The 72,089-nt window shown below is 34.9% G+C and overlaps 1 protein-coding gene across 1 annotated transcript; it reads right to left on the reverse strand.

Moving 5' to 3' along the window:
• Window positions 1-9,012: 9,012 nt before the first annotated feature.
• CCDC102B (coiled-coil domain containing 102B) lies at window positions 9,013-50,710 on the reverse strand. Its single transcript, XM_039711072.1, has 5 exons — window positions 50,643-50,710; window positions 34,129-34,749; window positions 32,097-32,305; window positions 27,485-27,593; window positions 9,013-9,171 (listed from the first exon to the last, which is right to left on the reverse strand). Exons 2-5 carry the CDS (start codon window positions 34,735-34,737, stop codon window positions 9,013-9,015), a joined length of 1,086 nt encoding a protein of 361 aa, XP_039567006.1. The 5' UTR covers window positions 34,738-34,749; window positions 50,643-50,710.
• Window positions 50,711-72,089: the final 21,379 nt, after the last annotated feature.

Genomic DNA, 72,089 nt, shown 5'->3' on the forward strand with positions numbered 1-72,089 from the left:
AAAAAAAGGAAAATTCCTGACCTTCTATCAGCAGCAATAATGTTAAGAAAATATTTTAGGAATTATGAAAATGGAGAAAAAAAAAGAGAATTCAAGATCGGAATTTTATCTCATTACAGATTTTGGGAACAATTTGAAAACATATTCAAGTCTGAAAATAGGGCAGAAGAAAGTCAAACCAATTTCACATGCATATATTCTGGGGTAGGGTTTACTGCGTTATTTCATAAGGGAAATATATAAAATATTATATCACATGAGTAGTATAATTATCTTTTTACAAGGGGGAAAAATAGATCTTAAAATCTGGCAGTACTTTTATAAAGATAACTAAGAGAAGCCAAATAGGATATGAGGAACAACTTGCAGAAATTATAAAAACTATTATTAATCCTTTTTCTAACAAATCAACAGCAAAAAAACCTCATACTCTATTGACAATTACATAAACAATATCAAAAATTAAGGAAACAAGAAAGCTACTTGAGTTTTCTCTCTATTCATATGGGAGAAAAATGGAAATAAGTATTTCTGTGCCAATATTATATATATTTATATGGGTTACATCACAGGATCTGTCTCAAACTGAACATTGTCATAAATCAACGAGAAAAAACGGGTAATTAAAAAGTCCTGGGATGACATATCAGGCATTAAAGAATTCAAAAAGCCTAGGAAACAGCTAGGACACAAGGAAACACAAGTACAATTTTTAAAATGCTTCAAGAGTGTATAAGCAAGCCCAGAAAGAACTGATATTGGTATTACCTATTACAAATAAGATGAGGCATGGGAAAATATGATTTAATGAGGAAGAATCAAAACAATTTTTATTCAAAAAATCGTAGGTCTTTCTAACTTATGCCATTTTTCTGAATGAGTCAATGAACTGATTTTCCTAGATCAGAGGTCTAGGCAGGCCTTCAAATGGCATTTAATAAAGATCTTCTACAATAATTCTTAGAGAAACTTAGCTGACATAAAAAAAGGCCCTACATACAGGAATACCTAGTTACTAAATTAGGGAAAATATAAGTGAGAAGGATTCTGAGAGAAACTTAGCTGACATAAAAAAAGCCCTACGTACAGGAATACTTAGTTACTAAATTAGGGAAAATATAAGTGAGAAGGGAAAGAAGAAAGGAATAATTGAGCAGTTTCCACAGTGTTGGAAGATTATATCAGGGATGGTACTATGAAAGAAGGAACTGAATTAATTTTCTGTTTCAGTATAATGAAAATATAAAAGTAGATGTAAAGAAAATAGTGTAAATATTTTACTAAAGTGCAGCTAAATTTATAATTTTTCATGAAAGGGCACAGTGGATGTTTAAAATTAACATGTGCTCCAAAATAATTTATAAAAATTACCAAAAAAAATATTTAGTAAGAAGCATTAGAGTTGAAAAACACTGATCTCATTCTGGAAACTTCTAAGACATGAATTGCTAAGAGCCCATGACAGTTCTCTGAGACAGCATTCCTGTGCTGTTCTTAGTAAGTATTCTATACACACCCATTTTTGGCCAATGTCAGAAATGGGATATAGGGCTAGGTGAATTTTATTCTGATGGCATGCAAATACTGTCATGTAATTCTGCAAAAATAAAAAAGTTAACTGGTTTTTTTAAAGCAAGCTTTCCCAGCTTGCTTTAAAAAAAGCAAGCTTTATACTACTGCTTTATACTACTCCAACCCTGCTTATATAATAAACAGAGAGGGAGGTAGTGCAATAGAGTTGGGAAATGACAGAACAATACTAAATATGTGTCCTTAAATGAAATAAAAGTATTGATCTAAAAAGAAAGAATAAATATAGAATAGCTAGTTACACACATGCATCAAAAAACTTATAGTTTTTATGTTTTTCAACATCATGATAAAATGTGTAATTAAAAATATTTATAAGAGTTTTGAAATATATATCATTACAATTTACAGGCCCATTCAAGAAGTTAGAAAATGGGTGATAAAATAATAAAATTAAATTAAAAATTTGAAGCATATTAATGCTCTTAAAGTTATACCACTAGTCACATGCAAATGAAAGATTAATTTATAAATCTGTTCTTGGACTTTGAGATTTTCTTGTCAGGAAATCTAAATTTAATATCTTTGAAACTGGAAACAAATTGATGACAAAAGTACAGTGCTGAGTGTTGATCCATAACAGTTTGTAGTCCAGTAATTTTTTTCCCTGTCTTTTATTAAATATCAGCATAATTTGCTAGAGGAAACATATCTGCAAAACTCTATTTTTTATAGTTTTAGCTCTACAATTTAGTCAATTTTCTAAGGAATTGAAATGAGCATTTCACCAGAAAGTAATTAGAAAACAAACACATAAAAACAACAGTACTCCATGTTGTAATTCTGACGAAATATATTGTGTTTTAGAAATCCATTAAGGGAGCAAACTGTGCATCCTGTACTGTTTTATCATTGCAACAACCAGCCCCAGCGGTTTTTGTTGAAACAAATTTTTTCTCCACTGGATGAACAGTGCTAGATGAATATCAAAGGGTTTAACCATATTCCCATAATAACATCTCTTTTCGAGTTTTGTTCTGATGAAGAGTAAAAAAATAAATAGAACTCAGTCCAAGAGATCCATGACACAAAACTGGGAATGAAACATGTGGCAATTAATATAACCCCTAAGTATTTAAATTCCTCTCTTATTATCCAGGCAAATCATAAAACTCCTTCTCCGTACTTCTCAAAACACATCTGGCACTGCCCAGGCATTCAGAAAGTGTGCAGGCAGATCACTGCACACTCTGGTTGTGCTCACTGCTCACAATGAAGCAGTTTGCAACTCCTTCCACATTTGGCCCTACTCACACCCCTAATCTGGCACAGCAGAAATTGGTAAACAGAGCAGAGCAGCAAAAGTTAACATAAACATGACAAAACATAAACACAGGAGTCAAGCTTTTTCCTGCTCCTGTGGCCCTTAATCCACACGTCATTAGGCCATCCCAAAAACTGTCAATGCTCCAGCCATATCTACTCTCTCAGGGCTTAGAGCAAGGACTGTTAATACCTCAAGCAGATCTTCCCACATGGTTTCCCTTTAAAAGAATTAATGTGCACAAAATCACTCTGAATTAAAGCAATACCAATTCAAACAGGGATGATGAAAGAATTTGCCTTAAAGCCACATTATATCTTTTAACCAATATGTAAAGGTATGTTTATGCAGCTGCAGCAGTTTTCATCTTATCTTGCTCCATTTATTTTTCTTGACTACTTCTTAAATTTGATTTTTCAACTCTACTTACAAAAAACATTTTAATTAATAACTTGCGATACATTTCTGTGCAGTTCAGAGTAATAAGGCTGTCTCTCATCAAAAGAGTGCTACTGTAGTGGTCTAGCCTTTATTAAAAACTAAGTCTGGAAGTGAGTACAGTTGTATCATAACATCCTTATAGATGTGCAGAGACAGAGGATCTTCATTTTGGAATTTTTGTTAATTTGATTTTTCTTGATCTTAAAAAAAAAGGGGAATGATTGCAAATTGATTTTCTTATCAACTAAAAAGATAGATTTAGGGAGCAGCAATTTGCTGTTATGGACTTTACTATCTTTGTTTTGGTTTTTTAGTTAAAGTAAGGAAGAATGTCATTCAGACTGTTTCTATTCCCACACCAAAACTTTGGATCCATAACAATTAGAATTTACACAGTGATACTGTTAGGAAGACTTTATGGCTATAGCAGACGAATTATTTTTTGCATATAGGAAAACCATCATTAAATACCTCATATAATTAGGAAGAAGAAATATCCCTTTCACTTCTAAGGGAAGAAAGGAAATGGTCTAAGGGAAAGGAGGCAGTGGATAATGTTTCTATATTTTAAAAATACAAGGAAAACTAATCTCATTGAAGATGCATCATTAAAAGTAACTTTTGCCTGTGAAATGTGAGGAACACACCCGCCTCTGAAACTATGATGGGATGACCTTGGCTGAATTCCAGATGCCCACCCAGCTGCTCTCTCACACCTCTCTTCTACATGACAGGAGTGGAAAGGAAGATAGAAGGTTTCATAAAACTTCTGAGATAAAGAGGAAAATGTGTTACCCATTATACATAGAGTAGAATGGTTAAAAACAAAGACAAAACTAAAATAACCTTCCTTCCTTCCTTCCTTCCTTCCTTCCTTCCTTCCTTCCTTCCTTCCTTCCTTCCTTCCTTCCTTCCTCCCTTCCTCCCTTCCTCCCTTCCTCCCTTCCTCCCTTCCTCCCTTCCTCCCTTCCTCCCTTCTTTCTCACCCTTCCTTCCTTCTCACCTTTCCTTCTCACCCTTCCTCTCAGGCTCAACATCACTTCTTTACTCATTTTCTCCACTATCTCTTCTATCTGTGCACAGAAGGGGAATGTCAGGATACAGCTTCTCCCTGCTTCTCTTTCCTCCTCGTGCTGTTCCGCTGTATCAGAGTGAGGGGTGTCACTCCCATGGGATACAATCCTTCACAAACTGCTCAAGCATGGCTTCTTCTTGCAGGCCACAGTTCTTCAAGGACTGGTTGAGGATGGGAGCTTTCCATGCGGTGAGGCTTTTAAGAGAGACTGTTCCAGAATGGGTCCCCTAGGTGTAGGAGTGTAGGAGAGTGCCCCCTAATGACAGAGTGGCAAAGCTAGCCTTTGTCCCCCAAAAAAAGGAAAGAAGCCCAGAAGTTTCTCTCAATGATTAGGTGAAAGGCCCCCTCATAGGACCCCAGAGGCTTCACTAAAACTCGGGGTCACCTAATTGGATAGAAGCCAAAAAGTTTCGCCTGGTCCATCAGGTAGAAAAGGGGAGGACAAAAGAACTAAGAGGCTTTTGTGAAGGTGTTTATACCAGGCGCAGACCGCTGTACCTGGCTCAGATTTTCTGTTTGTTATTTTGCCTTTTCTTAAACCTTTTTGTTTCTAACACTGCAGCAGAAGCCATCCTGCTCATTATTTGCCTCCAAAGGTAATAGCTAAGCTATCCTTGGGTGTGCTAGGTTCCCTTTTGAGGGCTCATAACACTTGGCCCGAGAAAAAAGAACCTAGCACCTAGGGTCTGAGATTCCTGCCAGGAGCCTGCTCCTGCATGTGCTCTCACAGGCTGCGCTTTCCTTCAGAGCACAGGGTTCAGCAGAGGCTCATGCCTGGGAAGTAAGATGGCCATTTGCTCCACCACGGACCTCCACAGGCTGCATGGGCACAGCTCCCTCACCTTGCTCTGCACCATGGACTGCAGGGGAATCCATGCTCTGGCTCCCAGAGAACCTCCTCCCCTTCCTGCTTCAATGACCTTGGTGTCCGCAGGGTTGGTTCCCTCACATTGGCTCAACTTTGGCCAGAGAGTTTCCTTTGGAGCCACTTGGAGCTGCTTGTGTCTAGGGGAGTTCCTAAGCTCTTCTCACAAAGCCCATGGATATACGGATTTTTTTGCTAACAACATGATAACATTATCATATTCCAGATAGAAATCAAACTTAAAATAAAAATAATTTCATGCATCCACAAGTTGCACAGTTCAATATTCCAGTCCACTGCAAAACATATTCCATTAATTTAATATTTCATAGCCAGCTATTTACCATAATCATTAGAGATAATACAAAAGAATAGTGAATATTCCTCAAAATTAATTTTAAAGTTTGTTTCAAGGTCATATTCACAGATGAAAAAGAAAATATTTTTCCATAAACATCATGTTTTTGGTATTGATTTATACCATCAACAAAGTGAGTTTTTTCATGCTATCCCTTCCTAGATGAACCAGTTAGATCCATTTAATATTTATTACCAAGATATCAGTCAAATAATATATCCATTAATTTAAATGGTATTTTCCATTTCAAGAAGTACAATCAATAAAACTGCACAGCAACAATGTCTGATCCCAATTGTTTCATCAATTCTGCTCATCTTGTACCACAGAACTTAACCTTTTAAAACTGCATGGGGAAACATTTTAAACCAACATACTGCCAGCTAAAAATAATATTAAGGACTCACACTTTTTGAAAGACATAATTAATATTACATTTTCTATTCAGAACTTCAGTCTATGTGGCTTATTACTATGAATGGCAAGAGATTGCACAAATTCTGTATCCTATGGAGGTATGCATACATATTAAAGAGGAAGATAGCTGTCAGCATGAAACGTAAGGATTTAATTTTTGTGTATTGCTACCATGTTTTTAATACTACTAAAATCATTACTAAATAAAAAATGTTGCCATTGTTTGCTTGTGTCCTCACAAGTGCAAATCAGCCTTATATCAATTAATAACACTGAATATTGTTTCAAACTACTACAATGGATTATGCAAATAATCTCTGAAATAGGAGTTTTGGAAAAAAAAAGTAGGACACTAGGCAACTGTGTTTTGCTTCGGCATTCATTCTACAAAAATTAGATGCATGTCTTGTGTCTACTTGTTAAATAAAGCCATAATCATACACATAAAGATGCACAAAGACCTTTAAATCGTTGTAGTTTCAATTTTTGCTGACCTAGACATCTAACGAACACCCACATTACAGCAGTCATTCTTTTATACTACTCCAACCCTGCTTATAATGTTATTTTATTTGAACTTGAAGCTACCATCCCAGAAATAAAAGGGTCTTGAACCAGAAGTAAAAGCAATTGTTTTCAGGTTATTTATGGTATTAGAAAAAATCAGAAACAGTCTCAGAATTTAGCAAGGTTCAACAGTGACATTAGGATGTGTCTACAAAGAAGAAGACAGGTTCCATCTAAATTGAGTTAGGCTGGAATCCTTGAAAAAGGGACTCTCTTAACACCTGTTTTGCATTTAACAGCAGCAGCAAGGTTAATTTTCTCATTAAGGGTTTGCCACAGCACTTTAATCCTCTTGCTCTTTAATTTTACTCATGTTGTCAATGGGTGTTTGGTGTCACAGAAGAGCGTTTTTGGTGGTACCACTCGCTCTCTGCAGCCAGAGGCCAGGAGCCGTGGACACAGTGAGAGGAATGCTTAGGATACTATGGCAAGGAGAGGTGGCTGGAGGTGCTGCTGAAGACTGCAAGAGACCTCAGCCTTGGCAATGATGCAGGGCATGGCTCCCAGCCTAAATGGAGAAACACATCACGTGCTCAATTCACAGCTCTGGTGGGAAAATGCTCCCATCAAGGTCTTGCTGTCCCCTCTGAGGCTGGGGCAGGCAGACGCCATATCCTTGCCTGTAGGTGGGATCAAGAGGTTCTGTCATTAAGCTGAAAGAAGGGACCAACAAGAACTTTGTGAAATTTAGCAGAGACGAAGTCCTACACCTGTGAAAGAAGAGTGCCTTGCAATGACATGGTGATGATTGTTTTCCAAAGCAGCTGTTGCTTAGAGATTGGCTGGGTAATCAATCTGCTTGTGGTGTTGATCACTTCTTCATCACTTATTTTTCTTTTTTCCCCCTTCCCAGTTATTAATCAGTCTTTATCTCAATCCACAAGTTTTTTTTTTCTCAATTTTGCCCCTATAATTCTGTCCCCCAAGCCACTGCTGGGGAGTGAATGAGGCTGGGTGGGAGCTTATCTGCCAGCTGTGGTCAAGCCATCACAAACACACTGCCCAGAGTAGGTCACGCAGACCTGGATGTTTTTGAGACCTCACTAGACAAAACCTTGAATAACTCAGTCTGACTTGGGAGCTGGTCTTGATTTGAGCAGAAGGTAGGACTGGAGATCTCACGAGGTCCATTCCAGTCTGACTCATCCTGTGATTCCATGTTTTGCAGTTAATATAAATCCAATATAGGGGTGCTTTACTAACGGAGAGAGCTGATCACACATATCTAATAGTCTATGCAACTTACTGTTTTTTAAAAGAAAACCAAACACATAAACAAGCCAGCACAGACATATAAGTAAAAAATATTTGAAATATAGCAATATGCCTAAGCAGATGAACCTCTTTCTGGCCATATCTCCAACCTCAGGCTACTTGTGTTACAAATAAATCAAGAAAATACTTAATGTGATATGGTATGATGTGATATGTATAGGTTATCATAAAATAAATAGTAGTAAAGAAAAGTTAAAACCTGTTGCATGTTATGTGAAATATGTTAGAAAGGTGGGCTTATATGTATGAGCTTCCATTTGCTATTTCTCAGTCATGATGGAAACAGAAAAATCATATGATTAAATTTAGCAGCAGACATCAAGTATAAAACCTCTCTCTCAGTCTTTCCCAAGAGAAATTACCTAGTTACTAAACCCTAAATCTAGTTACTTAGAATGTCATTATTCAACAGCAAATGCACATAAATTAGATTAAATTATTTGTTATTTGGGAAAAAAAAAAGTTACTGTTTCTCATTACACAACTCATAGCACCAGGTATGTACATTTAGAGATTGATTGGTGGGTTTGGGGGCTTTTTGCTTTCTCTTTTTCAAACTTTCAGTGTCTCAATGAAAGTGGCAGCCTTCTGGCTCAGCTATGGGTCTTTGAACAAATTGTCATTTTCAGCAGGACAATAAATGAACAGGTCTTCAGAGGCACAAAAAAAAAAAATAAGGACTAGGCACTTCTTTCAGTTCTCCCTCTCCTAAGAAGAGATTTGATGTTCAACAAGACAGGGAAATTATTTGTCTCACAGTTATTTTTCTGCTTTGACCTTCATCAGGACTCTGTATCTTGCAAAGCTTACTTAATCTCTTCTGTTCCTCCCAGTTTTCACTTTTGTTTCCTAGTCTTGTTATACTTGTCATTTCTCCCTGCACCTCTTAAAAATGAACAGAAAATATTTTCTATTTCTGTGCCCTACAGAAACTCTAAGCCACTGAGGTCCAATTGCTCAAGTCTGGGATGCAGTAAAGGCTGCTTTGTCTTGTATAATATTTCCTTTATGGACACTTACTGGCATTTTGAAATAGTAATTTTGGGTATGAATGCTCCCCAAATAATCCAACTAAATAATACTACTAAACTAAGTAAAAATAAGTTTCTTTTTAAGCAAAAGCCTTCTTCGTGCATTTTAATGATCACAACTGAATTTAGTTAGTGTTGCTTTATTTTTTGTTTCATCTCCAGAAGTTCCTGAATTTCTTTTACCTGCATTTTGAGTTTTCTGGTCTCTTCTTCCAAACTTTGTTTTTCTGCTTCTAGTCGCTCTCTCTTTCCCCATTCAGAGGCATTCTCACACCGCATTCTTTCCATCTGGGATGGTTGAGGGTAAGAGGAAGAATAACCAAAAAAGAAAGAAAAAGAAAGACAAATAATCTGATTAAAACACCCTGGTTTTCACTGGGTGAGGCTAATGGCTTCATCTCAGAGTAAGGTCGGCACCTTAGAAATCAGCCCAAGGTGTAAGCTTTCCATGTGTCATAAAGTTAAATATTTTAATTTGAAAATAACAAAACCAGTCAATTTTTCATAAAATGGACCTGCAAAAAAGTAAAGAATAGATAATTTTTATACAGTAACTGCAACAAAATCCTATTATTTTCCTGCTATTTCTAGAAAAATAGTATTAAAATAATAATAAAATGTTTTAAATAAAACTGAGACTGATTTTGCCTTGACAATGTCAAAGTTCACCTTTTGTTCTCCAAAAGACAAAAATCAGCATGTTTTTATTCTGTTTAAAACTAGTAGGATTGTAATAAATGTTTATTAAATTGAAGAAGTTCTAAAGTATACCTTCTGTACTACATAGTTATAATCAGAGGAAAGATTTTTAATTTTTCATGGTAATCTCTTTCTTGTGGTCATGATTAATAGTCTTAAGCAAAATAATATCTTTTATAGCCAATGCTGTAACCTTAGTTTAGGATAATTTTATGAGTTTGTTAATCAAATCCTCATATAGGACAAATTAAATATATCAACAAAAAGACACATTACTAAGTCACATAGAGTAATTATCAAAGAACTGATTTATTCTTCAGAGACAACTAGATAGAGGTTTTTGTCAAGACTGCATGAAATACTTCTCAGACTTCAAATGAAAAAATTGTAAATTGAATTTTTGTTTATAACACAAACCAGGTACTTATCAGGTAGTAATGGAAATTTATCAGAAGATTATTATCGGCAAGTACTTACTGTTAACAAGTTATTATTAACTGTTCTTAACAGGAGATTAAAAGAGATTAACATAGATTAAAAACTGTAAAAATAAAAGGCTCCAGTTCTTTTAATTGAGGTGAAAAAAAAGAAAATAATTGCTAATATGTTTTTAAAGGTTAAAATATTAAGATCTTTTTACAAATTTCAGTTCTGTGAGAACTAAAATAGATGGTTTGATAAAAATGGTGACTGAAAACATTGTAAGATACTTCTTCATTGAAGAAACAGGATATCTGTGCCACCAAGGCTTTAGAAAGAGCCATAGAGGTGCTCTTTTTCAGTTCTATTGGTTATTTTTATTCTAAAATCAATTTTTGGCAAATAATGAAAAGGTTCTGAATACAGAGCAAAGAGAACGATCTGTTACAGCATAAAAGAAACATTTTTGATCCTGTGAATAGTAACGTCATTCTCTAGCTAAATCAAATTGCAAACTTGTCGGTTCCCACCTTATTTCTGAGTTAATAGAAACAACTAGAAACCGAATAAAGTTAAAGAAGCTCATTCAGATTATGAGAGGACTGCAAAAGTGATTGTTCCACTCTGCTCTGTGTTGGTGTTGCCTCACCTCGAGCACTGTCTGCAGTTTTGGGCACAGGTCAAAGTATTAGAGTGGATCCGGAGTGATAGACTATAAGTTGCTAACCCCAATGCACAAGTAAATGTTTGATGCTCCCATGTTCCCAGTGAGGTCTTGAAAATCTATCCACTGAATTTCTGTACAATAGTTGGAAATTAAGGAATCACATGCCCCTATTTAGCAGCAAATATTATTTCTTTCCCACCAAATTTATGCAAGTTGTTTGAATACTTTCTACTGGACTAAAATCACAAGCCCCATATTTTTTCCTAAATAAATGTGCGGGCATATTTATTATTACAAGTATCCATGAAAGTTCCAGAACATGAGAAACCCGGTCTTCTTGCAAAGCACCTGACAAAATACACAGCTGAAATTCTAAGCCTGAAAGTTCACCTTTTCACAGTGTTGACACTAATCAATAAAAATTCATTTTGTCAGACATCAAATCCAGAGAAATGACAAAACCATCCAAGGTTGAATTTCAGTCAAGAAATTAAGCAGAATATGACTATCACATGAAGATCTGATGTCAAAGATAAATTTATTTACCTACGTCTGTAAAATTTCAATTCATTGCAGCCAAGATGCAACTATGATAAATTTACATATTTAACGGTCCTGATCTCAGCTGGGATAGGAGTTCATTTTCTTCCTACTAGATGGTACAGTACTATGTTCTGAATTTAGTATGAGAATATTCTTGATAACAAAGGGAAATTTTCATTGTTACTGAGCAATGCTTACACTAAGTCAAGGCGTTTTCAGCTTCTCATACTGCCCTGTGAGCAAGGAGGCTCAGCCTGCACAAGAATCGGGTAGTGGACAGCTAACCCAAAGCAGCCACAGGGATATTCCATTCTATACAATGCTCTTGTGTGAAATGCCACAATTCTGATTTATGAAGAAAAGTGAAAGCTTAAGAAAAAATTTGCGACATAAAAAAATCTTGAGGTCTTTCATTTTCCTTTAAAATGTGAATGTTTCCCCTCCATAAAATATCTGTGCAGACTTGCACTGAATTTTACTTTTCAATAGGAAGACAAGAATAATGGTGGAAGCATAGAATGAGGTCAAGGTAGTGTCAATGAACTGGATAATTGCAAAGGTGAATGGGGGAAATGAAGTACAGTGTACTGACCTTTTGAAACTGGATAATTACATCTTAGAGCTAACCTACACCACTTTATGAATAACATGAAAGGCAGAACCCTGAAAAAAAAACAGACACAGAAAAAGCAACTCCACCTTGTACAGTTCATTAGCAGGAAAATCTTAATGCTCTTGTTTAGTTTAAGGCAATATAACAGTGGTTTAGGTTCCAAAAGTTTTATTGAAACAAGATTTTTCTCCTTCCCCTTAGTTAAGAAAAGATACAGCAGGATGAAGGGCAACAATTAAGGTGCAATGAATGCAAAAAGAAAGATGATGAAGATGAAATATGGCAGTCAACATGATTTTAGGCAGTAAACAGAAGAAATTCCATGCACCCTTCAGCTTTTGTTTTTTTAAATGCAAAGATTTGTTAGCTTTCTATAAAACTATAAAACTTGGAAAGTGTATTTAGAGACCTATGATCTTCATCTTTTTAAAAGAAGTTTTTAAGATAAAGTTGGACAGAACACAAGCATTATGTCAAAAAAGCCCTGTAGTTTTGATCTGATCTGACTTGATGTCAGAAATAAAAAACTGCCAAGCCAACCAGAAATTCTCCCTGTAAAATTTTTCTTGTACAAAACTGTCATTTTCTTTACCAAAAGCATGTTCTGTGAAAGATTATCTGCATATCTCAAATAAAAGCTGATTTGACAGAGAATAGAAGAGTTTTATTTAGGTTTGTTTTTTTTTTCATTTCCAATCGGAATCTTACACAATCAGAGCAAATCATTAGTTTATAATACTATCTGTCTTTATACTCAGAACCTACAGGGAATCTGAATGAGGCATACAAACTTGTGACCCAGAGAGGGAAGAATTCCTGTTTGATATAGTGACCTCGGGTAGCCTCACTCAAGTACAAATGTAAAACATTTTTTTTTCCTTTAAAATGACAATGCAGGGCTTTTTTTTATGTTGCAAAGCAAGATAAATGGTGCTTCAGTTTGTGCAGATCAAAAATTAAAATTTAAAATCAATATGCTATTTTTTTTCCCTTAAAATGACAATGCAGGGCTTTTTTTTATGTTGCAAAGCAAGATAAATGAACACATCTTTTCTGGATTCTTGATTCCACATTGTATTGTGCATAGAGGTAATTTCCACTCATCCATGCCACAAATTATTCTACAGAATTTAAGCAAGAGGTATATTACACTGAAAATTTAATAAGCCACGGGTTGATTATGAATTAAGGACCATGACACCCTCCTAATAAAGAAAACCCATTGAAATAACCATAAATCTTTATAAAGTCACAAGTGAATTTCATTCTTACTAATTTCTTCCCCATAGTTAGTCAGAAAACTCAGCACAAGAAGAAAATTTTTCCTTTCTGTAACTCAGACAGGAATATTGTCTCTCAAAAAAGGTCATATCCATGTCTTTTCAGAGCCAAGAACTCAAAAACTGTGAATTTTTACTGATCATTTTTAAAATTATTGCACATTCATAAGAAATGCAAGGAAGAGAATGTGCCCTTTTACAGTGGTATTTTATGAGATGCCATCAACTTCCAAAGTATGGAATGTGCTTCAGCTGCTAGAAGGAATAGCAAACATGCAGCTTCCTTAAATAAGATATTGAGATAGATTGGATCCAATGAACTGAAAGGCACCTCTGCCTAAAGATCAAGCAAAAGCTCCACATTCCTGCACTGAATTCACTGTGAAACATCGATTACAATTCCTGACATAGTTGCACAGGGTCTGAAGACATTTTTATCAGTGGTTTAAAAGTAATGGTATCAAATGCTTAAACAGAGTCTCTCAGCATAATTGGGAGAAAAAACTTCTTGGTTGTAGGATCAGGAAAAAACTCATACAGCCGGCAGCATCTTCAAAGAGATACACAAGAGAAGAAAACAGTTACATTGATGAATCTGGTTCTCTTAAATCACTTCCAGTTTTAGTTCAGCTGTATCTGTAGAACCTGGAAGATACACCATGGTTCCACTCCACTGCTCACTTCCCTTTGAGAAAGGTGTGGGAGAAAGATGCATTTCACATAGCAAGACAATCACGTGCAGCTGGATAGAAAACAGTTCCAAGAATCTTTGTTACTTGCAAAACAACTCCTATTTTGTTGGGGTATAGGGGAGGGAGTCTGTTTTTTTTTGTTGTTGTTGTTGTTGGTTTTTTTTGTTTGTTTTTTTAAAAATTATTTTCTATTTTATTGGGATTTTTTTTTTAATTTTGAGATTTCTATGGCTAGAAATCTGTAAGAACGTGAGAAAAACTGCCAAAGCCCCTAAGGTCTTAAACAAAACTCATCAACTTTCCTGCTTCCAGGATCAGGGCTGCTGCATGCAGGTGTGGTGTTTGCTGGAAAGCAAAATTCTTACTCGGCATGTGTGACACTGGGCAGTTTTGCAATGATTATTTCCAGTATGTCTGACATTTTCTAGAATTCTTTTCTTTTTCCACCTAAAAGGTGCAAAGACTACCAGAATCCATATCACTCCTTCCACAGGAGAGGGAAGACAAATGTTGGCTACCATTTTATTTGACAAATGCTTCAATACAGAAAAAAAAAAAAAATTACTCTGTTTTTTTTCCTATTTCATGCAAGTCTGCCAAGAATACCATTTAGGCCATCAGCAACTATACTGAAATCATGATAAATGTTATTGTGCCTGACAATATCTTGAGACACCAAGCCTTGCAAGAAATAGAACTTTTTAATGAATGCTTATATTCATAACAATGTCTAGCACCAGCATATTTAGTAATCAAATGTTTCCTCCTCCTGGTTCAACTCAAATGCTTAAGTCTGCTGGAAGCTGATATCATTGCACTATGCTGACATTAAATGGAAAGTTGCTGATTTACCACTAATTTTTTTCTCTCCCCTTGTCTACACACAGAGAAAACTCTTTTGTGTGTATGACTAGTTTAAAAGAAGTGAGTTATGCAGGAATAGAAGTTGTCCATAGATATATAAAAAGCTTTAAGCCTGAAACTTATACAGTAATAAGAAATAATATAAGAGAGGCATAAATAAGTTCAAGAATAGGAACATGGTCAGGTGGAGAAAATTACCTTTGATCTTACAGGTCTTTCTTTCTATCTGAATCTGGCACTGCTTTCATCCGTTTCTTGTGAGCTCAATTTCATATGGACTATGTATTACATTAAAACTAACACCACCTGTTCAAGAGAATCTACTATTCATTCAAAGAAAACAAATTTTCTATCAACATCTATCATAGAAAATTATCCATAATGTTTATCTAAAATTCTACTTTCACCATTTATTTGTAAATAATTGAATACTTCTTATTTGAGATCAGTAAAGAGAATATCAACAAATCATGCACTCATTTCTACTTTAAAATTATGAAGGGTTTTTGCATTTTGATCTCATTTAAAATGAGAAATACTTCTATTTTTCATGTGGAAAAACTAAACAAGATGACTTCACAAATATTGGAAGTTTCTTTCAGTATCACAGAATGGATAAGGTAGGAAAGACCACAGTGGGCCATCTGGGCCAACATCCCTGCTCAAGCAGGGTATGTTAACCTTCCTCATTGTAATCCCAATTCATAACAAGATTGAGACTAGAAGAATGTCTAAACAATCAGTGTCTACCAAGCTGTACAGTGTTTCTTATTTAGTCAACGTTTTCATGCATCAAAAATAATTTTGAAAATTATTAGGAAAAAATTTTAAACTAGAATGGACTATTATAATGAAGATAAAAAAACACATGCTATAAATAAAGAATCTGATATTTATAAGATGTAAGGACAATTTTGTCAAGTAGACATTCTTGCAGGCTTGCCAGAAAAGCATGAATGTTTGCATGAGTATTTAAAAACAAAGCAGAGTATGATTATTTTTTCTGATACATTTTGTGCTGTTCTATTCTCAATGTTCTACTGATATATAAACAAAATGTTAAACCATTTGTAGGCTGTCTTGGAAACTAAGGGACTTTCACCCATTGTTTAAAACAAGAAAATACAAAAATGCTGGGTTTGTTTTTATAGCCAGGCGATATATTAAACATATCCACGTGCCCTGATCAGCCAAATCACTAATGCACATGAAAAATAAACCATGTACTTTATTATCTTGCAGAACAGAATTAAACAATCTGTAGTTCAAAATTCAAACCTCCAAACATATATCCTATCATACCAGTCCACACAAATGCCTGTTAGTTTTGTTATGAGTAAAGTGTGCTTCAGCTGAGAGAAACACAGAAAAAAAAGTATCAGCTGCTGCCACATAAGGAGCCACTGAAGTACCTGCCCCCTCACCACCAGAATCTTGTTTGCTGCATCTTAGAAAAAAAAATGCTCCTGAAAGAAAAATGAAAACCCAGATTTCTAAATTAGGGAAAAAGATATGTAATCTGTAATCTGCTTCTCCAGCATTTTGAAAGTTGCCATAATAAATAATGCCTGCTTTTTCTTTTTGTCTACAGCTGGTTTAAGAGTATCTCTCCCTTGCAAATATCCTAACTATCAAGGTACTGGGAATTTTTTAGAATTTTCCTGAAATTCTCCTCTCTTCCCCTATAAAATGAAAGCAGTAAGTGAGAGCTATTTACTCACTGAAAAGGAAAAAAAATACAATTAAATTACCAATAATAAATTGTCCATCAAATAATTCTTCCTTTAAAACTTTTACTGTTGTTTAGAAACAAATACACGTATTCTTTTATTTTATATATACCCATGCCATAGATAATTTCATGCAGACCTTACACCTCTATTATAATATGGACAACAGTAGAAGGACTTTATTTTCCATCTCTGTCTGGGATTAAGACCCTCTCCTCTAGCTCACACCACAAAGACCCTCAGTACAGACTTGGCTGCCCTGGACACTCCAATTCTAGTCCCATTCCAACAGCACCTCTAAGCATTCTCCTTTGCTCAACCCTAAGAGAAACCTTGTTCCAGTCTCTGTCTGGAGCAAAGAACTTCACCTCCAGAAATTCTGTCAGCATCACTCACAACTTCTGCTCTGTATTTCTCCTTTTAGCTGCTGTTCAGCTATATTCCCCTCCTACTTCTATGGTTTACTGTATTTCAAAAGTAACGCTCATGGTATTAAATGTACCAACATCTACATCAAATGTAACTTACTCAGCTGCACTAAAAAGATGCTTCACTAGCTTACTTCAGTAATTTGACTCTACAAATTTACTAAATGTCCTCTTTTACTATGGTCTTTCAGACTATCCAGTATCAGTTTTTTATGTGAGTTCCTTTCTAGCCTACTTCATACTAACCACTCCCAAAAGTTTTCTCAGTTTCTGGAAATTGCCTATAAGTCAAACACTTTCACTCTTTCCTGCACAAATCTGAGAGCAGTTTTCAGAGTAATTCCTGACTGCAGAGACAAAAGTTGAAGCATTGGTTCCAACATAATTTAATTACTTATAACTCTAATCTTAGGCATGCTTTAAGTAGCCTTTGACTTGAAGGCTATTTTTTTAATAATGAAAAAACCAGTCAGATTCAAGTGATTTCTGTACTTCCCATAATTAGAAACAGAGACTGAATCTAAAGTCATTTGAATGCACTGGGCATCTTTTTGCAGCATACCTTCTACTGCAGGCTCTTCAAATTATGTTGTTGTTGTTGTTGTGTTTAGCAAAATATTGGTGCTTAGATAATCATGATCTTACACAAAAATGGCATGTACAAGATGCTGTTTGCTATATTCCTAAATGGAAATTATATTTGAGTTGGGACTAACATGACTAAATTATCCAACTACTTTTCCTTTTTTGACTGGAAATGAACATAGTAATTAGAGTTCTAACTAAGATTGATCTATACAAACATTATACAGTGGTTTAGGTGAACTTAATATGTTTTCTAATCTCCTTCAAGGAAATAATTCACATTTCAGCTAATCCCTTAGAGAATACTGCTTGAAATTTATAAGGGACTCGTGCCAACCAAAACCCTCAAAGCATGACAAGCCACCACTCATGTGGAGAGTGAGAATTCCAGTGTACGAACAAATGACTATTTCCTTTTGCTACTGTGCACAGTGATGTCAAATTTTTAATCCAGGGAAAAAAAACAGCAAAAATTCCAATATTAACTAATAATCAACAGATCTAATAACTGTAGCTCACGACAATTAAAAAAAATTAAAAGTAAAAAATACGCTTTAATATTTATGTTTCACTAACAAACAAGGTAAAACTTGAGCTCTTGAAAAGTACAAGGAAGGGCTAGATTTGTTTACAAACAATAGCCTGCTTTTCTTATAGGTGATTGGATTATGATAAAATGCAGAAGGGGTGGCAGTGGTAATAGAATAAACAAACTACATTTAAAATTCTAAGTAAATGGCAAAGATTGTTTTAGGAGTAGGATTACATTAATATTTTTCCTAATGTAATTTGAAATCTCAAAGGTTTGGCATTCTTAAGCAAAAAAAAAATAAAATAAAATAAAAAAATAAAAGAAGCAAAGCAGAAACTTTCACCCCTTAATCTTCCTCACTGACATCTTAGCTTTATGAGACAGAGAGGAGGGAGGGAGGACTCCTCACTCTGTGCTAAAAAGTTCAATTCCAGAATTTCTGGTTTATATTTTAAAAGAAGGTGGAATAGGACCCTGCTGAGAATATATATATTTTTTAATGACACCTGAAACTTCTTATTAAACTCTGCTTAATTCCCTTTTTCATCCAAGTATTGTTGCAAGACTGAAGTTTCCCAGTTTAAGAGGTTCTATGATCTTCATTTAGCTTACTAACATTGCTAGTGTTCTTATCAGGGGAGGGGACCATGTATGTATGTGGATTTTTGGTTGTTTTTCCAAGTCAAAACTAATAGAACAAGCTTCTTCCCAAAATAAGGAACACAGTCTAAGCTCTGGGAGACCTGAGACTGACTAATGCAAAACCTCTTTTTAATAGCAAGATAAAAAATAGATTTGTATGCCATGTACAGACTTTAATCAAAGGAAAAATGAGCTCATATTCTATGGAAAGAAATGACCAGACCAATTAAATTTTCATTCTTAACTTTCTGAGCAATAACAATTTATATATCATTTACAGAAAATAATTTTTATATTTGGTATTTTTACAAATAAACAGCCTAGAAATTTAATTGCAGTCCAGACTATAAAAGCTTGCCCCCTGTTACTTCAAATAGTTATTGACTGCTGTGTGTTTATGTAGTTATTATTAGTAATTAATTTAGGAACTAGAAGACACTATAAGCCATTCTAATAAGTACTCTGAAAGGAAGATGACCATCCTTCCTCAAAAAATACAGGGATTGATCATAAGAAGATGAATGCAGACATGTAGAAAATCATCTGGAAAAAAATGTTAAATAGTGCAATGGGTAATATATTTATTTATTTGCTTGTTTGTTTGTGAAGTTTTATTTACTGTACAGAAGGTCAATAACTCTTTTGCTTACAACCAATTTCTTAGCCAGCTTTCCATCCTCACTTTATATTGCTGAATTGAGAAAAAATGTACAGCTAAATAAAGAACTGTAAATGTAAAGCGAAATCAATAACGATCAGCATGATCAGGAAACATTCAAAACAAGTCCAAATTGTGCTCAGTCTCAAGAAGTTCCTAAACTGTATGGGTATTACATGGTGCAGATCAGAACACTGTTCAACCCAATTTTAATTTTTAATACAAAATTATTGAATTGATAATATTAAAGATATAATAGGAATGCTAACTGACAGATTGGAAAATAAGATATTAACTAAACTTAAAGTACATTTTTTAATCTAAGTGCTAAAGAATCACAACAAAAAAACATCAAAATGACAGTAACAGTCAAAGCCCCTACATTTAACTTAGGGACTACACAAGTTCACTTATCTTACAGATGATGAGTGTTGACTTTTAAGATTAATGGTCATGGGATGCTGGGAACAGGATGTTTTCTGTAACTGTAGGTCTCTATAAATAAATACATGTCAGATTACTAGAATACTAAATAGTGTGAAAGCACACTAGAATTTGTAATCATTGCTTTCCTGCAGGAAAAGCACCCATACCAACATATTTAATTAAAATTTGGAAGTCTGATTTGACATAAAGTGAAATTTTCAGGAAAATCAAAATGGCATCAAGGTTCCTTGATGACTACCAGACTATTATAGCAATGTTACTTAAAGTGCAGATAAATTGCACTATAATACACCAGATTCCAAAAATTGCCATGGTCTGATGCAGTGAACTGTCTCCTTAAGCATTAACAACCTATCCTAAAAGGGACAAATTAAACCAGTATTCAAGCTTGCTTTCTCTTCTGAACTGTAAATTCAACAGGATTCAAGAAGTAGAGGAGATGACTTGTTCAAAGAAATTTAAAAGTGTTATGCTGCTTAGAGTTCAGGTAAATATAGCATAGGACATTTCTCCATACAGCTCTCCATTCAGATTAAGAACCTGAAATATACAACTTTAGTTGTTTGATCTAGATAAGCAATTATATAAAATAATCTCTGTAGAGCAGTGGTTCTACTGCTTACAGTTTACATGTCTTCTGTTTTATCTGAGCCATACCCACAACAGAATATCATACTGATACTCTGAAGTTTCAAGTGTCTCTGAAGAATCTTGTTTTACAATTTCCAATCACCTGTTACTACACAGTTTAGGAACTGATCAAAGGTTCATTGACACCAGCAGATTTCTCATTGACTTCAATTTAGCACTCATGCTGTTACTTGAAGAAATATGCAGTACTTCACCAATTAGAAGAAAATTATCTAAGGCTGCTTTCCCAATCAAGCCTCCTCCCAAACTGGATTGTTAATTTTTAAGTGACACATTGCTCCCCTTATCCAGATAAGAATAAAAAAAGGAACTGAATCACTAACTGCAAAACGCTTGTATCTTTAATTAAATCCTTTAATGTCATCAATTTTCAACATTCTACTTGTCGTTACATTTAATTCTTCAGTGATTGGTTACTTTTTTCAAGTAAATTCTTCCCAAGTTGCTTTTATGTGGATCAATGACAAGCAAGCACACTAGCAGAAATATTTACTTTAACATCTAAATGAATGCTAAAATATAACACCAAAAGATAAACTCAGGGGAGTTAAACATATGCTAAAAATTAAATATTAAAAAGCCTTTTTGTTCTGTTTTGGTTTTTTTTTTTAACCATACATGGCAAAGAATTAATTTCTGATATAGAGAGCCATATGGTGAACGGATCACATTAATACATTATTAAGAAGCAACTTTGTCATAATTTTGGGCCTTTCAATCTGATCTACGCAAAATTATTTTAATTATAGATGCAATCATAGAATCATACAGTGACCTGAATTGGAAGGAACCTTGAAGATCATCAAGATCCAACCCCCTGCTCTGGGAAGGAGCACCTTGACCAATCACTAGGACCAATCACTTCATGTACACAAACACACACATACACACACATCTATGTGTGTGTGTATTTGCACATTCCTCCCTCATTTTCATTTCACCAAGTTCTGCTTTCTGCCAGTAGCAGGACAAAAGGCTAAACAAACCTCCTCAAATGGTGCCATTTAGGCATGGTGCTCCTATCACAGAAAATCTGTGTGCAGAAACACATTTCAGTATCCACATATGTTTCTTCTGAACATACTTTCTTACAGAACTAACTTTTCATCTCTCACTTGTCCTTAAATTTAAAAAAACCCAAAAAACAAAAAACAATAAATAATCTTAGTCTTACTTGGTGTTTGCAATGCAAATTGTGTAATGAAGACAGAGAAAATATTGGCAAGTATGATCTAATGGAGTTTAAATATCTTGTCAGAAGCCAGTATGGGGAAAAAAAGTCAATAAAACTGTAAGCTTATCCTGCACTTTCCAAATTAGATTTGTGGGAAAATAAACATCAAATGGAACCTTAATTTTATGCAGCATGACAAATTATACTTTATGCTGGACACTAAGAACATTAACTACATCATTTCCAGAGATAAAACTAAATATGAACAGGGACCTGATATAGGAAGAGTGGAAAGAATAGTTAACTCTGCAAGAATTGCAGCTGAAGCAACAATACAGAATTCTTTCCTTATTCTCTGACCACCTGTCAATTATTGTAATTTATACAGGAACACTCAAAATTCTAGACCTAGTCTAAAAATAATGAGATTTTATTACAGAAAAATTAACTGCACCAAGTTTCCATTCTATAAAGTCATTTGCATTCTCAAATAATTCAGATGCTGTTTACAGAAAATTGCCTAATGATATTTTAAATCCCAGCCTTGAGGCTTCTGATAGCAAACTCTATAAAAAGTCCTGTAGCACACTAAAATAGACTACTTTCTATTCTCTATAAAATTATTTTTTGTACATAATTTTGTTCCTATGATAGCCACACAAAGTACTCAGCATTTCTGGGGATCTCAGGTAAGAAAATAAACAGAGAAATTCACAGGAGCTAATACAGCCTGAATGGCTGATAATTATTATGTTTCTGCAGGATTCAGGGGACAATCAGAAGGCATTTTTTGAGTCAGGTGAAGAGTATGTGACAGAATGGATGATCTTACCATATGTATCTAAATTTTCTCTAAGATATAAGAGTATTGTGTTTTCTATTTCATATATGTACTAAGTGAATGAAAAAAAAAGCAATTTCAGGTAAACAGCTGTGTAGCACATTCACACTGTTAGGTAATTTCAGAATAAAGATTTCTGGAGAAGGTAGAAATCATCCAGAGACTTTAACAAGATCTACCTGTTGACAACTTGGGCCTCCAAATAGGCTGTTCCACTTTAAAGAGCATTTAAATGTTTACAATGATAGGAGAAAAGTTTATTTATCCAGAAGCTTCACTCACATTAGTGGAGCTTCCTTCATCTGGCATCTGGGAACAACAGGTAGGAACCATTCACAATCTCTTAAAGAAAGTAATGCTCCTAAGAACAATACATAGATTGTTGTAATATAATGTAATACATCTATATACTGAGAGAGAGAACAGAAAACATTTGTTTAAAAAAATGTTTAAAGATGGGGTTTTTGGCTTTATCGCAAAATCAATAGCTGGTGACGTACGTTCAATTGTAAAAAAATAAAAGAGGAAGAACAGAAATGTCTCTGCCAAATATACCAAATGGTCATTTAGATTGTTTTCCTTTTCATCTAGGTATACTTTTTAATCACTGATGCTTCTAAAAGATTTAAGTACCAATTAGTGTAATTTTTGATTCATATCCCACAAACTGAGATAGGAATTTCCCTCATTAACTACCAAAGCACTAAATAATGTAGAGGAAGAGTACATTCTGTACTTCAGCTAACTGAAAATTCTTTTAAACAACACAGACTTGCACTGCCTATAGAGACATTTGTAAGTCTACAGTGCACACCAGTGGACTATAGTAGTACATGCATTTTCCCATGTTTTTCAGGATATTTTTGTAAATATTCCATCTTATTTAGCTCTTAAATGACCAGAAAAGCACATCCTTCGGGATTTATAAAGATGGATATAACATTTTGAGGAAGATTTGCAACGAGTATAAACAAGAATGTTTTATTGCACATAAGATTAAATGATCATTCTAAAACCTAAGACTTCAACAGGCTTGCTGACTCCAATTCTATATTAATAAACATCACAGCAACACACCAAGGATTTGCTTTGTTTTCCAGAGTCCAAAGGCCTAACTAATCAAACTCAGACATACTTTTTTTTGTTTCTCAGATTGATGGTTAATGGAGCTGTAAACTAAACTGTATCTGAAAAAATTGGATACTCCATTCCTGGGGACATTCAACAAGCAAAATTATAGATGTAAAATTTTTCATGTTCTTCAGAGAACTTAAAGATTCCTACTCTTTCCAACAAAGTTTACTTTAAACCCAAGCATATCTAATGTCAATACTCTTTATTTACTCAACAGCCTTACAAACAACTTTTGCCTTTCTGTAGATACTCATGTAAAGACAACAATTAGTGTAATTTTATACTGAGTAATTTCTCTCCTGTTTAAAATAATAAAGTGTTTTACATCTTTTAATGGACGAACAGAATCGTTAAAACAAAAAAAAAGAAATTATCAGTCACAACACCAAATGCAACTTTCTGTTGTACCTGTTAAAACGGTCTAATTTATGGCCCCAAACAAGTCAAGATCAATGGTAGTGTCACACAAAGCTGCCTATAATGCTCATGGTTACTATGATCATAAATTGTCTCTTTACTACTTTTTTAAATTAACTCAATACTTTGAAAACTTATTTACAACTTCCAAATTGATGCTGAATGGATAATACGTTAAAACCATGATCAGCAAGATCAACAACATTTTCCATATTTAGTTTATTCCAAGCTGAGTAAATACTTATCTTTTAATGAAAGTAAATAAAGAAAGTGATTAGTTACTGGGAGCACTAATTATCAAGTCTTGGCAGCTGTGAAGTTTCCAACATTCCCCAAAATCTCTCCAACTTCGAAAAGGCTAGAAGAGCTATCCATTCCTAAAAATGGCTTCATTTGCAGTGGCACTGTCACTTGCAAACCAAGCACTTTTTTTTCACATTCACAGTGGGACTGTTAGGCAATCTACCAAAGGAAATAGAAGATTAATTTAGTCAAGGATATGAAAATAATCCAGATGTAATGATTGATCTGCTTTTAATCTAGAAATTCCTTTGTGATTTAATAGTGGAAATTTATATTAGAATCAGATTCCATGCTTAGCTTAGTAGATTTCTGCACTTTCCTTTATTTCACTTTCAAATGTTTCACTGTCAAAAATCTTGTCTGTTGTTCCAGCATCCATTTCTCAACAGCAATATATAGTGAGTAAAATTCACATCTGTGTTGTTAACACACAAGGTTTGGTTTATTTCAGTAGAGTTTCCGCTTACAGAAACCCCCACCACTGATATAAATAATTTCATTCAAATTACTCAGATTCATCCAGATAAGTGTTTTTCTGCAATTTAAAAATGAGATTTATGTCATAAATATCAGAAGCTGAAAAGAATACTCAAATATTACCTCCTGTTAACAATTAAAGAAATCGAGCATGTTCCCAAGAAAAAAGCAGCAACACATATATGTAGACATGCAAATGCATAAATATTTTTATCTATCTCCAATGAATTCTCAGAAAATTTTTACTTCCTATTGTTCTATTCCTGATGACAGTGCCATAAAGAATTTCATAAAGATTACATTTCTTAAGCAAAACTATCAACTAAACCCATACTTCCTCTGTTTTGCACAAGTATAACAAGCTAAAAATCCTACTTAATGAGCAAGTAGAAAATAAAGAACTAAAATCTGAAGGAACTCAAATATGAAATATAGATATTAGTTTGCTGCTGCATTGCATATGCATCACCTATTAACTAGAACTTGAGATTTAATAGACTGCTTGCAATTCTTTCCAGAACATGAAATAAAGCTAATAAAATTCCCTCCATTATTCCAAATTTGAGATGTTAAATTCATAGGACATTTTTAATTCACTATCTGTGTTTAGTTATATAGACATACATTTTGAGTTTTGAGGGATCAAAGAGGTCCTCTATCCATTGTCCTGAAAGCTAAAACCCATAAACTGCAATACTAATATTTCTTATTCTTCTAGTCATGAACGCAGATTGAAATGAACATGTATTTCCTAACACCAATTCAACACAACCAGGCAATGTTCTTAAATTACTCCTTCAAGGCTTATCTTTGTAAAAGTAAATTGCTTTCTGGCATCAGAACTCCACCATGCTGAGCTAAATTGGTCTCCTGGCACGTCTACCTGTTCTCCCAAGTATGAGGACAAACCTTTGCTGTACTCCAAGGCCTGACATCTTTGGTTGACTCCTTTGTTTACCTATCAGAGTTGCCTCCCATGGGACCCTTCCCAGCAGTTCCCTGACTAAGCCAATATCCTGCTCTCCTTAGGTTCAGGGTCTGTACTCTGTTACTTGCCTTTCTTCTTTCAGGATGATCAACACCGCTATTTCAAAGCTACCACAGAAGAAGAAATAATTCACATACCCAGCTAGTTTCCTTCATATTAGTCAACAACAAATCCAGTTATTCATCACCACTTGTTGGCCTTCAGCTAGAATTTATTCTGGAAACCCCACTGAAATCTCTGTGATTGCAGCAGCTATTCTAACTTTCTAGCAGCTGTAGCCACCCACGAGACCTGGGATTTACAACTTCGAGATGTGTTCTTGAAACACTTTTTTGTTTCCTCATTAGGTGGTCTGTAATAAACTCCTACCACAATGACACCCTCACTGGCCTGTCCTCTGATCCTGGATTCACAAGTCTGATTATCCCCCATCCTTCTGGAGATCTCAAAAGAACTGAGCTGCTTTTAAATCTGAAGGCAACTTCCATCCCCTCAGCCCTTCCTTGTCAGTGTTTCTAGAAGTCCTTCACAGTAGTCCAGTTGCATGGACTTGGCGCAGTATTTGAATTTTTCCAACAATATTGTAGTTCTTTATCCACATACAATTCTAATTCTCACTGCTTGTTTCCTAGGATGTGTGCATTTCTTTACCAACATTTGAGACAGGTGTCCCTTCACATTGTTTTATCATTCCTGAAGTCTTTTGTGCTCCTATCAACCTGTGTCCTGAGTTTTCCAGCCAACCACCTGTCCTTCATTTCACTGTGGTCTGTAATCTCTCATTGCTTCCTTTCCTAGTTTGGGTCCCCATGACCTCAACCCCAGAGCTATGTGATCATTCCCAATATGCTCCTGGCTGATGCCCATCAGGCTGAGTAGTAGCATAGCAGTCTAAGGACTGCACAGACCTTGGCAATCTCTCTGCAATTTTCTGGATCCTAGCCCACAGCAAGCCACTTAACCCTCAAAAAGCAAGTGGGGAACACAGGGGTTTCTATCCTCACAGGAGCAAGTCTCCTACTACTACCACTTGCTGCTTCCTCCTGATGTTAATGCATGGTGTGTGTTAAAGCTGGCTCTGATGCCTCACAAGTTATAGCTTTCTTCTCTTACTTCACTACCAGGTGTTTGAACCTTTTGAACTGCAGATCTGGAAAAAGAGCCATCCTCCAGTTCCTGGAGAACATACCTTTCCAGCCCTCCTACTGCGGGACTCTATTAACTGTGAAACTCACAGCCTCTGGCTGCCCCTCCCATGTGGTTCAGACTTTTTTATCTCTGGGTGCCTGTGAAGATCCTGTTAATCTCCTCTTTGCATTCTCTGATCCTGCCCAGCCTTACTTCCTTGTCCAGGTTGATGGGGACAACGTATTTTTTCAGGCACTTTCTACACCTCTACTGCTCTATTTCTCCAGGCAGGGCTTTCCTGAACATCCCCACACCCAACATGAGCCCTTTCTCTCTGAATACAAGCCCCACTGGACCCTGATCACACATTGCTGGACCACCAGCCTCACCACGCATGGGGATGGAGCACCAGAACCTGCTGCCTCTGGCTGGTCCTTTCCTGGAAGCCTGTGGAGCCATCCCAGTGCCACTCTCACAGCTCCCAAGCACCAGTGCTGCCATGATAGCATCCACACACCCTCAACAGGTCCCTCCCATCTGTCTACACAGAATAATCATTGATAGATGGTGGATTTATCACACTCATAAACCCACAATTAACACAATTAATTCTTAATTACAACACAGGAAATCAGAAGTCTAAATCCTTTTTCTTACTTCATGTGATGACAATGTACTGCTAACATACCTGTTTCAGGCTTTCCAGCTTGGTTTGTCTCAGTTCTTCATATTTCCATTTCCAAATAAATAATTCATTTTCCATCTTTTCCATTTCTTTCTCCAGAAATACATTCATTCTAAAAAAAGTATTTTAACATTTAGCATTGCACAATTTTGAAGCTGACAGAACAAAAATTGCTTTGAATTTCCTTCTCATAGCTTGAGTTTTCTCTTGACTTTTCCAATAACCTTTATTATCATTGCATAATTAGCTCAGACGTTTCACCAAAAATAATAGTTAAATAGAAAACAGAAATCCAGTAGTATAGAATCAAAACTTTAAATGAAATAAAATTTTGTGATAAAATGAAGAAAATTTGACTTCAGTTAGTGATTCAGGCCACCTAATTTATCTCAAGTTTCTTCACAATTAGTGAAGACCCTCAAAGAAATTGTATTAAAAACAGAGGATTAAACACATGTATACAGGGGGAAATATACTATCAAGACCAGAAACCAAATATGATTGAAGTTAAACGTTAAAAAACATTATTAAGAGATGTATATTTCATGTTTCAAAAATAATTGCTCCTGGAAGAAAATGCTAGAAATATTTTAGGAAAATGTATTATTTAGTGTAGAAGTACTATGCCTGTACAATGAGAAAAATATTAAATAGTTGAAAATAAAATTCTAATGCTGGCAATTAAAGAAACTATTGTGTGCCACAGTAGTTATTTTCTATTCTAATGGAGACCAACTGAACTTTTCAACCTTTTTAATAAAGATGTTATTGATGGGCTTAGTAGAACTATATTTTGAGAATATTTGGTTTAAATATTCACCTATTATAGTAAAATGTATTGATGGAATTTGTCTGGGGCACTTCTATGCAGCAGACTGCAGTCTTGCACAGAGATAACAAGAGTTGCCACTGACTGGACTGACTCAGGTCCTGGAAGCAATGTTGGCCACTTTAATGAAGCAATCCACTATAGTGAAATATCCTTCTCTCTTACTTTATACCTAAACCTAATGCTCTTGAATCAGGGATCTCCTTTTTTTCTGCCTAGATTTAGTATATAGCACAGCTTATCTTAGCAAAGACCTAGAAATCCCATAACATTACAATAATAAAATAAACGCCATTATTCACAAAGCAAAATGGAGCAATATGTATTTCATGCATTTCAATGTAACAGTTTTGCTTTCAAAGTAATGGGATATTTCATTGGAATAATATCTTAACTTCATTGGGAACTAAGAGAATTCTTAGTGGGACACTTAATACAATAGAAAGTGAAAGCATGAAAGACGATGTTCTAATAGTTTGAATAATTGCCTGTTGAGTGTACTGAATGCAGTGAAAGTCCTCAGAAATGCTCTATTCTGAAAAGTAAAAGAGGAATGTACAGTATATTTTGATTATTTAGAAGACACTTTGTGTCTTCTAAATAATCAAAATAAGTTTTGTTTTGTCTTACAGTACTTAAGTGAGATCAGCTCCCTCTGATACCACTAATTGAAAGAAATTATTCTGATTACATAAAGTTTACTATTTAAATAAAGAAAACAGAGTGGAAGAAAGACTATAGCAGACATCAGAAGCAGCTTATTAAGGATAAAGCAGATAAAAGGATCAAGTTCAGAGCATTTTCCATGGATTTTGTAACAAGACCTTTTAACTCATTGTCTAATTAAATCACAGAATTACACAGAATGGTTGAAGTTGAGAGGGATCCCGAGAAGGTCATCTGGTGCAAACCTCATGCTCAAGCAGGGTTGCCTAGAACTGATTGCTCAGAACCTTGCCCAGATGTCATTTGAATGTCTCCAAGGATGCAGACTCAGCAACCTTTCTGGAAACCAGTGCCAGTGTTCAGTGATCCTCGCAGAAAAAAAAAGATTTCTTGTTGTTCAGGCAGTGCCTTTTGTATCCATTGTCTGGGTTGCCCAGCCAGTCTCAAGCAGTTCCTCTTTGATATTATCAACTAGCAGTGGACTAGTCTGTGGGCTTTTGGTCTTAGAAGAAACAAACATTTTAAGCACAAAACAGAACAAATTACTATCTTAAAACTAGAAGAAAATTACATGAGAAGACTGACCCAAAAGATGACAAAAGATAGCTATTTTTAGCAAATGATTATGCAAAATGCTGAACCACTCATAAGGTTTGTCATCTCCATTCGAGTTAATGTGTAATTGATATAGGCCACTAGTACCTAGTAGAGGATGTTAGTGTGTAATTTTACGTTGCAAACCCAAGCCTGATATTTTTTGAATGTCAAAAACATAAATTTTCATCTCTTTACTTTTATTATTTTTAGACCATCTTTCTTTTTGTCCTTTGCAAAGCCTGATCTGTGTGCATAAGGCTATGTCAACATTACTGATGATAGCTCTAAGCAGAATGCAAAAAGCAGAAATCTTCTCAGGGTGAAAAAGCAAAATATCTTATGGAGAGAGTTAGGAAGCTAAGAAGGTTACTAGTTAGGTAACTTAGGGGGAAATTCAAACACTGGATTTGCATAAGCTAACGACTCTAGAAAAATGCAGTCAGAGTTCAGGGTGCTGCATGTAAGCCAGGAAACTGCTGAGAAGTCCTCTGCTGTATGAGTAAGATCATACTGACTGCTAAAGTAACCTTTGGCCTTGGGGTTCAAGCTGTCTATTATCTGTTTGCTTTTGATGCAACACAGCTGTGTGTTCTTGGCTCAAGTTCACTGAGAAAATTGCTAAGTTGTGAGAAAGAAGCTGTGAGAAAGTACTTAAGCTAGCGCCACACAAGATAAGGGGAGTAAAAATGCAAACGGGGTGAGATTGTTGAGATAGTCATTGCTAACAACTCCAGAATACAGGAGTAAAAATACTGACATGAGCAAGAATAAAACCTAAGAGAGAAAACTGGAAATCTGAAGTTGTAAATATAGCAAAATCAGCCAATTCTACTAAGTGGTGGGGACCAGCCCTTTCTGAGATAGCAGGTGACAACCTGCTCAACAAATATTCATCAGCCATCTCAAGAGACTGGTGACTATGATAATGCTTATATTAATAATATTATTCCTAGCTATTTACTGTCTGTATTGCCAAATATAGTTACTTCATACTTAGAAGTTGCATATATTCTGGTTACATAACATCTCTGCATGCAGGAAATGTTGCCCTCCTGGAGAGGAAGTTGTTATACCAATTCCCGCTGTTATGTGGAAATCACAGCTAGGTGAGCATTTTTGCTGCCTGAGGTTGGCATTGCCACATGTTGCATGTTATAGAGGTGCCCCAATTCTTACTGCGTGCCAGTACATTTATTTCCTTATACCATAGTATAAAATAAATGAATATGAAATTATTCATAAATGTAAAAATGAAAAAATAAATACATGAAAGAAAAGAATAAATGAAAAAAATCTGTCTCTGTGAAGTACAGCTTAGAATTGGTTGGACAAACAGAACAACCAAAACCTATTAAAGTTTTGCCTGAGAAGTGACTAAAAGTGAGTTGAAAAATCATCCATTTTCTAAAAGAAAGTTATTATATATGTATGCATACTTGATTGCTGATGAAGTACCTAGGCCCCTAAATATTTCAACCCCAGGAAAATGAGTATGTGAGACATCAGTCTCCTAATTCACACATATATTTTCTTTCACAGACAAGTAAAATACATTTTAAGGAGAGAGAGCACAGCCATATTCTGGTATGTAATTCAACTAGAGAATTATTGTATGATTTCTACAACTATCTAATTCATATAACAAGCACATTAAATATTAGTTAGGAATTGAAAAGATTTTTTTCACCTCAGACTTGTACGATCTACACGACAGTTATGAAATAAACTGACGGGCAGGAAATTCTTCAGCACAGTTTACCATTGAAGACTTTCTGAACTGAAAGTATTGAATAATTTGCAATAGACAGGGAATTTTCTTCCTTTTAATTTTCTAATTAACTTAACTGATTTGAAATTACCGTCACCTGTAATTACAGCCTGAAGTCTTCTACTACATCCTCATACATCACATGCTGCATGTTTCCTTGAAAAGCCTTTCTGGTGAGATTCAATCTTTCTCAATATTGACTATTTACACAACATAAAACTTCTTTTAGGCCACCAAAATGTACATTTAATATTTATGTCAGGCAAATTTGATATGCTATATCAATATTATTTATTGTGTACAATAAATGTGTTACTCCCTCTTTGTCACTGACTTTGCTACAAGTTAAGAGGTTAGCAGCATTTTGCAGCCGATTCATGTATTTTGAATTCAATAACAACTTTGTCATTGTGCAGTTGGACTCTTTCAAGTCTGCTGGTAGAGTAAATGAAAGTTTGTTATTATGCACAAAGCACTCCAATAACTGGGTATAACATACATAAGATATCACTGCAGTGAGAGCAAATTACATATTTATGTGGAATGCCTCTTATTTAAATGACAGAAAAGCCAAGGAAAGCAATAAACATACTATGCTGAATTGTTTCTCTAAATTCTTATGAAAGGCTTGCAAACAGCAATGAATAAAGTTTAGAACATATGAGCTATAAATGCAACCATCACCATATCTATTTTAGAAACTGTCTTCATCCCCTCTATGAGAATTGCAAAAGTAGGATATATTTTGCACTTACTCTCTTTCCTTCTGTAAGATTTTCCTCATCTCAGCCAAGTGCAAATTTAAGACTGATACATGTATTAAATCATTCTCTGTTTTCTTAGCTGTAGTGCCCAAACTTATTTTAGGGTCCTCCAAATAGATGCTGGGAAGTCCATTGGGGAAGAAATTGGGAGGCTTTGTGGTGATTTTTTTATTGTCATTGCTTTGGCCTTTGTTTACATCCTGAGAAAACAAAAATATGACACCTGAGAAACACATAAGGAAAAAGTCAGACATAGCTCCATAGGGCCTACCAAGGCTCTTCTAGACATTTAAGGAACATTGGAGAAAGAAAAGAAATAGGTAATATCTTAGAGAGTTGGACTATATATGGGTAGAAGGTGCAAAGTGTCAGTATATTTTAATAACGGTAATTTTGTGATATCTCACACTTCTGTTATGACAAGCTTCATATCCAAAATATTTTGAAAATGTCTTTACTAAGGAAATATATTAAATTTCTCTTTTGTTGGCTATAACTCTGGTGAAGACAGAATCTTGGAACTAATAATACCAGAAATGAAATTTATCCATACAAATAATGTATTGAGGAACTCTACATTATGAACTCAAACTTTATGTAAAGTGTGTTGAAGTAGGCTTATACAAGTTTTTCATAAGGAACAAAGTATATATATAGCTATTTTGAAGATACATGCTTTGCATACAAAACATAAGAAAAACTAATATCAAAATTGGAAAAAAATTAAAAGTAAAATAGACATATTTGAGGAAGACTGAATGTCTCTTATAAAAAAGGTACCCTTAGAAATGTATTTGCTTTACCATATCTGAGGAATTTGGTTTAAAAGCTAATCTCATTTTAGCAGTTTACTGACAATCCTCTTTCACATCACTCTGTTCTTTTGAATTTTTTAGAAGAATGACCAAAATTTACATAAGAAAATACTAGAAACCACTGGAAAGATATAAATGTTTCCCATTCACAAATAAAGTTTCAGTTTTTACGTAGAAAATATTTTATACTAGGGAAGTACAGTTAAAGAATATTTTGTGGTATTTCCTTCCAATGGCACATTTGTCTGCCTGAAAATATGGAAGGTGTGCTTTTTTGGCAAAATTTATTTTTTCTGCTAAAATTAATTTTTTTTTTCGTTTGATTGTTTTTTATTTTTTCAGATTTCAAAGGACTAAAATATCCTTAATATGCATTAGAGAGTAAAATTTCCAAACAGAATATGTACAGATCTAAGATCTTGGCAATTTCCCTTGAATTGAAGTAAAAACTTTCCTACTTTCAACTCTGCAAGGAAAAATATTTTCCTGCAACGTGTGCAAAAAATTACCTATATCTACAAAGTCTGCCATCTACCAGAAAACAAGTAACGTTTTTAAATGGTGATGTCTATGAAGATTACACAGTGCATTCCAGGGCACAGAATTAAAGGTAGTTAAACATGAACAAATATTTCAACTTTTGATGAATGTAACTGGATCTTTTGTGTAGGAGCTGTTTAAACAATGCTGATACTTGATTTTTTAATTCTAATAATTATTTAATGACTCTCCTGATCAAACAAAAAGTCTTGCAAATTTGCAAAAGAATTGCCTACTTCTTCCCACACTTTTGAAGTTCAGAGAGAATTAAATGATTTTAGACTTTAGGTTCTTTAGAAGCCAAGAACCTAATACTCTTTTTTAGAGGGGAGAAAGAATATAAGTATACAAAACATAATTAATTCAGATAAGATAGGTAACCTGTTACCATAAAACATGGCAGAGAATCAAAACAAGATGGTAAATTATTGACTATAACAGTCTGCCTCTGTTCCTTAAGAGTCTAGTCATAGTGGAAGGGTATGAATTATTTTCTGTATTTTTCTGTATTAGAAATATTTAGATGGGTGGGTCTGGGGGCCAAAGGTTTTGCTAGTGAATGGATCAGACAGCATTTCTGTCAAAATTCTTGAAAAATCCCATTTCTATATGCACATCCATACTTTATCACTTCTTCATGAACCACAAAAAATATTTCCCATTTTTACCTTCTTTGTGTCTTCTGCCCCAGGAATTGTGATGATTTTGGTTAGGTCTTTCGGAGGTTCTGGTTCCAGAAACATTAACAGGCTTTGTTCTTTTTTAATACAGGATATTTCTGAGCAACAGCATTCCATTTTCCAAGCAGTTCCATTTTCTAAGTTTTCCTTCTCACTTACTAAATCCTGATTTATTTTTTTAAGTACACTTAGCTCTTTTATGACACTGTCTAGTTTGATTCTCAATTGTCTTGCTTCCTCTCGTGCTTTATTTCTTTCTCCTCTAACTTTGCTCCATTTCTCCCTCCAGTTAGCAGTGCAATCTGACCACCAGCGCATGGTCTTCTCCATTTGGGCAGCTCTGGCTTTGACTTCCTCCAGTTCCTGAATTTTTACTGCTTCAAAAATTTCCCAATCACTGCTGAAACTTGTATGCATATGTGCATAATGAGGTGAATTTGGGTAGAAACTTTGAGATGGAATATTTGAATGAAACAGATGGTCACCTGGTTGCCAACATCTATCTAATTTATCAGGTTGTGTTGGTTGGTTCCCAAAAACCTCTATCTCTTCCATTTGCTTCTGAATGGAGTCTAAATTAATATTTTGATTCATCATCTAATTTCAGTCCTAAAAAAGACAAAGACAGACAATAATTTAGCTTTTAATTAATTATATAGTATTAATAACCTTCAACAGTTGGGTTTTTACTGCTGTAACCGTGAGTTAATCATGCTGCTCATGTTTTAAAAATGTGCTTTATCAACAAGAAATAGCTATTCAAGTATCTTTTATTTAATACTTTTTGAGTACAGCATAAACAAATATACCTATTACTTGGCTAGCATTTGCTTGCAAAAGAAGGGTCATTAAATAATCATAGCGCTCTCAAAAATGTTTGAGTCTAAAGAAAACAGACAAAAGGTTTTTTCCTTCAAGAAAAGATTGAATTGAATCAATATATGTTTTAAATATCTAGTTCTGTTTGTCTAGAACTACAATCACAAATTACTTGCCTTCTTTCCCAAACTGGAATTTCATACTAGGCAAAACTTGCCTTATTAATTTGCATACCCAAGGAAAAAAAGTATTATCAAAACCCTTGTGACCTTTGGATTTCCTTTTTTTCAAGAGAAAAATCAAGTATTTTTTACAGGAGGCTTTATTTTGCTGTCTGCATTCCAGAAGATTTCCAGGTAGTATATTCTTATATTATTCTTGAAATAATAATATAAGAGAAAAAGAGAAAAAATTCTCTTCACCATCCTTATTACTCTACTGTACAGCCTACCTCGTAGTGCTATGACTCAGCTAGTAAATCTTGTTGCATTCTTTTTCATTATTTATCTTTTGATTATTTATTACTTATTTGGCTCAGAGGAAAAACAGTTTCTCAGAAATTGCTTCCCTACCCCAGTGCTGAGAAAATGCTGATGTGGACAGTCTGTAGAGACTAGCCACTTACATCTCCTTGTTTTTTTCATCTTGGTTATGAAAACCAGAGCAACCAAACAAATAAAATTCAGAAAAATAAACAAACTTAAAAATCTTGCTACTTCAAGAGAAGACTAAGTCGTTCGAAGTAAAAAAGAAATTGCTTCTATATTGTGATATCCATTTGTAAAAAAAATACTTGTTACAGCAATTAGTGCTAACACCTGCATTTGAAATGCAGAAGGCCACTGCTGCTAACAAAACACTGAAGAGTAGATAGTTTTGGCAGTAGGATTCAGTTATGTCTCATTTCAAATGAATAGAAGCTTTTGCATGTTTTGTTCCAGTTTTCCAGCTGTTTTCAACTTTTCCACGATTTTCAGGCCATTTATTTGCCATTTGTTAGAAGCTTATGGAGAGCTGTTGCAGTGGAGTACGGATATGAGAGGAGGAAAAGGACAATGAAGGACTCCCAGTTTCCTTCATTATCACTGTCTGCTGTAGTACCATTGAGCCCCACAACAACACTACACAGATGTAGCAGAGCTGCTGCCAAAGCCTCATCAAGGTTGAACCTTTTTTGTTTCTTGACCTACTTCCAGCAATTTAATTTGAATAAGCCTTATCCAAAATACAATGATATTGCTACCCACAAATTTGTATGAGGCCCAGTAGAGACAAAGTAACTAAATATTAAACCCTTGCAGTCAGTTGTTAATTTAATTTCTGGGTTGTAGTAATTCCTTTGTTTCCTAAAGCTTTAATTTTAAAAAATACTCAAACAAAACCACAGTAAAATTTATATACATAATAATAGATATAAAATATATTACATAATGTAATAAATACATAATGAAATAGTTAAAACTTTTGGAATTTAAAAAGTGCAATAAATTTTCTTACTTTTTTACACTTTTTACTAGTACCTATACCTACCCCAAAGTAGTATATATCTACAGAAGTATTTATTACACCTTTCATAATCAGTAGTTTTTTTCAGTAGATTTTGCTAGCTTCTGTGCATATTCATTAAAATAAGGGAGAACTTGGGGAAGGCACAGTTTACAAATTTTAAAAGATGGAGAAATAAGAATGGTAATATTTTTCTTTGACTGAAAATTTGATAGACCTGAGAGTTACTTATGAGTCAGAATAGCCTGTTGCTGATGTTTCATTACAGGTTTGAGGACATTTTGTCTTTCGACATTCAGTACTGTTTCCAAAGCTGGAGAAAGGTTAAGATTACAGATCACAGGTTACTAAAAAGGAAACATTGGTCATGAATTCTTGCTCCCCTCCATTGTGATGGCTGAAGTGTTCTTAAGGCTGGGACACTGCCAGTCAGATCAAACTTACAGCTCTAACAATTGAAGTAAGCTTGTACAGTAAGCTGATGGTCTATTAGGCTTCTAATCATTTTATGGTAGGTTGAGCTTTGCCTGCACTTTTCAGCATGGATAGATCCTTTCAGAAAATCTAATCAAAACAGGTTTTTAAGATACCCCCTTTAAGGTTGGAAGAAGTAGAATAAAATATAATTTTTTCATTAAAAGATTCCGTTCTCAACACAACCAATTTCAGTGGATGGCTGACTCAGGATAAAACCAAAAAACAAAAGAAATATTGCTGGGTAAGTGAATTAGGTAACAGGAATTTTAATAAAAGTATGAAATATGAAGATTTGTGCTTGTATCTATTTTTAAAGAAGTGGACTAAAATATTAGTTAGAAAGGAAGCAAAGACTTAAAATTTCGAAAAATATGTTGATCATTGTAAAAGTTCGGAAACTGTCAAAAATCTCACAGTTCCAGTGGATGGACTTATTTTATCTTATTTATAGTTCATATCAATCTACTCTTTCATGTACTCAAAAATACTGTACTGATGGAATTATAATAAAAACAACTCCAACAGTCCAACTGAAGACTGTTGTAGTATTGAATCTGTTGATACTGAATCTTTAATAATCTTTAGAGTTATAATGGTATTAAAAAAAATATTATTTTCTCTGGTATATGACCACCTCATAGAAAACATCAAATATGTACATTGATCTCAGAAAACTCTCATCTATAAAATATCTACATATGTTCCAGGGGGAACAAGAATAGTTTTTAACTTGTATGTTAAAGATAATTCAAAGAATAAAGGTCCTTGCTAATGTTAGACACAGATGTTTTAACATCAGAAATATCACAAATCTAAAATTGACAAAACAATACTTTGTGGAGCTAGTTGTAAAGTCACTACTTGAGTTTGCAGCAACAGACTAGCTAGCACAGCACATGGAGCTCAGTGTACATAATTAATAGATAAAAGATAATTGGATGGAAAGATAAAAAACACTTAGAGAATTGGTGAAAATGGGTGTTTTCTGATCAGTGAAGCCTTCTGATTATTCCACTTTTAACAGCTGAGTGATAAGAAGGAACACAACATCCCTTTAAAGTTGTTTTTCTTAATGGAATAATTTAAAGTAAGCATGAACAAAATATATGAAGCAACATTCATTGTGTCATGTGAGTGAGGTGTGATGACAGAGTGAGAACAGAGTGATGATAGTTCTCAGAGGAAAAAAAGACATTTGGTGAACATGACAAAGAACATAGGTCTGAAAGATTTTTAATTATACTGCAACCTTTCCTATTTACCTAAAGATCCTGAACACCAGTAAGAAAGAGAAGAGCTCTTGATTTATTTTTGCCACCTATTGTTTTAGGTAAACAGCAATATATTCACCCTTAGTGGCACCATCAAACAAAATCACCAGGAGAGAAAAGAATTATTGCACTTTCTTCATGTTAATACCTGTTCACTGAACTCAGCTTTTTCAGTCAACTCAGTAGCTAGGGCAGTGCTTGAGGATACAATTTCAACATCCTTTTTCTAACTGCATGACTTAATCCTTAGTTACATGACTCTTAATTATTAAGACCTCAGCCAAACTTTTTTAAGGTATTCTGTCTTTAGAGAAAATGTCTGCTTTAGATTAAACCAGTTAATTTTCTTTTATCTAATCTATAAATTGAATAGGACAAAATTAATCATAGAACTGAACATGTTCTTTTGTAAGTGCTACTGGAAAGCCAGAACTTTCCATGGCATTGCTGCAGTTCACCCATCAACAGAGCCTGACAAAGAGAGAAGGCTTTAAGAAAATGAGTGGGGGTGATGTGGTCATTATGGGAAGAATATAGGAAGTGATTTAACTCACTCCCTGAAAACTTGGCGGTTTACTAAGGGCTGTTAACTGCCAAGCTATCAACTCAAGCAAAAGAGATCAAGTTTTGTGTGTCTGTTCCTGTTGTAAAGTTGGCTTTAATTAATAACACTTAGCGGTCCCACCCAGTGCCTAGATGAAAAAATATTGCCAAGTAAATGACTGAAATGTATGGCGAAAAAACATCACACTGAATAGTGATTCATGATATAGCTCTGTCTAAAAATATAGCCATAAAAAATTGAATGTAGTTTCCAGAACTCTAAACATCCTGGCAACACGCAACCAGGAGTTTGATAATTTGGCTAGAAAAAATATAACAAAAAAACTCTGAGGCAGTACCTGGTTACAGGAGTGACTTAGACACATAGGGACATAGGATTTATTTCAACAGGCAATAAGGGAGGATGTCAAAAAAGAGGACTGGCAAAAGTTCTGGTGCAACAAATTGTAAATTTGTGTCATTTTTTTTAAACAATGGTACATCACCAACATTCTGCCAGCTTCACGGAAGGTAAACTAATCTGGGAAACTTCTCATGTGTATTATAACAAACACCTGGAGGGTGCAAAGAAGTCCTTACAGGAGTGGGGCTCAGAATATATTCTCTGCCTAAGCCATCACTGGTCTCACAACTGCCTTAAGCCAGTGGTTTGGCACTTCTCCCTTATTCAGAGAAATATAATCTTAGCGTCGATAACATTTTAAGAATGAAGTAGGACAAGCCTGGTTTAGGTCAAATCTTGTACAATGGATTTTTCAGCTACTGCATCAGCCTCAAAATAGTGGGACAGTAGATCGATGGAATAAACTACTAAACCAGCAAATACACAAGAATGGATCTATTAGTACTGTGTGGGAATCGTGTCTGTGAAAACTTGTAAATTGGCTACACAAGTGACAAACTCCCTCAAGAAGAGCCACAGATAAGCTGCCCAAAATCCTGTTAAAATAGAAATAAAATCCTTCTGAAGTCCATATGAGGTTGCAGTTAAACATACAACTCAGGGGTTATCCGTGTGCCTCTCCTTTTACAATGAAATAGGAAACAAAAACGACTGAGGTTTGGCTTACGTCTAAGACCTGAGTGTCTCCTCTTGCAGAAAGTGTGACTCTCCTGCATCACCATGGCAACACCAAAAATTGGAACATATATCCAGAACTTATCTATAACAGATCCTGCATTTTGGAAAAACTCAGGTATTGCAGATCCATTATAAACCAACCTTTAAACTAGATATAGAAGGAATACCATCTGCAACATCAAAAGGACATGTATTGACAGTGGGTGATAATGTTACATGACCACTAAGATCCAAAGTTAACCTGAAATTACTGACATGTAGTTAACACTGGATATGAAGCTGTACGTGGTTGCAGCAACAACAGGGCTTACTGCAGGCATGTAAGGAAAATAATCATATACTTGTGGCCCAGAATACTTACAGCATATGTACACAATGAGAAAACGCACAGCAATTATTTCATAAACACTCCTAATAATAACTGTGAAAATCAATGTAAATGGACAAAATAAAGCTACCAATGCTCCTGGCATTGTATCTTAAAAAACAGTCCAGCCTACTTCTTACTTAAAGTGCCCTTCACTTAATGCAGTTTCATTATGTACAAGAGCCTATGATTATGGCTGCAAAATTAATTACGATGAACATACACTGGACATAACCAATGTATACACTCCTGCAAGGAATGAAACCTGTACTGATTACAGTGACCATCTCTATGATGGTGCCTACCAAGTCATTGGCCTAAAGGACATCAAGGTTAGAGATATTATTCAAAATCTGTTGGGTGAAACTGGTATATGAACTGAATTCAATAGATACTAAAATCCTAACAAATTAATTTCTTGATACTACAAGACACTGAAGCTAGGATAACCCAAATGACTTGGAAAACTCTTAGAGGAAAGAAAAGTAAAAATATGATAATAATGAACATACAGCTGATCCCAAAGTCTGACATATGCTGAGAGCAGTGCCAATGTGAGTGGTCAATGGGAGAGCAGCCTGTACATAGAACTCAGTGGATAGGAAGAGGTAAAGGTTGATATTACCTGCAGCCAACAACTCTGGATCTTCAAAAAGCAACTATCTGACAGTTTCTTCAGGTTACACTAACTCATGGGATTGCTACAGACCAAACTTCTGAGCTGGAAAAGGTAAATGCCTAAGCTTACCCCCAGTGTTTTTGTAGCAGATTCAACAGCAGGCTGAATGACGAGGCCTTTGTGCTTTCCAGTGTGGTATGGGGACATTCACTCCTTGGTAAAGGAGAAAGAATGAGCACTGGTATTGACAGCTTGGTTACTAGTTTGTTCATGGAAAAAATACCATTTAGAGAACTTGTAAATAAGAGAGCTTGTGAATTAGGGAAATAATGAATTAGTGAGTTCATGTATTGGAGTAGTCTGTACAAAGATGATTCCACCATTGTTTGATGTCTTCATATTTTGGTGGTGCTGTTTGAGGCAGAGGATTTTTTTATGGTTTATTTTTTTAAAATGAGCTCCTAAACTCATAAAATAAAGTTTAATTTACAAAGTACACTGTGCTGTAAATTTCAAAGATCCAAACAGACCATGACATAATACACAGATTATCTTACTTCATGAAAATTAAAAGATAGTGCTTTAAGGACTTTTTAATGCACATCCAAAGTTGATTCTGTTTATTTTTTTCCCACAGCTATTAAAAAATATATTAACAATATTAAACCATATGGTGAATTTTTAAGTTATCTTGTTTCCAAACATTGCATTCCTTACATGTGTCATAACTAAAAATCAGCCAAAAAGTGGCCTGAAGAGACAAATAATAATTGCTTACTTCCTATTAGGAATTACATGATAATTTTTCCCTCCTATTCATACTTCTCTAGTTTCCTGTTAACATAAAAATGTCAATAATGATCTAATTTATTTCCAAAACCTGTTTTATTTCCTTCTCATATCCAGTAACTAAAACCAGTTATGCTATGAAAACTACAAAGTAAAAAGTTTTGGTTTTAACTTCACAAAGAGAAGTGTTTTGGGGTTTGTCAGGTTTTGTTTCAGCGAGGGGTTATTGTTGTTGTTTTGTGCTTTTTTGTGCAATTAGGAAAGCTTAAAAATGCCTGAAAAAATGGTCTTCTCAAGACATCAGTTTGAATACTATGATGTCTTAAATGTCTCTTTGAGATAAAATGAAATTACAGTGGCAATTCTTTAATGTCCTGATGCATAAAACTAAAATAATGAAATCTCATCTTCCTTCTATAACATAATGTCCGCCTGAATATTTTAAGTACAAGAGGAAATGTCAGGCCTAAATCTTAGTTTCCAATAGAACTGAAGAACATAAACTGAAAATATTTGAGAGGAAACAATAAAGACGTGCTAAATAGTGTTCCACTTTTCTTATAGGTCTGACCAAATTTATAATATTGGGAACACAGAATATCTCTATTTTTCTCACAGGAAACAATAAAGACGTCCTAAATAGTGTTCCACTTTTTTATAGATCTGACCAAATTTATAATATTGGGAACACAGAATATCTCTATTTTTCTCATTATTTCTTTATGCTATAGACACTTTGCCTTGAAAACAAATTAATAAATTTAATCTCAGGAGACACTAAAAACTCCAGAGACAGAAAGGTATAGGACCAAATGGAAGTAAGCCCTTCATAGTAGAATCTATGTAAAACTGGAGTCTGATCCCACTTGTGAGTTGATCAACACTGGATGATGAGATGGAATGGTATGACAGAGAGGGAAGGCAAAAGCAGAGACTCAAGTTTCTACTTGACTTCTATTAAAAAAGCCATAAACAAAGTTTGCCAGCTATTCTATCAGGCCTAAAAAGTTAAAACTAGAAAGTAACTTCAGGAAAAGGGTAGTTCTGCAGGGAAAATTACATTTTACTATGATACAAAACATTGTGACAGGCAAGCCATTTCTGAAGTATGCCCAGGAAGTGCATCATTATATTATTTGTCCATGTATAGTTAAATTTCCAGGAGAAGAGGGAAAGGATGAGCAGCAAAGAGTGAATGAAAGCCAATAAACCACTCAAAACTTAAGAGGTAGCAGTAAGTAAAAGGAGGACTCAGAAATGGCTTAAACTTTTTTTTTTTTTTTATTTTAGTAGACCATCCAGAAACCAAAAGAAAATATAGAGAGCAACATAATGCTGAAATAAGCATTTTACACTATGCAACAGGATTAAGTATACTGCTTCTTGATGTTCCAGTATCCATTGTGATAACCAAAATTCTCTGACTCCAGAGGAGGAATCCTTTTTATTATTAATAGTAGTTTGCTTCTCCTGAAAGTTTTATTAATTCACTTGAAGGCATGTAGGGCAAAATTGCATATATATAATTTATACCTTAAGAAAAAAAAAACAAAAAAAACCAAAAAAAACCAAACCAAAACATGAAGTAGCCCTAAGCTGCCCTCAGGCTGGCCCTGCCAGTCACATTGCCAGTTTGTCCTCATTTGCTATCCTTTTCCACAACCTTTGAAATAAGACTTACAATTCCAGGTGTAAGTTGTCCCACTCATTTTAGAGATAATTAAATCTCTAGTGTGACAGAGATTCTTGTGAAACAAAGGCATGACATGAAGAAGTCCTAAATATGATACTCTGAGCAAGGGAGATGATCTCAAAAGTCCCCCCTAACATGATTCTCTGAGCAGTGTGATTTCTGAGGAGCTGTAGAAGCCTGCTTCTGCCAGAACAATGTTGCCATGGCATCCAGGAAATAAGAAAAAATTATAATCACAAATTGTGAGTCTCAGAATATGTAACTATTAGCCAAATGGGTCACAAAACCCCATGTAAGTAGGGAAGAGCCACAGGAAATAAGCCCCTTTTGTGACAACACTGAACTGCCTTAAAAGCAGCAATTCTGCACTGCTGTCAGGATCCAGCTGTAAGGAACATAGAAAAGAAGAAAAAAGGCTTTATGCCCCGTATCTGTTCTGCCAACAGAAGCTGCAAATATGGGAATACATGTATGAAGGAAAGGGGTGAACAAGATAATCAAGCACTCCCAGATACTTCCCAGGCTGAAGGTCAGTTCTAAGCACCGGGGGAAACAATCCAGAAAAAATATGCCAGTAACAGCAACAATTAATGTCTTGCAGGAAACATTTACTTCTTTATGAAGTTTCACAAAGTTTCCTATTTGGACTGATGCTTTTTTTTTAAATGATTGCCTATACCATGTTTCATCTAACCAAGAGGTATTATGTTTTTATCTCAATGTGTGAACTTCTTCTGTAAAATACAGTGAAAAATTCCAAGCCAACAAGAGATTTTGACCACAGGACTGGTATATTTTGACATGGCTCAAAGCTTTTAAAAACTGAGTGATTATTTCTTTCCACAGAATAAAATACCCCTAGATAAAGTCTATTTGTTCTATTAAGTTACACTAATACAAAATGTGTCAACAATTAAAAGCAGTAATTTAGGACAAGATGTCTTTCACAGTATATTTTACATTATTGTTGCTGGTGGGGGTCAGGGGGTTGGGGTGGTCTTAAAGCTTGCTCAAAATGAAATGCTGTAATTCTCTCTGAAAAAGGATGCACCAAAAAAAGGACGTGGTCCACTTCACTGTAGTCCTATGTATGGATTTTCCTTTTTTCCTTTTACCATTTTCTCTCCATGTCAAAATATCCATTTTAAAGTAAAATCCTATTCAGTGTTTCTATTGTTTTTTTAAATGCCTGCATACAATATAACTTGTATAATATTACACAGATTATATACATAGTGTACATACTATATATACATACTATAAACATATGCATTCATAAAAAGACAAATATATATATATTACACAGATTATATATTATATATACATACTATAAACATATGCATTCATAAAAATACAACTTAGGAAGTAGTCCTAAATATTTATTGTAATCTGTGACTACTTCCTAAATTGTCTTTTTATGAATGCATATGTTTATAGTATGTATATATAATATATATACATACTATATATATAGTATGTATATATACTATACTATAAACTATAAATAATTGTTTATTAACAATTATTACTCTTTCTTCTTTCCTTTTTCTCTTTTTTGGCTGTCAATTTTAATAAACTTTAAATAGTCTGGATATTATTTCTTTAGATGAGAACCGGAATTATATACTCTGATTTAGGTCTACTGGGTAATACAAATGATTACATATCCTTGCAATATCTTTCAAAGCCTTTTACAGCAACAAGCTGATCTTTCTTCACATCTTTGAAGTTGTATTCAACTCCTTAGGGTTAAATATGGGTAACATAAATATTTGTACATAGAGATGTTGTCATTTACTACCCATAAGGCCAAAAGAAGCTCTGAAGTACTGCTTTAAATATAATTTACAGTAACTTCATTTCCCCAAGAATGTTTTGTTTGGTTTCAAACTTTTATAACATTTCACCCATATCTTTTGTACATTCAAGTCTGTAGTATTGATTCTCATCCGTCAGCCACTACACTTGAAAAAACATATTGTATAATCAGATTATGCAGGGAAGGCAGGGAGTGTATGTGACAGCAACAACTTTACCAGACAGTCTCAAAAAGAGCTAAGTAGAAGCTAAACGAACCATAACCCAACTGAATTTGGTAGCTGTGGCATTTGAGACAGTTTGCTTGGCTAGCTCCCCCTTGAGATTTGAATTATCACATTTTACTAGGATATGGTTAATGAATAAAAGAGGCAAAATAAACTTCCTGTGTAGTTAGGATAAATATGAACTCTCAAAGTTTTAGATCCTTTCAGAGTAAATGACTGACAAACAGGTTTACAAAAGCTAGTGTAAACTGCTAAATTAAACAAATAGCCAAATCCCCTGAATTCTAATCTAATCTCAGAGATTCTATGTGAAGATTGGTAATCTCCATGGAATATATTGTCTGAAATATTATTAGGAAAAACAGATTATGAATCAGCATATTAACGATAACTTCAATTGAAAACAGATTCAGAGTGTATTTAAAATAAGGCAATGGTTCATTCATACAAAATAATTCATATCAGTTAAACATCTGGTCTAATAGGTACCTTCTGAATAGCATAGAGAGATTTCTTTAGAACAATAGTAATCTGTTGTTCAAATTTGAAACAAATAATTGCTTCAGAACAATAAGGTCCACATTAGTTAATACTAGCTCACTACACTGAAGCACTTTTTTAATGCTTATAGCTAAAGATACAAGTGAACACTTCCTGTGATTTACAGAAACACCTATAGGCATCTTGTTCTGCAGGCACAACGAAATTTGATCTAATCACATTAAAATAGTATCTGCTGGGGCTTTTTTGGTTTTGTCGTTTGTTTGGGTTTTTTTTTGGTTGGTTTGTTTTTCAGCAGTTCCACAGCTAAGACTAAAAATAACCAAATGCATGAGTCTTCCTCCTCTGTTTACACAGAAAGCAGAGTAAGTTTCAGAAATGTTTAGCATGACAAACATTTTTTATCAACATTGAAATGAGTTGCAGTGCTAACAGGGTCATTCCCTTTACTGAGAACAATTAGGATAAGCAGATAGCTTCTTACACCACTCAGCTTAGTTACAAGGGAGCCAATAGTCAGTTACAATAGAGAATCTCAAAAGACCCAGCTCGATTTGAGTTGTCAGTGTGTTATTACAGGATATGAGCTCAGCCAGTGCACACATGCCCTGTCTGGCTTATACTGACAGGCAGCCCTTTAACATGGCACAGAAGAGTATCTTGCACAGAAGAGTATCTTGCACAGATTTCCTCTGAAGTTTTCTGAAAGAGGGAAGACTATAGAAATGTAGGGAAATAATATCCAAGGTATACGGAAATAATATCCAGGGTATACATCATCCACAAGCTTAGATCTGCCTTTCAGTATCTAAATCATAACTGGTCTTAGAAGTCTTCACAAGCATTAAAGCCAGCTCTAAGTTAAAAGTCAAAGAAGACAAGAAAATTAAAAACATCTCATTCAGCGGGTGATTGTCATTCAGGGTATTAGTTAAACAATTTAAGTTACATCAAGTATAAATAATTGCAAATAAGCTATGAATAAGCTTATAGCACACAATTAAAAGACCATTGTATCATGTTGATTTATCAAAGGTTAAATTCCTTTCTCAGCTATTGATAGTATTAGCATTCTATTGTTTCATGCTTCATTTACTTATGTTCAAAAGCCAAATGCACCTCCTTGTGAGAGTTACTGTAGCTTCTTGTTGAATATAGTTCAATAATTGAATTGAGGAGGCTCAACTACTCCCAAACACAACTGAAAATTTCATAGATCTGGGATTTTTAGCACATTTTTAGATTAGAGTTACTGTAGCTTCTTGTTCAATATAGTTGTGTAGAGTTACTGTAGCTTCTTGTTGAATATAGTTCAATAATTGAATTGAGGAGGCTCAACTACTCAAACACAGCTGAGAATTTCATAGATCTGGGATTATTAGCACATTTTTAGATTAGGCTACAGGTCAGTTCAGCTGGGTTTCTTTCAGCCTCAAAAGTTAGAAAAAGGAAACTGAAGACAGACTAACCATTCTGAAAAGCACTTTACTGAACAAGAATTAGGTCAGATGCAATGCTAAAACATGTTCATCCAAACAGTAGAGATCACTTAAATGTATAGCGAAGCTTCATTTTTTAGACAAAATCATCACAAATGTACCTCAATTCTATTATTTTCTATGTTACTCATTTGGAAAGTGACCTTGAACTGGATATCTTCACTTTCATTTACAGGCTTTTTTATCCCACTGGGTTGAGGGGATTGGTTTTGTTTTGGGGGTTTTTCTGGTGTGGTTTTTTTTTTGTTTTCTTTTCTTTCTTTTATTTTATTTTCAATAAAGCATGAAGATGTAATGGCCTATCCCTGAAAAAGAAAAAAGTTAAGTTTCTAATCTCTGCTTATACTCAGAGAAATTCTTCAGAGTTTTAAAACCCTTAACAGTATCTTAAAACCATATGCTTTATGATATGAGAGATCAAGAATTGTCTTGTTAGAGCTGAAGTCATTTATGATGCTTTCCTATTCAAAACATGACCTACTTTTAAAGGAAATTTCATAACACTGGGAGAAGGGAAAATTAATCACAAATATCTGATGATTTATTTCAGACCAAGACATAAAACATTCCAATGCTTATAAGGACACAAAACGATTTTTCTTCAAAACACTGCTCAGAGTCTAGAAACAAGTGATTTTCCCACCCACATAAGCAGACAAGTAAGAACACTCATGAATATTTTGTTTTCTCTGGGTCAGGGCATATCCCTTTGGCTGGTTCAACTACTCTGATATAGTTGTATCAGAATTGACAATTCTGTTGTGTGGAGATGTTTTTGGTCTAATTAGAACAGTTTTAGAAGCCATATCTTGTATAATTAATTGTTCCAAGAACATTCATTACAAAAAGATTGCTACTTGGACATTTATATGTAATTATTCTTATTTTTCTCTAGCCAATCTACTATTTTAACACCATCTCATGTCTTTCAATAGCTCAAGGACTGTGATTTTGTGTGATTTAATGCTGTAAGATATTATCCCCTGATGACCTCAACTCCACTAAATCCTTGAGGGAAATGAACAAAGGAATAATCTATATTGTGACTTTTACCTGGATTCCACAGTTGCTAGAGTGGTCAAATAAAATAAATCACTAAGTATCATTGGTTGTATCCTGGATGCCAGTTAAACGCATAGAGAATTCTTTATGCATTTAATTCTCTATAATAAGAGAATATACATTCTCTCTAATGTATATTCTCTTAGTGCCCACGCGCTCTAGGCCAAAATGTAGTCCCACTAAAAGAGAAGAAATTATTTGAATAATTGGTGACTACTCAGCATGGCAGAAGGGAAGTTGGCACCCTTTTGCAAAAACGGACACCCGCAAAAGTTATGGAGAAACATCCAAGGCAACTGAAAATACATTAAAAAAAAAAATCAAAACAGTAGGAGCTTTCACAAAAATTCCTCCCTGGTATTCCTCCAGTAATGTGATTGACATTAAATAAGAATGGGTTTGGTAAAAATCCCAGTCTTATTTAACCCAGTGTAAATCAGACCTAGATTACTGAATTAGCATGAGCAGGGAATCAAGCTGTTCAGGAAGGATCATTTTCATAATAAACCAGTCAATTAATGATCATTGTATGGACTAGAAAGAACTCTCTTTCTAGTGAATAGATCAGGTGAGCCACTGGAACAGGCTTCCCCAAGAAGTTGTAGATTCCATCCTCAGATGTGTTCAAGGCCAGGTTGGATGGTGCCTTAAGCAACCTGATGTACTCGGGGGTGAGACTGGGACTAGGTGATCTTTAAGGTCCCTTCCAACCCAAACCTTTCTATGAATCTATAATTCCATGATTATCAAATTTGTACACTTCAAATTATTCCAATACCTACCTGTCTGTCCAATATCTATCTATCTATCTATCTATCTATCTATCTATCTATCTATCTATCTATCTATCTATGTTGATAAAACAACAATAATTTAAGCCTGTTCACTAACAGCTCCTTTAGTACATTCATTTTCAAGTGATTTATTTTTCAGATTTAACTGAGGTTACCATTAGTATTTTATACTTAAGGTGAAAGAGAGGCCTCAATTCAAAGCTGGCTACATGAAAATAAGCAAAAATCACCCCCAGACATCTAATTTCACATTTTCAATTTCAATTTTTGTAGATGTCTCTGAAAGTGATATGACTAGTTCTATTAATGATACCTAATATATTTTGGAAATTAATTTATATTCGTTATCTTATGCAAAGAGCTGCATTCAGAAACACAAAAGTAAATTTTCTAACAACACAGGAAATCCAAACTAAAAACTAGTACTCTAGCTCTAGGATTATTTCTAGCAGAGTCTGCTTCATAAAATGTTTGTATGAATCAGTGAGAACAAAATACAAACAAAATGCAGCTATCTGGATAGTCAGTAGGAAGCCCATTAGTACTATTTGCTATATCTGCTGATTAAACTTATGAACATTGCCTTTGGAATTTGACGCTTGGTTCTCACTGCTTAAGGATCATCCACAGTGTCTCCCACCATCTCTGATACTTGACTTTAAAATAATGACAGACTGAATATATTTCTCCAGCATCAACAAATCATACTATCAAAAAAATATACTTTATGGCATTAGAATAATAGCATACAGCCAGGACACATTTTTTTCTTATCTCATCTTCAGATATTTTCTGAAGGAAGTTAGGATTATACAACTCATTACTGAGTTGCATAACTTATGAAAATAGAAACACTGTGAAAACACTGCTTTCCAACAAAAAAATACAGTACAAACTTCTGCAAACTCATAACAATATTTTAATGACACTTATGTCCATAATACCACTCCCTTTAAAAGGTACCAAAGTTTTACCAGTTTATGCCATTATATATGCATTTCACAAAGTAATTTTTAAAAGGTTTTCAGTAGTAAAACTTTATAATCTGTGAAACTTCTGCATTTATACTAATTTCTAATCAACACTAAGAGATAACTTTTTAACAAACCATCACTTAGAAAGTTTTAAAGCTGGTTATAGTAAGTAAGCACTCTTCTACACTTGCAAGACAAGTTATGTTTAATGGGATGTTAGAAGTAATGCTACATGATAGTAGCAAAAAACATAGAAGAGAAGAATCCAGCTAGATATAACTGAGCCACATACTTCAAATACTGTTTTCTGATCTTCAGTACTTTTCCTGGGCAGTTCAGACTGTTTTCCTCCTTACCATCAGCATAATAGTAACTCATGCTTTGTCCCTGAAGAGATTTATAGAAATTAAACATTAAACCCACAAGCTTAAGATCCCTTACCTTCTGAGTTTGCTGGGCTCCTCTTGCTTCTCAGTGTAGCAGACACATGTGTAAACAACAGAATTTCCTGCATCCTTTTCTCATCTGCACTGTACTGGGACTTGGCCAATTGGATTATTTACAGCATTAAGGCCACTCCACAGTAACTTGAAAAAGATTCTCATTGGTCAGACATTATCAAAACGAAAACCACATTTTTCTTTTAAGTACAAGTCATTTATACAAACCAAAACTTTTTGTCATACTTCTTCACTTAGTTCTTCACTAAGCATTATTTGCTCAGTTTTTATTTCTCTCTCCCCTTATAAACTGAAGACTCTGACCCCAGTCCCCCAAATATTATGTATAACATTAGTTATTAGTTATTAGTTATACATAATAGTTATGTATAACTATTAGTTATTAGTTATTTATGTATAATATTAGTTATTTCAATCACAGTACTTAAGCACAGGTCCTAGTACTCAACCAAATTGATTGGATTCTTATGACACTACTTGCTCCTGCTATCCCTCCTGAATTTTAAATAACCTAAAATAAGACTGGTTTTTCACTCAGCTGCATCATATAACCTTGAAAATACATGTACTTTCATAATTAGCTCTGCAATTGGCCAGGGGGTCTTGGAAATTATTACAAAAAACTGTAGTATTCTAGATTATCAGAAGAGAAAAGACCAAGGCAAGGAAAGTTAGGAAAAAACACCCAAAACTTTGAAAAGCTCTTTTTGCATTAAAATTTACAGTTACATATTAAAATATAAGGTAAGAATGATTCATTTCTGGAATACAAACTCCAATATTTTTGTAACCAACATGACAAAGCATGACACCACTGTCCCAAGCCTGATATCACAGGCTACCTAATTGGCAGGTCCTCAAGGCATAAAACTGATACAGTTAGACACAGATGGATGATTTGCCATGGCTATGAAAAACCGAACATTTCCCATTTTAAAAAATCCCTCATTACGTACAGAAAACTGACAATTCCTGTGTCACAATCTCAGACTGAGAAGACAGATTTCCTTTAGCTTTAGCTTTAAGGGACATAGCTCTACTTTCCTACTAATATCCCAAAATTTTTAGCAGCACTATAGCTGATAGTCTTTCCATCATGAACAGTAGATATAGCTGCATGACTTCTCTTGTCTGACACTAGGACTTTCAATATATTTTTTTAAATTATTTTAGGGAAATGAACTATCAAATGCTCCCAACTCTTCCATGACTCATAAAATCTATTCCACTGCCAGGAGACAAAAGCATTTTCTCCCAAAAGACATACGTAAAATAGGTGAAAAAAAATCTCTCTCTGAATTTCTGTTAAAAACCCAAACCAAACAAACAAAAGCCACAAATCAAAGGGAAAAAAACCAAAATCCAAGGCAAAAAATATGACTCCATGCAAAACAACTCCAAACTGAAGCAAAAAAAACCCAAATCAAAACTAACACCACAACAAAACAAAACCACAAGTCTGCATCAAATTAAAAGCAAGCACACACACAAAAAAAATGCCAGCCCAACAAAACCCAAATCCAAACAATAAAATAAGGCAACAGCTACTTTATGCATCTTGCATGGCTTCTTTAGCAACTAAATAGATCCCATCTCCCACTACAATAGTCTCTGGCTACATTCCATTACCCCTACTGAGGGAAATCACATTTTAAAAAAATCAAGTTATATACACATCATAACTTAAGCTTCTAACTACTCATATTTCAACCCATTCATGAGATTTCCCATTCATTTTCCATCATTCTTCACTTGCTACAGTCTCTGAGCACATCCAAGAAGGCTGTTCCATTGCCCATATTTAAATAGATTTATTGTTTCTATAGAAATTGATGCACATTTATTTTGTCTTAGAGGAAGGGAAGTAACTTTGGTCACAACTGAAAATGTCTTCCCAAGTGAAGATATGTAACAGAATTTATCATTCAATAAGAAACAAACACAAAGGAAAAAGTGTCATTACAGCATGTGAAGGAACTAGTACTCCTGGAAGTGTCCTTTAAGTACCTTTTGGGAAGGAAAACTGTACTCTTCAAGAAAAAAGGCACAAAAAAGAAATATGTATAATAGACCAATAGTAAATATCAAAGCTATTAAAAATGCCTCAGTTTCCATTCTATTGATTCTGTTGTAATCAGCAATTCTTGAAGGAATCTCATTTTATACCATTGTTAAAAATGCATCAAAATTTAAATTAAAAATTACTGTAAAATTGGGAAGTTACCGTGCTATTTTTGTATCTTTATTTGCAAATATATTATTGGTTTTTAGTCTTATTTGACCATTTACCTTGATGCTGTGTCACTGCAATAAGTGCAGAACAGATGTTGCCAACATGCAAGTTTGCTAACACATGACCCTTACATATGGAGCTGAATTGTCTTCTTAGAAGTCTCCATGTATGTAAACAATTCTTAGTCCATACTAAGAACATTCATATATGCCCATCAAGAGGATGATAAGCAACTCTGGTTGTTATTTTTGTAAGAAAATGTTACTGAGAAAATATGATAAAGCCTATAGACGGCATCAATAATCTAGACCATATGTATTCATGTATGGCCTTAGTTGTCAATTGTGCTTGATTAGGGTGGGAAAGACTCCCCTCACTTTGAGTACATTTGAACTTTGGCAGCATGCCTGACCTGATTTTTCCAAGATCCATAGAGAAACATTAAAAGAACATGAAAACCAAATTTTGAATTTTTAAATGCCACGACTCATCCCTTTGGGGGGCCACAAAGGAAGAGACCTGATCCTTTTCAAGATTACTGAGCCAATGAAGAAGATTAAATAATTTGTCTCAGAGGAGAGTTAGAGCAAGTCTTTCTCAAAACATGGAAGTTTACAATATTTACTGTATTGATGCAATTTCCTTAGCAGATATAAGAAATTATCACTCAAGCCAAAAACAATAAAGCACTTCAAATACAAATGGCAATAAAACAGAACATTCCTACTATTTAAATTGGAAAATAGAGAGGGGTATGAAGCACTAAAATTGTAACCTTTTGAAACTGGGCTTCCTCAAGTATTCATAAAAACCAGAAACATATGCCAGTTTCTTTTTATTGATAGAAGTAATTTTTAATCTTACTATTTCATACTATTCCACAGAATTTAATACAATTGAAGCAATAAACATAACATTTCATTTGAATATATAAGAATAGGAGATCATCCTTTACTGTACCTCAACCCAGGATGCTCCCTTAGGTGATGAAGACACATAGAAGACAACTTGATACAGAAAGTACCTTCAAGGCATGAAAAAAAGAGAAAATTGAGGCAAAAAAAGTGATTTTGAATCCCATCTCTACAGCAGCATTAGCAAAGGTCAAACTTATATAACAAAAAAAAGCAAACCTGTGAAGATATAGTCACAGAAGAGATGAATCAATTAAACAAAATGACTAAAATTGAGACTCCACCAAATCTGATGCAGAGAGCACTCAGTGTGGGAAAACAAACTGTGGTTCCACTTGATAAAACAGCCTGGGAAAAAGGCACAGGGTAATTATTTCTTAGAATATCTCTCTAAAATTAGAAAGGCAAGAAAGGTATAACATTCTCCTCTCATTTTAAGTTCTAACACATTCCAAATAAGTGGTCTTAGCAAAACTTTGCTTTCACAAGGTTCAGGTAGTGTATGCGTGGAGGGGAGCCCTACAGGGATGGTTTCTGTTAGAAGCAGGCAGAAACTTCACCCAGGGCCAAGAAGGACCCAATGCTGGCTGAGGCTCAGCCTTAGCCATCTGAGCTTTAGCCATCACACCATCTGTGATGGTGGTAGAGCTTTTTGGATAATGTGCTTAAAGGAAAAAAAACCCACCCTGCACAACAGCAATTGCACCTGAAGAGAGGAGTGAGTATATGTGAGAGAAACAGCCCTGCAGACACCAAGATCAGTAGAAGGAGGGAGAGGAGGTGTTCCAATCACACAATTAGCTTCCCATGAAGCCTATGGTGCAGACCATGGTGAGAGAGCTGTGCCCCAGCAGCTCACCAAGGTCCATGGCAGACCAGAGATCCATCTCTACACTGTGGAGGACTCAGTGCTGGAGTGGGTGGATGTGCAAGGGCAGGGGGGACACTGTGGAAAGCCTGAACTGGAGCAGGTTTCTGGTAGGACCTGTGGCCCTGTGGAGAGATGAGCCCATGCTGGACCAGGTTTGCTGGTAGGACGTGTGATCCCCTAGGGGACCCCACTGGAGCAGCCTGTTTCCGAAGGACTGCACCCTGCAGAAAGGACTGACACTGGAACAATTTGTCAAGAACTGCAGGTCATGGGAAGGACTCATCTTGGAGAACTTCATGAAGGTCCGTCTCCCATGGGAGGGACCTCATATTGGAGACAGAGAAGAGTGTGAGTCCTCGTCCTGAGAAGGAAGGAGCAGCAGAGACAACACATAATGAACTGACCACAGCCCCCCATTTCCCCCCACGCACTGCCTGGGGGAAGAATTCAAGAATAAAGTTAATCCTGAGAAGAAGGGAGGGGGGAAAAGATTTTTTTAAAATTTAGTTTCACTTCTTATTACCCTATTCTGATTTGGTTGGTAAGGAACTAAAATAATTTCCCTGAGACTCTTTTACCCTGATGGCAATTGCTGAGTGATCTCTCCCCATCCTTAACTCATGCGCCTTTCATTGTATCTTCTGTCCCCAGTCCAGTTGAAAAGGAAGCAATACATTGGCTTTGGTTGGCACCTAGTGTCCTGCCAGAGTCAATCCACCTGAATAGGCAACATTCTAGCAGGCTAAATTTCATTAATAAAACTATCTATGTACGTAACACCTCACTCCTAAGTAACTTTAAAACAGATCATAAAAGCAACATCAAACAGCAATGACTTAAAAAAACCCCATAGTTTTATGATATGCACAGTGATAAAGCTTAACAGGAAGAAGCTTATCTAGGGCTAATACTTTACGCAGCTTGTTAGCTTTCAGTTCTGACTTTGCCTGTGCAAGTTAATTTGATCCACAAGTGGAAACAGTGATAGCAGATAAATGTAGACAATTTGTCTTGTACAGATCTATGCTGCTGATTGAATGTCTTTGCTCATAAAAAGTGAAACAGGAAGTAACCATATATTACATTTCATGTGTTGGCCTATTAATACTTTTCAGCACACTTTGTGGTAGCAAATATGTTGTAAGAAAAGTTGTGGTAAAGTTACTTACATTACTTAAAGACTCTCGTAAGCTTCACTTTCTGTTGCTCATTACACTCTTCAGTGAAAATTAACATATAGCACCTGCAAATGGATTGCTTATCATACATAAGTATACTTTCAAAAAGCCTCAGCTTGGCAGAACTACTACTGATTCTAAACAAGAAATATTAGTAGAGCAGGTTATCAAAATAGGTTCGAAATTTGAAGATTCTTCTTCATTGGAAGTTATTTCCACATGATACCAGAATTTAAGTGTTTCCTGCTTCAAAAACAAACAAACAAACAAAACAAAACAAAACAAAAAAAAAAAACCAAAAAAACCAAAAAAAACAAAAAAAAAAACCAAACCCAAACCAAAAAAAAAAAAAAACCACACAAGACTAGCCACTTCAGTTAATTTGCTTGTTCCTGGTTTTATTCTGTGTGTCCTCTGGCCAACTGATGGTTCTTGTTACAAGGGCATGTAGGGATAGGGCAAGGGGTGATGGTTTGAAACTGAAGGAAGATCAATTTAGATGAGATATAAGAAAGAGGGGTTGTTTTGTTTTTTTTCACAGAGAGAGTGATGAAACACTGGAATAGAGTGCCTGGAGAGATAATGGACAACTTCTCATTGGAAACATTGAAGGTCAGCCTGGGTGAGCCTCTGAATCAACTGATCTAGTTGAAGACAATCCTTCTCATAGTGAGAGGGAGGTTAGATGTCCCTTAATCCGTAATGTCCCTTTAAATGTCCCTTCCAACCTGAACTTTTAAAAGAAGTTATGGAACTTGCAAGAGTATGACACTCCAGCAGTTTCAAGAAGAGCAATAGAAGTAAAAAGGGAAGAACAATTTATCTCCTTTTGTGATATACATATTATGTTCTACTGAATGCCTACATAATGTTTACCCATTTTATACTTTATAAATAACTCAGCAAAATAGTTTCCAAGTAAAGTCTCAATAAAAAATATCATTACAAATTTCTGGTACATCTGATGGAAAAAGTTCATAATTTTTATTTATGGCTACAGTTTAGTGTTGAAGTAATGCAATGTTGAAATAGCAGCAACATAATTTAGAAGAGCTTAAAAAGGAATTAAATTAAGAATAAATTAAGAATTTTCCTTTTTCAATGAAAGAAAAAAATTGCTTCTAGTCTGATATTTCAATATGAAAAACTGAAAGGAATTAAATTAAGAAGACATGGTTATCCTGGTCTTCAGCGTAACCTGAATGTAAGAAGAGGTCCTGCTTAATCTTTTTATTAACTACCCAGAGGTGTGAAGCTGCTGTGGTGTCTAGATTTGCCCACAAATGCACTGATTAGAAAGACTTGCATAGGTGGGTACAAAGAAGGCACTGATGACTGACAGCAATTTGCACAGCATGATTTTTCAGTTCACCACTTTGAAACCCCAAAATATGACTTTGAATAAATCATACTAATCAGCACATTCCTATAAGAGAAATCAAGTAATTTCTACATATATTTCTGATGAAAAAGGTCCAACAAAAGGTCCAACACACAAATAAAAATTATGAAGCCTCATGGTTTTAGGGAAAATATGTTTCCTGATGAGTCTTTCATATGCCCAGGTTTCACAATTCTTCTCCTCAGATATATTTATAAAACAATTTTTTTTTTTTGTGCAGAAAAAGTTGACAAATTCTGCAATGAGATATACAAGAAGCATATGTATCTTCCAGCATCATGTTGGGAAGGCTGCAGGATGAGATGCCAGTTTGTATTCTTAGAATGTCAATAATATTAATAAGTACAGCATTAGAAACAACCTTTTCTTTCCCCCTCTCCTCTATCCTAAGAATAAAAATGTCATCCACAAGAATACCCCTGCTCTACAGAAGGGATTGTAACAAGAGTGTTATATAACTAGTATCATCTGACCATACCTAAAGCAAGAAAGATGTCTAAATTAGTACTACAAACACTGCCTATTCCACTCTGAAAAATAAAAAAAATCAGTTTTTCACAGTAAATCAACATTCATCATTTTCCTTTCTATCTAAAAGTAACTATTCCTTTTACTAGGATAGCATTACTACTGACACTCAACATTCAAACAGATTGCCACAAAAACCTTAATCACTCTAAAAACAGTTACTGAGTTAAAAGGTAGTGGTTTACTCACTTTTATATGAAACACTATCTTTCTTTCTTTAAGGCTGCCATTCTCAATAATGAAAACATCTTGTATCTTCAGCACTTTAAGTGACAAAATTTGGCAAGATGGAAGCATCTATGTTACTAATAAAAAGAATGTTTTCATTTAAGTTTAAATATCTGGACTTCATCTGTATCTATTTCAGAAGGAAGCTATAATAATTAGGACTTTGAATCATCAGATTATAAATAACATCCGAAGAAAGATGTGTTTCTGATTTTTTCCTGCAGTCCAAAACGAAGATGAACATCAGCAGCATACAGATGCTGAAAATTAGTGTTTTAGTACTACTTATAGGTCAACAGCAGTTAAAGAGGCCATAAAAAGCAAGAACATATTTAAGAACTTTCTATACATTCCTGTGATTATCTTGATTAGGACAGTTGTTCTTACCCACGATTAAATGGAAATTGGAACCCAGAACACATTTATGTGTACAAAGTCAAGCATCTGCCTGGTTTGTCTTGGATAGGATCAGTGTCATTTTGGTTGGTTTGATTTGTAAGAATCTTCTTGCAAACTTTTACTTTATTTTTCATTACCCTACATGTTATTGTAAGAAAAATTAATCACAGCTTCAAAACAAACACTATTAATCGCCTAAGACTATTATATACAACATTAGAGAGTACAAAAAAGAGATACACATCTACTTCCAACAGTATTACTGAATAGCATTGGAGAAAAAAAAAAGCATTGGTCTGGGCAGAGTGTAAGGCAGATGTCCTGAATTAAAGTTGTGGTGCAAATCGCTTCCAGTTATGACAGCAGGAACAGTATTTGTGAATGTACTCGCATGTCACAAATAGGCTGCATGAACTAAAAGAGCTTATAAAAGAGAGCTGTTATTCATCTAAAGACCTCATTTTTTTATTATTTAAAATACCTTCTTATTAAAAGTACAATTCACAATTTTTGTGGTTCTTTCTATACAGTCTCTAAGCCATACTTACTAATATTTCAAAGTTTACCTATCAGCAATGATCTAAACAGATCATTGCTGATAGGGCCCATGAAGATAAAGGACACATCTGAGAGTCAAGATTGTCACAAATGTCACAACCCCTAAGATAACCCACACTTCTTGTAGTACATCTATTGTAAAAAACTTTTCCACATAATTCCTCAGTAATGAGGGTCTAACTCTACCCTTGAGAGTCCTGAAGTTAACATATGCAAGGGATTGCTCTGGGTTAGCCTGAAAAGTATATCTTTCCCACAGGAAAGATTACTAAGCCCATTGGTCAATGAAGCTATTCTAACTCTACACTTGAGAGTCCTGAAGTTAACATACGCAAGGGATTGCTCTGGGTTAGCCTGAAAAGTATATCTTTCCCACAGGAAAGATTACTACTGAATTGACTGAATTTTATTTTGAAGGTTATGTTCAATGGGAACCTGAGTCAATGAGAAACCCGAGCCCAGTTTAAACTTTGTTTTTCATATAGTGAATAAAGCTATGGCCATAACTTTTTTTACAGAAATGGAATAGGACACTGCTTATTACCTGTGCTCAGGGACTTAAGTGTCGTCATCATTTCTAGAGAAATATTAAGGCTGATGTCTATACATTAAAATATATTTACTCTCTCTCTTAACACCTTCTTTTAAAGTTTAACTTCTTCTCATTTTTTAACAATTTAGCAAACAGCTCAGCACAATTTTGTACTGCTTCAGATTATCCTCTCTCTAATGTATTCTGCGTAATCTAATTCTCTCTTTCCATTCTTAGTGACTTTCCGTCATACTTAAGTACAGGAATGCCCAGCAGAAATGAGAGGATGAACTTTCCCAATATCCAAGATCCTGTCATAGATAATCCAAAGAAATACATTCTGTACTGTTTAACTTGACCTAAATTGATGGCTAGCATTTCTTTTGAATGAGAAGAAAAGGGCAGAGCAAAACAGACAAAGAATAAAAACCATTCTGTGGAAACTTCATTCATTAATGCAATTCAGACAGATAATGTGAGCAGGTACAAGGCTCATTTTAAAAATATACAGCATTAGTAACTTAATCCCTCACTCAAATATCTGTGAAAATTAAATGAAGATGGCAACAATATATGGAAATTTTGTGTGTGGGAGGGGAAACTAAAGCAAATCAACAACATTTATGTATGAAAATACCTATAAGTAAGGACTCCTTCACTCTTACAGCAGCATCTTTACATGTAATCTAAGAAAAATAGTTTTGTCTTACAGTGCAAGCATCCAGTCAGAAGCTGTTCTTTGGTGAGGCTTTTCCATTCCTTGTTCTGTTAAACCTCCTCTCCATCCATTGCCTAGATTTGAGAGACATCATTTCCAAACACAAAAGGAGTTCTGTTCTCTACCCCTCTTAATTTAGCTATGAGGACTCAGCTTTAATAATCACTAAAAACTGTGTTGCTGTTAATGAAAAACATGCTTAAAAATATAAATTTGCAAGGAGAAGAAATATGCAGGCCAATTTAGATATCAAATTAGAAACATAAGCTGTCTATAAACTAATATAATATTAACTCAAGTGTACTTAGATTACTGATAAATTAAGTTTTATATATGGGTGGTGCCTACTATTAGCCTATCACAGTGATAAGCCTTGAATCTCTCAGAGGCTTGAGTTCTACTGTTCTACAAACAGGGACAGAAAGCTAAGGCCAACATCATTGTGAGTGACTGTCTTCACCAAGTAGCATTTTGTCTTGCGTTAGAAGTTTAAGTTATAAATAAAGTTTTCCAGGTAATGTAGTCTTGAAAAAATGTTAGTAATTAAAACTAATTACAAAAAGTCTTATAGAAATTCTTAAGGAGATTTGTAATCATATCTTACAGCAGAGATTTTTATCTAGAAGGATCTGTATAAAATGGTTGCTTGTGGTATATCCCTAAAGACTAAGAAATATTCAATATACAGCTTCTATATTGCACTTTCCTGCTTAATTGTTTGTTTTTCTTCTCTCTCCTCCCCCTCCAGGACAGCTTTTGCCACAGAAAGGTGGCAAAAAAGGAAAACACAAGCAGTTTTTAAACCAAACCCCCCCAACATTATATTTTCTGGTATTTTTATATATTACTGTATTGCAACAATTTAGTTTACTACAATGAAAAGATTTAGTGACAATTGATCTTATTTATCTTTTTTTGCTAAAGCAGACAAATGGAAATGTAGACAGCATTGTGAAGGAATGGCAAGACCAAATGAGATGGAAATTGCCTTTTGGTTTTTCAAATAAGCAAAACAATAATTTTTTCCAAGTAAGTGATAATTTTTTCTTATGTATATGATGTTTAGATCTGCTTTCAGAACACCAGATATAATAACATTTTTCTTAAGAAAAAAACCCAATGCTGCTTTCTGTTAAATTTGTCAGTATTTGCTTTTATTCCTCTGTCAATAAAGAGCATAAGTGGTAAAAGTTTGCCTTTGGCTAAGTATATCTGTTGGCAATTCTGGTTGTGAGTGATGCAGTTGTCAACAGTCCCGTGACTAAAAGACCAGATTTGAGACATAGAACATTTCTTTTTCCATTTTTTTATATGCACATGTTTTCTGTGTTTACTTTTTTTTTTTTTAATCTGTGGTTGATTTGAACCACTGAGGTCAGCCTGAAGAAGTTAAACTTGTTAACTTAACTTACGTGTGGTTTTGATTTCATCTTTATTTACAATTAAATGCATTGTTCTACTATGTATTTTGACATAAAATTATCTCTTCACTGTAGGAAAAGACTCCTACACTCATGTATATGACTTTGGGCATATTTTTGTTAAAATTAATGTTACAGTTGGGCTACAAAACGTTTTAATTTATATGAAAATATAAATTAGACAGCAAGGTGATATTCATTGAAAAATGAGATGAAACCTAATGCCTGCTGATTACCATTCCTGAAAGTTGTATGTATAAATACAAGGACAATATATAAGATTATAAGGCAGAGATAACACAAATGAATAAAAAAAATATTCATAAACGTGAAACTAACAGGGTTTCGTAGTCAAGAAAACATTCAGGAAATAACAAAATCACTTCATCTTTGACATGATTCTTTTCTTCCTTATTGGCTTTAGCAAGTGCTAGATCCCAAGAGAAGACATGGAACTTCAGGTTATTTGAAATGCCTTAAATGCTTTTGGCTTTAAACTGTTCTTTATGTAAACTGAAATCTGGCTAAAATTAATAAATTCTAAGTTAAATTGTTATTAATTATTTTTGGTTTTAGTTATTGATTTTTCCAATTTCAACATCATATATAATTAGAGCAAGGAAGGGCAATGAAGTTTGTGAAGGATAAGTAAGTCTTGTGAGGTGTGGCTGAGGGAGCTGAGGTTGTTTGTTGGAGAAAAGTAGGCTCAGGGGAGATCTTATCCCTCTCTGCAACTGCCTTAAAGGAGGTGGGGGTTTGTTGCTTCTCCAATAAACAAGTGACAGAACCAGAGGAAATTACCTCAGGTTGAGCCAGGGGACGTTTAGATTGGGTATTAAGAAAAAATTTCTTCACTGAAAGGGTGGTCAGTCACTGGGACAGGCTGCCAAGAAAGTGGTGCAATCAACACCCCTGGATGTGTTCCAGTGGTGTATGGATATGTCAACATATCAATAATCCTTGTGGGTTCCTTCCAACTCAGGATATTTTGCCATTCTATGTTGCACCTGGAGATATGGCTTAGAGGTGAACAGAGTGGTGTCAGGTTATTGGTTGATGATCTTAGAAGTATTTTCCAACTTTATAAATTCTAATTTTATCTGATCTGAGGGAGCGGTGTCAGGTTATTGGTTGGATTTGATGATCTTAGAAGTATTTTCCAACTTTATAAATTCTAATTTTATCTGATCTGAGAGATTATTATCTTCCACAGCTTGAAATTCTGAGCAATATGTGAAAATACAAGTGTAATTAGCAAGCAGGATAGAGAAACTGGAAAAAACTGCTTTCAGCAGATTATAGTGCTGTGGAGGTCTGATTGTCATGTTGAGTGAGAACACCTGCATTAGTATTAGCTTTTACTGCATTCCCTGCTGCGGGTCTCTCTGGGCAGCTGTGAGGACACTCAGCCAATTGAAGATCCTTTCTGTCACAGAAAAAATGTCAAAGGTGCATGGCTCGAGTGCCTTGCACTAGATCTCTAGATTTCTCCACAAGAATGGAAAATTACTTTATTCCAGTCCTCTTCCAGACACTTGATTCATCCCCTTTGTTCTCTCTGACTTGTGCAATGTTTAGATGAAACCAAGGAGATACATAACAAAATTTCCTTTCCTAGAGTTCATTTCATGTTTTTTCATAAAGGGTTGAGAACACAGTTAATTTGTACTAGTGTAGTTCACTGGCATGTAACATTTCGTCAGAGTTATGTTTGACTAAAATAAAATATTTTCTGTGCCAGAGGAAGACTAGATTAAACTGAATCAGAGAGAAACCTTTTAACTCCTAACTGAGGCTAAAAAGCAGAAAGTATTATGGATCATGCTAATGTTTTATGCTACAAAGGAATTACTGTCAACCAGTGCCAGAAACTGCAACTAGAAAAAAAGTGATGGTAGCTTGCTCCTATTTTACCTAAGTATAGTTTTTAAAATATTTGAAGACACGGAACAATTTTGCATTTCTAATACATATTCTGGTTAGCTGTCTTGTTCAAGCGCTCATCAAAGCCTTGTAAAACATACTATCATTTAAATACATGAAAGAAGATCTTTAGGAGAGGCAACATATCTTCAAAAAGCTTACCCAGCAAGATTACTATTTTTTCCAACAATATAAAAATGTCTATCACAAAATGTTAACTACCTGTGCAAATAGTTTCTTACTCAAAATTTATGCATTTGTGGATTTTATAAATCTCTTACCATATATATGATGTATCAGTTGCCATTCTAACATAGCAAACTAATTGAGGGACATAAAATTCAACACAATACAGCTAAGAAAGAGAATTGGTTATCTTAAAATTAAGCAGGATAAGATTGCAAGCAGGCTTTCTTTATGCTTCCTGAAGTGGACTACAACTAATGTTAAAATATCTTCTGGTATTTGTTCTTTTTGCTGTGAGCACATAATCACAGTTAGCTCAAATTTGTTTCTGCTAATAATATTAATATTAATATTCTAAATTAATATTCTAAATAATATTAATATTCTAAAAAAGAAGTAATGGAGAACTTTATAGGCATAGCTAATAAAGCGATTTAACAGGTACTTATGTTATCTATATAAAATTTTGCTGAAATCAAGACAATCTTTGTTTCAAAAAAATCTTCCATATATACTATGACACAAATAATTTGCAAGTTTGTGAAACTGAACTGCATTCAGTTACAGAAACAACTAGAATTTTGGAGAATATTTTTGTATTTATATTGTTGTTTATTGATTATTTAAAATAATGATTTTCCTATAAATTTATCTTTATTTTTTTGTTCTGATGTGACCAAACATTCTCTACGAAATACTTGATTCTGAAACAATAATTGTGCTGCTGAAATATTTTTTTAAAACCTAATAAGTATAAAACTACAGTTTCAGATTCTGACAAAGAAATCTTGGTTATAGTTATACTAAAATGATAGCTTTTGTCACCATGGCAAAATACAAAGAGAAAATACTGTAAATGGAATTTTTTTGTATTTCTCTGTAAAACTGACTCAGCAGAAAAAAATGTTCTGGGACAAATCAGGACATGCTCCTACATTTCTAGCCATGTGAAAAACATCTGCTACCTTTTGAAGGCTGGACTTGAACAAACTGGTGTTTTCAGACATTGCTCAATTTTGTAGCTACATTCTGGGAGGGACGTTCACGCATATTTCCATGTAGTTAGGAACAAACTGTGTTTCAAATTCACTCTATGTGGCACCTGCAAAGGGAAGAGCATCAGCTCCTATATCAGTTATATCAACAACTTTTATGGTTAAGAGAGTTCTCATTGGAGCTGACCAGTGAAGCTGAGACAATGGTTCAGGCACTTTTGCTTAAGAATAACCTGTTTTAAATGGAGGATACCAAGGAAATTTCGATAAAAAGCTAAGTAACTAGATAAATTATTTATCCATAATTATGTTTACCAGACTTAAAAATTAGTCACAAACAATGTTTTTCTGTGGAACAGATTGTACTTTACACTGTGACATAGACTATGCTATCAAAAGTCACTGTTACTGTATGATCATATAAAACATTTGTGCTGTCAAAATAAGCTTAAAAATCAAATATAATATAATTAAATGAATAAGCCAGAAATGTTGCCTAGTTCACTTCCAGAAATGAACGCTGTGAGCAGAAACTGAAGTGTGGAGACGAACAAAATTGTTAGTGGAACAACACCCAGCCTGAACTTGCCATGAGACTGGGACAATATTGTATTTTTTTCCAATTCAGTTAATATTGGATATTTTAAAACCAAATTAATATAAGCCAAAACTGTATCACAGAAGTCAACTTGTATACAGGAATTTAAAAATATATTCTTGGTCTTTGCTACCTTTGACAATTACCTTTCATTCATCATACCTTGATACTTGGTCATGACTTCATACCTGCATTCAGGGACTGAAATTCCAAGCTAGACTTTGAATAGATTATACTCATATGATGAATCCAGTGTCTTAAAAATTTATACTATGTTCTTTTGCCCATTTTTTCCCTACTCTCTGACTTTGATTTTTTGTTCCACTGCCTTCTTGGCTTCTATACCAGTACTTTTCTCACAGTAACTTTTCTTATTAGTAGCTGTGTGATTCTCTGCTGCAGGGTTCAGCTGTCCCTGGTTTGTATAGCCCCTCTGCCTGACCTTGGCTCTGGTTCACTGAGAAAATTCTTGTTGAGGTGTGAGAAAGCAGGCGAGCTAAAACAAGCAAGATATGGAAAGTGAAAACAGATGGAAGTACAACTGTTGGACCAGCGACAGCTAACAGCTCCAGGACTCTAAAGCCCTGAGTAAAACTGTAAGACCTTCCCTTCCTACCAGCTCCAGGGAACTGGAAGACAATAACCCAGCAGCAGCAACAGAAGCAGCAGCAGGACAGGTCAGCCCATTTGGAGAAGCCTGGCCCTTCCCCAAAAAACAGTTTATCTGGTCCAAGAGGACTCAGCTGTTTGCAGAGAGGTTGCAAACACCTAACCTAGGAGCTTACTACTTCTAGCCTGCTGTCACATGTATCCTCCAACAAAAAATCCCTTCACACCCCTCAGCTGCATCTTGCTGGAGTCTCAGGGTAAAGCTGCCCAACTGAAGTGACGAAAGAGTGTTTTATGGTATCTAAGAAAGAATGCTGGGCCTATTGCACAGCTAGCAAAACCTTTCCCTGTCCTATGAGAAATTAAACTAAAAAGCAATTTCCAATTGGAAATTAGGAATATTAGAAATTCTGGAAACTTCTAACAATCTAACAATTCTGGAAATTTCTAACAATAAAATGTAAAAACATAGAGCAGTAATTTAGAAAGGATGAAATGAGAGCACTTAATGTCCTTATGTAGCCATCTCAAAATCCTAAGTTGGTGTCTGAAAAAGTAAAGATATTTTATGAATATTCAGGTAATATAATTTTTAGAATTTAAGTCCCCTTTTCTCTAATTGATTGAAGACAAAACTTTCACATCAACAGTTTTGTTGCTGACATGCATTCTCAGTGAAAAAAGATTTTGCTGAAACACATTTTTATTTACTTGGATTTGGTGTGGGTGTTCTATTAAAATAAAGACAACTAAGGCATGCTATCCACAGAACACAGAAGTTTTTAAAAGCCACCTAACAACACTATAGAAGAATCCACACAGAAACTAATTTTCAGTTACTGGCACCTATGCTCTCAATGTAAGCAGCTAATAAAAGTACATCTAAATCAGCATGAAGTGATTCATACCATTCTGATGAAATCCTGTTAAGAAATTCCAGCAGGTAGGTGGAAACATAAGATTCTCAGAGTATCCAAATTCTTGCAAATTAATGTTAGCACAGTTTCCTTTTCTTGAAACTAAGACCATAAAACACAGTGACTGTGACTTCTCACAAGGGAAGTTTCTGGAATAGCAGGTTATTAAAGTCTGCCTTTTAAATCCTATTCCAGATTTTCAGTGGGGCACACATCTCTCACATTTTCCTTGATGTTCATGAATATTTCAAATTCATCCACATTATATTATGAGGTTTAATTATAAAACTATACTTATAAAGGCAGATGTTATTACAAATACAAAAAAAAAAACCCCAAAATTAAACTTACTTTATAAACAGTGGTATCAGGGAAAATATAATATCTGGGATAAAAGAATGACAGAAATTACAAAAATCTTTTTTTTCATCTAATGCGTCAATTTTTCCACACTCCCCTTTCACTATGTAAACACTTAAACTCCTTAATACTGTTTTTCAATTTGATATTGGTCTAATGCATGGAGTTTCTATAGATCATATATAATACTGCTTTATTTAACTCAAAGCCAATGTAAATCTTCTCATAGTGAGATTTTTAATTAGATGTTTGGCTTATATGTTCATATTCTTCAGAGCTAATGTTCCGAATAGCATAAATTTTCTCTCGTGAGTTTTCTCAGTGGAAGGAATTAGAGCAGCCTTCATAAATATTAGATCCCATAACAACCTTATGATAATAATATTTTCTGTGGCTTTGCAAATGAAGTAAATGCATATAGTCTATGACACACATTAAGTAAGTGACAGATGATACAAAATTCAGACTCCTGGAGGCTGTCAGATTAGAATCTTTAAAAAATGTGCAGAAACACAAATCTCAGATATAGGAGAAAAGAGTGCCAAGACAAGCAAATAAATTTGAAAGACTATAAGTAAGAATGCTGGGAGGATCTTTTTATTCTTGAAATTCAATCAGGACTGTATGATTGCCTGCCAGAACATAATGTTTTCAGGTCAATATAAGCAGAATAATTTCTCCCATGAATGGAAGAATCAGAACAGGCTAACAGCAACCCTCAAAAATATTTTTAGCAGCTATCTCCTTTACTCCCATGTTATGTTAGCTCTTCCAGTTTCTGTTGCTGCTAATAATCACAGGATGCCGACATGTGTACAACTAGTTTCTGCCAATCCAAGCAAACCATAGAAAGCATGCTGTAATTTACAGTCCCAAGATGTTGACAGACGGGTTCACCAGCCAACAAAACATTACTTTCTTTTGCAGCTTCAAAGCCTGGAAGGAGGACATAGAGTTCTGTGAAAATCAGTGGGATGCTGGAAAGTTAAGGCATAAGCTATGCTGTTCATTACAAAGATGCTGGCCATCATTCTGGAGGGGATACCACAGATCTAACCTCAACAAAACATCTGGCAACAGGGCTGTTTTCTACACAGGGTGTAAAAAAAATAGGCTGAGAAAGCTTTTCTTAGGGGCCTCAGCCTAGTGTCCAGCTGTGTGTCATTTTTGTGTACTACCAGATATGTAAAACAGTAATATTTTATTCATGTCTATGGTCTAATTCTGTATCTTGTGCAGGTGTTTTTCTGATGAGTATTTTACTTTTGAAATGTTGATAATTTGAGACAGCATTTAGAAAATTCTTCTGTCTTTTTTTTTGTCAACTAATAAGGTTGGAAACATAAAAATCTCTCTAGATTGTTGTTGAAATGATTGTCTAGCAAATGCTGAATTTTTGCATGTTTAATTGTGTCTCAAACCCCTAAAGGGATAGATTACATGTTAATACCTTCAGATTACATCAAATAAAAACAAATCTTACTTTTTGAACCATGGGAAAACATAAACCCTAATTCTAAGCCTCCAACCTCAGGCCACGAGAAGATGACAAAGCTAGGACAGAGCAAAGGCCATCACAATGCAGCACTGGATGTTTAGTGAGAGAAAATCCATGACGCGTTATGTTTTGTTGGATGTTCAAATACACAGGATGACCTTTGTTGGTTCTGTTGCATCCTTCTATTCACACAGAACCATCCCACTTGGCAGCAGCAGGGCTGCTCCCCACCTCCCATAGCCCTGCTCAGCCCACCCATGAGTCCAAGGAGGTGTCCAGTGCTGGGGCAGTGAGAGAGGCATTGGCTGACATTCCCTGCCCTGATAGACCCCCTCAAGGAGACCCTCCTGCCCTACCAGCCCCCAGGGCCACCAGCCCTCCCAGTAGCATGAGGGTCTCTCCCTTGGTGTTTCACAGTCTCAGAGGCTCGGGCTGTCGCTGGATGCCCTGGCAGCATATTGTTCAGCTCTCCAGCCCATCTGTAACCAGGAAAAGATGCCCTGCAGGTAAGACGGTGAATGGGACATGGTTTAAGCTCTGCATAACATAATGCAGTGACTCTCTTAAAAGAGGACAACCCTTCTCAAGTGGAAAGTATACAGACAGATATAATACAGAAAATCATAATAGTTACCAGCCCAAGAGGCTGGTTTTCTTTAATACAGTGTCTGTTTTTTATCACAGTTATTACATTAGCACCCCACAATCTACTTGCATCCTGTTGGCTCTACAAATAGAGCTCTGCAGATGTTTGCCATTATCCACAATTTAGAAACTATTTCACCAAAGACAAAAAGAACCCTGGGAATTAATCACCCTCTTTGTCAAAGGGCCCTTGAAGAAGCAAAAATGTCAGAGCCATGCAAAGAAATAAAAATGTGTTTGGATGTCCATCTAAAACAATATAATATTGTTTTTATTAAAACAAAAAATTATTTTTCTTTTCTTTCTGTTCTTTACCACGCAAGCATATTACAGCCCTTACTACAGTATGCATATTAACCCCCTGCATCAGAAGGAGAAAGAAAGCACATAGGTATTTGGTGCAGATCTCGAGTCACAAATTAACCTATTCAATTCAAGAAGGGTGGTAGTCATCATATGCATAGTGACACATAAAGTTGCACAAACTAAGTGGGTTTATTCTTGTGTGGTTGATTTGATCTATAGGAACTAAAATTACAGTGGTCAGTATTATGAAGTTATTTTTACTCACATTTAATCTGATATGGCACTTCACCCTGAAACTGCAAAATCAATTTCCATTTTAACCGTAGAGAATTTTAACCATGGAGTTGGCAAAAAAAGACTAAGGAAGCTATAGAACAACTGTAATTACATTTTGTCCTAATTTTTCCTGCAGGTGTTGCATAGTGTCTCATCAACAATATTTTCTGCATATGTGAGGGGAAAAAAGTCATATTTTTCACAGTATCAGGATAACAACAAAGAGCAAATTATTTAAAAAAATAAATTTTACCCTTTTTTTCTTTGCTTTTACTTACAGTTGTTTCCTTCAGTCCATTTATCCTTTATATAACTGGAAAATTGTATCTATGCACTCTCTAGTTTACATTCTGAGCCTACAGTTAATTTTGAATAGTAACTGACTCCTTTGGCTGGTAGGATCAAATAAAATTAAAACCCAGGTTATATTACAAGTGCTTTTTCATTACATTTTGTGTCAATAGCTCAGACATTTGTGTAGATTTTCTTACTGGAGACAAATTATGAAATTAAATTGAGCACATAAAATACTTCAAAATTGTTAAAAGTATATTTTAAGCAAATTGATTAATACGGAAAGCTATCTCATTATTCACCCTATATTGATGCAATATTTATGAAATAAATAACTAGAATCTACTAGCTTCATAGGAACTAAAGTTGTCTGCTTGATTAAACAGGCATAAGTAATTTCTTTCAACTCAAAATTGTATAAAATAACATTATTATTATTATTTTTAGCTGGACTCTGCATAAGCAAAATGCCCAAGTCCCAGTATCAGTGCAATAAGAATGAGCAAAATGCAGTATTTCAAACTAGAAAATATAGTTTTCATACTTCAAATGTGTTTGTCACTAATTTGGAGATAGAATATAGGTAAGCTCTAAACATACGCTGTGATTGTTTTCAAGGCAGTGTAGTCATCCCAGAAGAAAAAGCCTTTGGTATAATTTTTGTAGATTTTTGTAGATTTGGTCTATTTTTTGTAGATTTTGTAGAAAAATTGTGTCTTTCCTGTAAGACAACCCAGGCTCCTACTACCAATGCAGTGTATCTCCCAAAGATACAGCCAAATGGCTACTTCTTACAATTAGTGATTTTGCACCCTAGGTGCTAGTTCTGGCTTTTGACAAAGTTTTCTTACAAGGCTCTGGGTTATCTCTTAAAGCTGTAGTGCATAGATACCTGACTGTTTTTCTTACATGCCTCAGACTTCCCATTTCCAAATCAGGAAAATATTTCAGGTGTAGGAGTGTAGGAGAGTGCCCCCTAATGACAGAGTGGCAAAGCTAGCCTTTGTCCCCCAAAAAAGGAAAGAAGCCCAGAAGTTTCTCCCAACAATCAGGTGAAAAGCCACCTTGTAGGACCCCAGAGGCTTCACTAAAACCTTGGGGTCACCTAATTGGATAGAAGCCAAAAAGTCCCGCCTGGGCCATAAGGTAGAAAAGGAGAGAACAAAAGGACCATGGGGCTTTTGTGAATGTGTTTCTACCAGGAGCAGACCTCTGTACCTGGCTCGGATTTTCTGTTTGTTATTTTGCCTTTTATTAAACCTTTTTGTTTCTAACACTGCAGCAGAAGCCATTCTGCTCAATCTTTGCCTCCAAAGGTAATAGCTAAGCTATCCTTGGTGTATTAGGTTCCCTTTTGAAGGCTCATAAAACCCTGGCCCAACAAAACAGAACCTAATATTCAGGATTTTGTACGAATTTTTTATTATGGTATCTACATACTGTTACCTTTATGGGAACAAGGAGGAAAGAAAGAGACTTGAAAATCTGAAATATTCCCTGCAACTATGGAATCAGGTGAACATGTAAACTTTATCATCAGAGAGCAGCTCTGTTTTGATTAGTGAAAATTTTATATGAAGTCCTAAAACAAAGAAATATATTCTTCAGTGTGTCCAGACCATTTGTGCAGAGAGAATCCTTCTTCTGTAAAGGCTATACCTCAAGAGTACCTCTTTCTGACTGCACTACCATATTTCAGCTGACTAGAACATGATTTATCCCAGAAGTCTTTGATGGCCATCTCAGTCCCTTTAATGGCACTAGTCCCTCGCAACCAAACTCATTTGTGCTTGGCCGTGATGGGAATTCTTATGTAACCTGCAGTGCATCATAACCAG

The sequence above is a fragment of the Passer montanus genome, unplaced genomic scaffold (genome assembly GCF_014805655.1).
Source record: "Passer montanus isolate IOZ18808 unplaced genomic scaffold, ASM1480565v1 scaffold24, whole genome shotgun sequence".
Lineage (NCBI taxonomy): Eukaryota > Metazoa > Chordata > Aves > Passeriformes > Passeridae > Passer > Passer montanus.

Bases quoted from the DNA above. Each gene is read 5' to 3' on its own strand.
- CCDC102B (XM_039711072.1), bottom strand. From the start codon at position 34,737: ATGATGAATCAAAATATTAATTTAGACTCCATTCAGAAGCAAATGGAA. The intron at 27,594-32,096 runs GTAAGTGCAAAA...TACTTTTTTTAG, and splicing joins ATCTTACAGAAGGAAAGAGA to AATGAATGTATTTCTGGAGA. The intron at 9,172-27,484 runs GTATGTTAGCAG...CAACCATCCCAG, and splicing joins AGCTGGAAAGCCTGAAACAG to ATGGAAAGAATGCGGTGTGA.